We start from the raw sequence: 59,021 nt of genomic DNA, 5'->3' as shown, positions 1-59,021 counted from the left end.
TAATCATAACGGGCGAGGTGCTATATGTATTTAAAGTCCCCATGAAATAAATGTTTTAGTTTTTTGGCTTTTAGTGTGAATATGTTAGCATTACTGTTATCTATAAACTACTGTGTTCTAAAACAATGACAAAATTCGCATTTAGAAGATATGCATTCAAAATTTACAGTCTCTCACTTCTACCAATATGGATCAACGATTTTGATGACATCACTCTGCACTTCAGCTTCTCATCAGATTTTCTGTCCAATCAAATGCTCTCTAGAATTTGAAGCTCCGCCCCCTACATTATAAAATAAGATCGCAGCAGATCAGAAAACATATCGGATTTGAATTCTGCACAGGATGCTATATTTTTTAAGTAATATGGCGGAGATTAGGAAGAGAAACGGTTAGAGATTAGGAGGAAACTGTGGCTTTATTGAGCTCAATGGCTCTGGCAGTGGCAGAGGACATAAACCAAACACTATTGACTATTTAAAAAAAAAGGGGAGGAGCTGTTCGATATGTCCCGCCCTGTCTTCTTGTTTCAGTGGAAATTACGTAACGTCACCAAATTGAATAATGCTGCAAGTTTCAAGGCACTTCAGTGGGCCTTTAATAAGTCTGTACTGAAGAGGTGCTATACGCTTGTTTTTAATAATAGAATAAAAAAAAACACAATAAAATAAAAAAAATATATAAGAATGATTATGTTTTAGAAAAGTTTTTGAGAAGTTTAAAACCTTATAAACACGAGCACTTATATTTTTACATAAATTATTTTTGCTATTGAGATGACTTGGAATAAAGTGCCCCAATCAACCTAAATTCACCTAAATTAAGTTTTGATATAATCAATAAAGAAAGGCAGGGTACTATATTATATATATTAGATATACTATATTAAATAAGTCAGTACTGAAGAGGTACTATAAACTCTTCAGTTTCAATGATAGCCTAATAAAAACATAATAAAAGAAAAAATAATGGTAGTCTAAAATATATATATATATATATATATATATATATATATATATATATATATATATATATATATATATTTTTTAGACTACCATTATTTTTTCTTTTATAGAAATAAATATATATTTCTTTATATAATAAAATATATATAAAATAATAAAATATATATATTTCTTTTATATATATATATAGCAAGAAAGAATTAAAGCAATTGAAAGATTTCCTTTTAAAAAAACATACTAATTATCTAGTTGACGTAATAGTCATGTGACTTCTGTGGAAGGTATGCCCCGTAAGCCCCGCCCACAGCGCCTACGCAAGAGAGGGGACTCCCTTGCCAACTCGCTAGTCCGTCTAACAAGCCATGGATGCATAATCATAAATCACTTGAGTGCCTCCATTAAAATATGTGTCACAAGTGCAAGACTGGTTATATACTGCTAAGTCTTTTACATGTCGAACTGTCCTATCACAAATAACAATACAAGGCTGCAAGGTGAATTGTCCAATGAAATGCAAGGATACATGTCTAATGGGCCAATCAGAATTCGTTTTACTCTTGTGTGCCTCCGCCTCTAGATCTTACTTAATCGACTAGTATCATCTGCTGCAACATATTTACCGCAAAACACCAATCTTTCCTTTAAAGATGTTTCTCTGGATCTGTCGCATAGGGAAAAACACTAACATGGCCTTTTCTTTCATCTAGCGTCAGGTGAGTGAGAGATATCAGCGCGTTGTCTTTTAATCTGGCAGTCTTTCAGTATAGTTCAGCCCAATATGGTTCATAAAAATTATGATGATGTGTCAGTGACTCAAAACAGAGACTTCGTCACACATCTCATATGTCCTGTTATTGATATTCACGAACTGTCCCGTGCTGTAACGAGTTCATTTTCACCACATATTAAAGCTTGATGAGTGTGTAGCTTGACTGTCCCTGACTGACATTACATGAGAGGTTTGCAGTCTGCAAATGTTAACAAACGCTTTCAACAGACTTATTTGTTCAAATATGTGATTCTAATAGGTTAAAGTATTGGATTTTGGATTTAGGGTCACAGAGTTATTAAATATCCAGAAACTGATGCAAGACTGAAGCCATATTTAACTGGTGGAGGGATTGGGAAGGTGTCAAACTACTGCTCTGCCAAGTGTGGCACTTGATAATGCTGGGCTGTTTCTTCAACTATGTGCAATTTTTATTAATTGCATTAATTAGTTCACAGATTTAAATTTCTCTTTTCTTTTTTTGTAATGGTCACATGGTCATATAGAAACTTTGCATTATTTTGTCATTTATTTTACTACTTTTCTAATGCCTATTTTGTATAGATTTTATCTTTTTTTATATAAGACCAGACCTAAAAAATTGGACCTATAAAATGTATAATAATTAGTACATTTTATTACTATTATTAACGCAACAGGGTCCACTGTTGAATATTGTTTGTGGACAAACTAATGAGGTAAAAAAAAAAAAATTCTACATGGCCAAAAGTGTTCATAATCGAAGAAACACGCACTTATGTTATGTACAATTTTACATTATTAAATCAGATAAATCAATATTTTTAAAATACATTTTCAAAGGGTGTTGTCTAGTCACAAATAAAGGCACAACAGAAGTGCTTTAGTATGATGTAGGGGTTGCACAGACTTGTCGACTTTAAAGGTGCAGTAAGTGATTTCTGAGAAACTCTGTTGATATTTGAAATCACCAAAACAAACACGCCCCTACCCAACAGGATCACACCCCGTTCTTGATAGCTCCGCCCCCAAATTCACACGGGCTGCATCCGAACTCGCATACTCTCTTGACTAGGTACTTATTTTGAATAAATTACTTCACGACCATTAAAACAGTATGTTCTATTTAGAATGAGTGTGTGTGTGTAGTATGAATGTAATCTGGACGTACTACATTCGCCATGTTGTCATTATCATGTGACCTACCAGCACCAGTTACTTCGCTTCACTGCCATTCACAAATCCTCTCCCGTGGCCTCATAAGATAGTAAAGTCCATCGTATGCACACTTCAGAATCTCCCTGGAAGATTCTTTTTTCATACCCTACTCTTTTATGAGTACTGTGAATTCAGACATGCTACTTTTGTCACATACTGTCTTTTGCCTACTATATAGTAGGGAAGTATGTGATTTCGGATGCATCTCAACACATGCACCTCCCCCCTCATGAGTGAACACGCCCCTTACTGCTGTTTGACTAGAAGTGTGTTTTCGTACTCGGTCCGATCCACTTTCAGCAGCGTTTCTCAGAATACTCTTGCTGCACCTTTAATGCTCTGCCATGATGCTTTAAGCTTGACATTGATTAGTCGCTGATCATGTGATTTTTGACACTAACAACATGGCCGCCTTGCAGAAGACTACTGGCAAAAGACCTTCAGACTGTTCTGACTTAGTGTGCCATATCTTTTCCAACTGATCGGACTTAAGGTTTTCATATAAATTACAATCTAAATGCCAAAAAATCCCATAGATTTGCATTGGCTGTAATACTAATACTGTCCAATAGAGGGGGCCACAGGAGAAGAAATCGTTTAAGTCCATTTTTCCACTCCATTTCCATCAGTTAAAATACAAAAAAAGAATAGAAAGGAAAACACTATAATAATCTCTCATTTACCGTCATCATTCAGCAAATGCGGATTTATATCATTCAAACAAATCTTTAAATATATCTAATAAAAATGTAATCTTAGAAACCTTGCAGTCACGCACGATCAACAAACTTTAAAACCTTGATTTCAAACTATGGTGCACTACATCCAGTCACCCTCAATGTCATATTCATTTATTTTTCACCATGTGCTATATGTTAAATTAGTGTCACTTTGTCTTAGTTATTTGAAAAAATATGATTCCCACTGTGCTCAAACTTACCGGATTACTGAGAGCCCTTTTGGTTAGTGTTCACTTCACTTTTTATTCATATCTTTTTTTAAACAATTTCTTTATTTGTGAAAAATAGTGAAATAGGATTACAGAATCAAGAAGTTGCCATCTAAAGTATAAGTCTGTTTATTTTACAGAATTATTTTTTAAATCTTAAAATTTCTAATTATTTATTTCTAATTGATTAAATGATAAATATATATATATAACCATATTTACCAGCCATCTGGCACCCTGTTCTTTAAGATATCCACGTTGGCCATAAAAAAAAACAAAAAACAATATTAGTCCAACACTAGTTAAAATGACAAATAGATGCATACTCCACTCCACAAGTTATGTGTGTTTATACCATCTCAATATCGGGTGAATGCATGTTTTAAACAGTTTATTGTTCAGGTAAGTTCTAAACTAATGTGCATTGTAACACACACACATAGACAGTAGCTTGCACATCATGTATAGATCGTGCGAAACAGAAACATACAGTAGCGCAGAAACTTACTATCAATGTTGTCCTGTTATTTATCAAAAAAATAGCTTAAAAATCGAAAAGTTCTGTCATTAAATTTCTTTCTGTTTTTAAAGTACCTAAAACCCACAGCTTTACTATTAGTAGAGAGACTAATATATTATTAAACGTACAGTATGGAATTTTTCGCCACTAGGGGTCGCTAACCTCTTTACAATAACAAAGGCGTAGTTTGATGACGCAACATTTGCTAAGAATTATGGATCTTGTCTGCAACACATCGATGCTTTTATCATGACTGTGATATGAAGCAGTTCGGGATTGCTAAGAGACAGCTATCAGCTCCACACGCGACGCGAGTCCCGCGGATATAAAAGGAATATGGACATTTCATTCTACCGAACTACACGCAGAATTACAACTTGCAGGTCAGTTTATTAGACAAATTAAACTTGTGAGGTAACGTAGCGCTGTTTCACTTGGTCTAACATTACACTAGCACACTAAACTGCATTTGAATGTGTTGAAATGTATGTGTTAGTTTGTCTGTATGAGACTAGCAGTAAGCTAGATCAACATTAGAATAACATACAGATCATATTCTGACATTTTATCATTGTTGAACTATATAACATTGATTAGTTTGATGTAAATGTGCTCACCTGTTTAATAAAGTACATGTAGGAGCGGTCGAAGTCTCGGACGTGGAGCTCTCGTTTGTATACTGTCTATGGGAGCTCTCGGCATCTCGAAAACACCGCGCTGATATTGATTCTCGGTTTAGTTCTCCTTTTTTATCCAAAGTCTGCTTGCCATGGTCCATAATGTTTGAACGAAACAACAACAGCGTGCAAATAGACATTGCGAACTACACAGTTGTCCGCGTCAGTCGCTTTGGTTACTATCAGACGGCTCTGGTTCATAGCTCTGGTTGCCATGGCAGCACGAGCGGAAACCAGGGACAACGCGGATATGATGGCATTGACGGCGACAAAACGGAAATTTAGAAACGGTCCGTGTCTTCAAATTAAATTACAAATTTCTCCTGGTTTGAAAGTTGTTGGAAACAGTCGGGATAATGTAAGTACACAACTAAAAAAAAAATATAACATAGATATAGTGATTTTTGCTATTTTTAAAGCAAAAAAGTTACATATTGTGCCTTTAACATACGCACACAATTGTTCTCTCACTAATGCATTCAAAGAAATGTAATCTTCCTAGGTGCTACTTTATATGTATGTCATTTAGGACGAGCAGAAATCTGTAAGAAATATAACGACCCATATACAAAGTAACTGATAAAAATAAGCTGTTATGTCAGCGCAATGGCACTGTGGGCATCGTTCTGTCATATGCCCAGCTCGAGGTTCATGCTTCTCAAGCCAACATCAAACTTTAGCCTCTAGTTGCAAATTGTGGCATGTTGCAAAGCATTCGCATCTCTTGTGTTTTTATTAAAAACGTCATCAGCGATTAGTCAACGTCAACTTGACTTTAATCACATGCCTATCGACTTCAAAGATTCTGAGGTCGTTCAGCCCCTAGGGTGATGTGCAGCTTAATTTGAATTTTGGTGGGATTGTTGTTGTGGATATTAATCTGAAAGACATTCTCTCTTTTCAGGCACCTTTTGCAATTATGGAGGCTTAAATGGTGGAGAGTTTTGGGGGGAAGGAGTCTTTCCCCTCAAAGTGGATGGACTTTTTGGCTGGACAGTACAAAGAACTGAAGGATTTGCCTTTTGTAAAATACGATACACACATTACAGGTTAACTTATTTTTGAGTCAACTGGAATATATTTGTATGATTTTGTACAGAATTTTATTATTATTTTTCTTTGATGCAAATGATTGTTGCAAAGGTTTTGTCGAGTGTGTTGCTGAGATGGTGGACTGAGATGAGGTAGATCTTCTCTCTGGGGCCGCTAGGGTGCTGTGGAACCTCAACACACGCACAATTCTAGCGCCCTGAAATTCACAGCAAGGCTAAACGTATTCCCTGTTTTTTCATTCAGTTTTCCTTAATTTATTGCTAGAAAGTGTGAGAAATCTAAGCTCAAGCTTGTGGGTGTTTTGGATAACTCTGGTGTTGTAACTCAGCTAAAATGAGTCTGGGAAGCCCAGACTGCACACCGAAGTGCCGCTCCGAAAGGCACGCTGATGAAGTGATCGCCGCTTTGACCAGCGGTTCGGAGGGGCGTCTGCGGGGCTTTCTCTCTGTCCACTGTCACAACGCAGCCACCCTGCGCGATGAGTTTGGGCGCACGGCTCTGCACCTCGCTGCCTCTCTGGGGAAACGGGACCTGCTTCAGTGGCTCCTGGACCGTAAACATGCCGACCTGCTGGCGAAGGACAAGGAGTCTGGGTGGACCGCACTGCACCGCAGCGCCTTCTATGGGCAAATTCACTGCCTCATGACGCTCATCAAGGTGAGAACTGGTTCATTAACCTATGCCAATATTAGAGAGATGGGTGACCAATGGCCAACATAATGTCAATATACATTTTAAAGGAATTTAATTCTGTTCAACACAAAAGAAGATATTTTAAAGAATGTTGGCGTTACCCATTGACTTCCATTGTATTTTTTTTTCCCTACTATGGAAGTCAATGGGTGACGCCAACTGTTGATTACCAACATTCGTTAAAATATCTAATTTTGTGTTGAACAGAAGAAAGAAACTCGTACAGGTTTGGAACAATATGAGGGTGTTAATGATGACCTGGTGAACTATACCTTTAAATTATTCAGAAAATTGCTAAATTAAATTGCAGTTGGACACTTCAACTGTTAAAATATGAAAACCAAAAATGTGCATTTTCATCCAAAGCCGGTCAATAATTCTGGAGCTGTCACACAAGTAATGTAACACTTCTGTTAATTTAGCCAAGTGTGTATTATCGTTTTATGCCAATAATTTCAAAATGAGCAAATGATGCCTGATTAATTGGCCTGGATGATATATTAGTCAATCACAGTTGAAAACTCCTGCAGATTTTGAAACCCAGTGGACTGAGAGTCACCAGAACTGCTTTATCTTTTCCTCCCAATTCTATTGGTTTATTGGTTTGCATTGTTGTCTTTCATTGGTCTATGTTATCTTTGTGTTCCAGCATGGTGGAGGACTGTCCATCCAGGACAAGGAGGGTCTCTCTGTCCTAGACCTCACCATGAAGGACCGCCCCGCTCATGTTGTGTTCCGAAACACTGGTAATTAAAATGGGCTAATGACCTTCTTAATATTTATGATTGCACCAGTGTTAATGTAGTACTTCTAACAATAAAACCTCGAAATTAAAATTCTGTCCTCATTTAGTGATCCTCATATTGTTCCAAACTTGCATGATTCTTAGTTAAAATCAAAGTTAGAACTTTTGAGAAATATGATGCATTTAAATATTATTATTCAGTAAAAGCATACAGTGACCAGTGGTTGTCATGCTCCAAAAATGATGACAAAACACCACAACAGTAGCTGAAGCATGGCATCCTGTTATGAGACCTGTCAGAACCAATGTTGTTTGGTTTCATTGATGTCAAAACTGGTGTTTTGCGTCATTCAAAAGTGTGAATGATATTTGGCAATCTCGTAGAACTCTTTTGGGACGCTTCACGGTCCCTGGTCACTGACTTCTTTCATTCAGTGGGAAAAAAAAATACAGCAAGAATATTATTCAAAATGAAATATAGGGAACATGCTGGTTTGGAATGACATGAGGAGAAAGATTTAAAATGAGAGGCTTAAACCTTAAATCAATAAACCAAAACTTGTCACACATCACATTTCCGGGTCCAACACTCTATCAGATCCCAAAAGCAAACAACAAATGGTGCTAATATACACTGTAATATTACAGAAATAGCATGATCCTAATCTTTATCTCTATACCGAAAACTCAGTTGGCCTGGCAGTGATTTATCTCTTTATGAATCGTTAAAATATTGGTGTCTGGGATGCCGTGAGCATAAGATTGTAGTGTACACCATGAGTTTTAAAAGCTTAGCTTAATGTGTGATATGAAGTGGATTGGAGGCTTGGACCTAGAAACAGTATTCAATGCATTAAAACAAGTGGATAACTTGTGTCCTTGTTCTGATCTCATTTCAGACCCTACTGAAGTGTACACTTGGGGAAACAACACAAATTTTAGTCTCGGACATGGAAACCAGGAGAGCAGACACCATCCTGAGATCGTGGACCTGTTTTCAAGGTCTGGGATCTATGTGAAGCAGGTAAATGTCTTTTAGGTTTTTTTTTTTTTTAGGTTACACTTTATTGTGATGGTCCACTAGAGTCCGTAAACATAACGATAAATAAAATCATAGATTAAACAGTTTTGTTCATAGTGTGTAGACCAAGATTCCATTCACAAACAGCCGACTGTGAACACGGGAAATCTCTCAAAATCTCTCACGATCAAAGTGATGGACGACGGGAAAGAAGAAATGCCGATAATAGTGTTTGCACTGGGTTTTACAGAAAAATCAAGAAAAAGTTTTGGATTAAGTCGTGTTATGCTTCTGTCTCCCATCATCTTGCTTTCTGATTGGGTATCGTTTCATTCCACATGACAATCTATAGAGTTTGTGCGGGTTTGTCCTCTGGGTTTCTTCCACACAACAGGATTTCTGATCATCGAAAATCAACATGTTGGATTACAATTTGATATCGATGAGGCCCCGGCGCTCTTCCGAGCAGATTCAATCACTCTTAACACGCCTCACACCACAGGAGAATCTGTTAAGATAATATGTAGAACCATCAAGATAATCGGGACTTTAGAGAGTTAGTTGACATGTAGTTGCAAAGTTTCTTATAGTTAGTAGAATGTCTAAAGAGAACCATCTAAATAAAGTGTTACCTTTTTTTTTTTTTTTTTCATTTACTATTTTACATTTTTTTTTGCTGGTTTTCATCTTCAAAAGTTTTCATTAAAGTCGTCATGAAACGGAAGTTGCGATAGACTTTTTCTTCCCTACTGCGACATATATACGAGTGAACCACTTCTGCAACAAGACAAAATGTAGGCTTGAAACTTCTTTTTGTCCATCGGGAATTGATTGAATGGTTGTGGTTTGCTATTGGTGGATCTCATGTGAGTGACAGGTTGCCCCGCCCTCACGCCAGTCAACACATCATCAGAGAAGAGGAGAGATTTCGCTGCAAGAGGAAGAAGTTATTTTGATCAAAGATTTGAATTAAAAAAAAAAAATTATAATGTGCACTGATATAATAATTAATTATAAATACTGCAATAAAAAAAAAATATTTTGATCTCTTGGTGACTTTAGTGATAATATTTACGATGTGGTCACTCTCAAACTTCTCTTCATCTTATTACTTCTATTTAGATGCATTTTTGCTGATGCGGCACATAATGCAGTGAAATCCTCATCTGCAATGCTATTCCTCAGGGTTTATTTATGCAAACTGGGTCTAAAACTCCCCAGGGTTATGTGTGACAACAGAGGACGGTGAAAAACAGAGGACCTGCTAGTGTTGCCTTGATAACGGACTTCTCAACGGGGAACTCCTTCAAAACAAAGTTCTCCAAGAGTCCTTGCAAACCATCTGAGGAGACTTGAGCCCTATTCGCACGGGTTTAGTATTATCTGGGGACCACGTGTGATTTAGAAATTACCCCCCACATCTGAATTTTGTGTGGTGCATTCGCACGGGATAAGCAAAGCCTGTGATTTTGCTCAAATTTACTGACTTATCTCCCGGATATGATGTCAGTAGGCTATTGCTTGGACATGTCTTGTTGTTATAGGTCTAGCTGTATGATTTATCATAAACAGAAGAATGTTCCTTACCACATGCTGCTATACATGTCATCCATCTCCAGCTAATCATTTTTTTTGTTTTTGCTCTTCTGATGGTTTTCAGCTTCCTCTTTCTGCAAATTCTATAGTCGAATGGTGTAGCCTATAGCGATATGACCCAGCACCCAAAATACTATCAAAACACTCCAACGGAGTGGAGTGTTTTTATCCATCTCACTCCAGAAAGATGGATAAAAAGGCCACAGGAAACAAAAACCTTGAAAAAATTATATTTGACCCTGCCAAATCACAGTGATGCCGATTCGCACGGGACTAATATTATCACGGGACCTCGGTGTTCGGCGAAATATGTTTGGGCATTTGCGGGGGAATTTTTACTTTACAAATTACAGACATGGTCGATTCACACAGGATTAAGATCACAGACAACCTCCGCAATTATTACAAATGACTAGAGGTCACCAGGTAATACTAATCCAGTGTGAATAGGGCTTTAGACCCTAAAGAGAGCTTTAGACCCTCTTTGCTTCTCTGTAAATTGTTCTTGAAAATGCCCTCGAGGATGAAAACTGTGTTCAAGCTGATGGAGAGAAGCTCTTTGTGTTGAACTCGGGCATTTAGCAGATGTGCATGAGCACTTAGGTGATTGTCACCGCTTTGACATACTTGACCCTGACAGCTCAACTCATGCCAACATCATGCTTTGAACGGTGTATAAGCTTCCCTTTTTTCCGTGGTCATAGCGGGGACTCATTTGCATTTTGGATGGATAACCAACATGTGCTCATATGTGGATGGGAAATGTGATCCAGTAGTGTTGCATGATCCCATTGTCAGCCTTTCATTTGGTATTTTGGCATTTTTGAAAGGAGAAGAACAAGAAGGTTAAGGGTGCGATCAAAACGAATTTAGTAAGCCAAATCTGTCAACCATTTAGGATGATGGGAAACCTCCAGAGATGCTTCTGACCTATGTAAAGACACTTCAGCAACTCCTATCATTTGTCATTGTTTAGTCGGTTGTGTGTGATTAATTTCTGAAGTGCAGGGCAGGCCTTTAATTTTACAGTGCCCATTGTAATGGCGGATCTTGTTTCCCGACCCTTTCGTCAGCTCTCCAATGCCCCCCTAAGCTCATTGTGTCCTGCCACGCTGTTCTGCAAATGCTTTCAGTTAAATATTAAAATATTCATTCAGGGATAACAGCAGCAGATTAAATAAGCGCTGTGAATGCGTGCGTATGGCAGCGAGGGAGAGCGGGTGCCAGTCAATTCTTCAGGCGCAGAGTTTGGACACTTTACAGAACATCTCTTGCTTCTGTTTTGGCCTTGAGGAGTGTGTTAAATTAATGATGATGTTGACCCTCGAAACCCCTGCCCCGCTGTAGTCGACTCCAAGCCAATCCAGAGCTGGCACGCTCTGTAGAGAAAGGGCAAAGCTGTCATGGCTAAAAGTCAAGCCCTTATGATGAGCAGAACGCAGCAGGTTCATTCATTCTGTAGTTTTCCTATCTCCGTTCTTAATCGACCAATAATCTCACCACTATGAATTTGTATTTCGTATTTACAGTGGCATCAAAAGTGTCTAAAAAGATGTCTAATTGTCATTGCATACATGGTTCAGAAATGGTTCTGAGAGAAAAAAGGCCTTTTTTTGCAGTTGCACTTGCTTTGATATTTTTGCAGTGACATTTAACCAGCTTGTCTCTAATGTTGTGTCTAAAACTGAAGCTACCAAATTAGTCAGTGACTTTTCAGAAAGTGTGTTTGTGTGAATGAATTTACCTCCCAAGTAAAATTATTTCATATCAATGATAGCATCTTGTCTAAGGATCTTGAGCAAATGTTTAATGACAACAATACTTATTTCTTGTTAAAACAGAATTATGAGATGAAAGATAAAATCATTAAAAAGGACATTTTATGGGTTAATTTCTTTCAGTCATTGCACATATACGTAACATTCAGAAGTTTGGGGTCAGTACTTTTTTCCCTCTAGAAATTAATACTTTTTATTAAGAAGTGATGCATTAAATTGATCTAAAGGGACTGTAAAAAATATTTATAATATTACAAAAGATTTCTTTTTCAAACAATGGTCTTTTGAACTTTCTATTCATCGAAGAATCCTGAAATAAGTATATCACGGTGAAAATATGAAGCAGTACAACTGTTTTCAACACTGACAATAATCAGAAATGTTTCTTGAGCATCAAATCATCATATTAGAATGATCTCTGAAGGATCATGTGACACTGAAGACTCGAGTAACGATGCTGAAAATTCAGATTTGATCACAGGAATAAATTATATATTTTTAAATATATTACAATAGAAAGTAGTTATTTTAAACTAATAATTTCACTATGTTACTGTTTTTACTGTATTTTTAATTTTAAAAATGCAGCCCCCGTAGCATATGAGATGTCTTTCAAAAACATAACTTCCAACCCCAAACTTTTGAACTGTAGTATATTCTGGTTTCAAATTGATCAGATGAAGGCATATTAGTGTACAGGATGTTACATACATGTTACTCATTCCTTGATGCCTTCTACATTCTTCTACATTATGCTTGAAGTGAAAGTTATTGGCCAAAACCCAAATTTCTGGACTTACTGGGCCAAAAAACAAAAAAATGCTAATTGTCAGGTTGTTTTTCAATTCAATTCAATTCAATTCAATTCTCATTTATTTGTATAGCGCTTTTCACAATACATATTGTTTCAAAGCAGCTTTACAGAAAATGCGTGTCTGTTACAATTTAGAGTGATCTGTTATCATAGGTGACTGTGTCCAAAGTTATGTATTTCAGAAATGTACATATACAAATCACAAAGTTAGCTAATAATGTATTAATTTAAGGCAGAAACAATGAACTCATTGAAGTAATGATTACATGTTTGTTACCAAATTAAATATATTTTTTTAATTTTTTAAAGCTTCTACATTAACTTATTTTACTAAGTTCTATTTTTTCTCTTTTGCTGAAAATAATGTGCTTGTGCTACATAAGTGTGGCTTATGAGTTATATCAGATAGAGGATCATGCCTGCCTGTGCAAACATGATCTTGAATGATGTTGATGGCATCATTGTTGTGTTTCTGTGTCTTTTGAGGTGGTGTTGTGCAAGTTCCACTCGGTCTTCCTGTCCCAGAAGGGTCAGGTGTACACATGTGGACACGGACAGGGCGGACGACTTGGACATGGTGATGAACAGACATATCTGGTAAGATGTTTTGGTGTGGGGTAACGCATATATTCTGCACATCTGCTTTCTAAGACTTGGTGTCCATGTTCATGTCAAAGGTTCCCCGAATGGTGGAGGGTCTTTTGTCCCATCACTGCTCACAGATTGCAGCGGCCCGAGATCACACTGTCGTTCTGACAGAGGAGGGGTACGTCTACACTTTTGGGCTCAACACCCACCATCAGCTGGGTCTGGCACCTCCTCCTGCATCCAGCCAAGTTCCCAAACAGGTCGGTCAGCCTGGGGTCACATTTGCGAAACATTCTTAAGAATAAAATTCTTCTTAACTGATATTTTCTTATTTAAGAGAAAAACACAAGAATATTTTTTACTCCCAAAAAACTTAAGATTGTTCTGATCGTTTATTCCTAACACTGTTCTTAAGACAAAACTTAAGAAGAATTAACTTTCTTGAAAATTATTTGTATTATTATTCATGGTGTACTCACTCATTATATAAATTGTACACTTTAAACAAAAAAAGTTACATAGTGTACCTTTAAGAAGATTTTTGTGAATCCGAACCCTTGTTTGTTTTATGTATGACGCACTGTTTCACAAAATTAATAAACTGTAGGTAATTCCATAAATTAATTTTTTTATGTTATTTTCTATTGACCACAGGTCACATCTAAGTCCCTGAAAGGGAGGTCTGTGATTGGTGTTGCAGCCGGCCGGTTCCACACTGTTCTTTGGACCCGAGATGCGGTTTATACCGTAGGATTAAATGGTGGCCAACTTGGTAAGAGGCTCAAGTACCCAGATCTGTTTATTACAGAACACAATCAGGGCTGCGTTTCTCAAAAGCATTGTGAGCCAAGTTGATCGTAGAGGCCATCGGTGGCAATCTGCTTACGATGCTTTTGGGAAAGGCATCCCAGATTGTTTAACTGATCTAAAATCTCTCAGGTGTATTTGCAAATCCTCTGCGTGCAATTTCACCAGAGCATCTGCTTCATTTGCCTCTTCCCATATGAAAAGTTGTGGTCCTACCATTGTGATACATTCAGGTTACCTGCTGGAGCCCAACGGAGAGAAGTGCGTGACTGTTCCTCGACAGGTGTCCGCTCTGCACCACAAGGATTTGACCATCACTATGGCGGCTGCGAGCAATGGGGCCACTGTGTGTGTGACCGAAAAGGGGGATGTGTACCTGCTGGCAGATTATCAGTGCAAGAAACTGGCCTCCAAGTGAGTGGAGTTCAGAGACTAGAGTTTGACAATTATGTTGCCTTAACGATACAGATTTTGTACAGTTTTTAGATCTTGAAATGTAATTTGCAACAGGCACTTAACACAAGCTAGGTTTCCATCTACATTATTTTATGCAAATTTTGAGGTACTACATAAAAATGATGCAGATGGAAATGGTGCTTTGTTTGGAAATGTTTTATGCAGTATTCCAATTCAAAGTTCAGTTGGATGGAAGTTCAACACTGTATTTGTGGTGTTCTCCAGACAGATGAACCTGAAAAAAGTGCTAGTGAGCGGTGGTAGTTTGGACCATCGTATTGATTCTCAGCTTCTGCATGATGGTGGAGGAGAGAAGCTGGTGATTCTGGCTCTAGATGAAACTGGAAGGGTGAGTGATATACGACACTGAACTGAACTTCAATATGCACATCAGACACTCTAACAGGATAAAAATATTACTCAATAATTACTTGTATAACTAAGTTTAAGATGCGATTGGGTTAAAACTTCGGGTATTGGGTTAAAGCCTAAAAAAAATATGTTCTGGTGTGTTGAACATATTGATAATATGATCAAAATCAACTGATGTGTTATTATCATACAAAAATTCCTGCCTAAAAATGTTCATGAGGGAGTTGTCACAGTGCCTGTTGTGATATTTGTTATTTTACTGAAGGAGATAATCTATCATTCAAGAGTCTGATGAAGATGCTGTTTCTGTTCTCGGGGGGAACAACAACAATGCTGATGTAAACACACCGTCAGTCTCAAAAAGTCTCACTCTCAATACAGCTACTAAAAGCAACATTTCTAGATTTCTTCTGTAGCTTTAAAAGATTGTTTCTAGATTTTTTTTCTTTTGTATAAAGTACTTCTTTTAATCAGGATTTGGCAAATGGAAATTTCTTGACATACAATCTTTGGAAAAAAATTATCTGATCTGGAAGAAGAATAGAGATGTTTGTGGTCAACATAACAGTGACAGCTAATGCTCAGTTTCCTTAAATTAGCACCTAAAGTGCAAGAACAACAAAGGTCCTAAGACCAAGCCTTGTGGCACACCATATTTTGCAATTGGTCTGGCAGATTTTCATTTACACAAATCGGTGGCAACAGTCGGACAGGTAAGACTTAAACCAAGCTACTGACTTTCCATATTTGCCAACACGATTCCCTAGCCCGTGTAAAATAATTTTTCTATAGTATCAAAATCAGCACTTTGTTCCAAGGTACTAGCATCAGATGACATAAGTTAGTAGTTTGTCTCTGTTAAGTTCTTTGTAAAATGCTGTGAGCAATACTTGGCTACTAGAATGGTTGTTGAACCACTTAACCACTCCAACTACTTATTAAGTGTCCAAATGTGTGTGTCCCCCACCTATAATGTCTGCTTAACCAAGATGTTCAGTCTTGTGGGCCAATACGTGCCTGATAAAAGGCTATCAGCTGCACCAGGCCAGTTAGTGGAATGGGATCCAAGTTTTTAGTAATGTTTAATTCATTTTGCACAAGTTTTCTTATCTATATATTTTTATTTAAAAAAAAAATCTATAATAAAAGCTTAATCTTATGCCGCCAGTTAGCATGTATGCGTAATTGTCTGGTTATATGCCAGAGTTTTATGCTTTTATATCTTTACAGCTTGTCACTCCATGAGTTTATTTAATGGTGTATCCCTCTAAAGATGTGGCTTGTTTCTTTGAGGAGAGATGCATTGCTGCTTTTCTGAGTAGTCTGATTTAAGATTATGTAGGGCCCTTTGATTTCCGTGATGCTGAAAACATGGACTGAATCGCATACTCCAGTCATTAAAAAAAATGACTAGAATGTCATGGAATTTGGTCAATTTTGGATGAATAAATAAAAAGTAGGACTGTACACTTAATCAAATTGCGATATGGAATGGTGCAGGGGTTCCCAATTCCAGTCCTTGTGCCTCCTCGTTCTGCACAGTTTGTAAGCAGAGATTGACTTATTATTAGGAGATGAGAGGGTCTGTGTCTTCTTACCATTGGAAAAAGCCTCAGCCTATCATATAACGGCAGTGATGTCAGTGGCATTCAGAGTTTTATGACAGTCAGTCACAGTTTTTACGTTACACACAGTTTCCTGTGGATTAGCGCATTCATCTTCTGAATAAATGTCCCGGAAAACCTTTTTGATTATTACAATTTTATTAAACCATTAAAACTGAGAAAAAAATGTAAATGGAAAATGTAATGGTTGAACTTTTATGAAATTGTTGTTAAAACTGTATGTTTTATGATTTAAGATGGGGGGGGGAAGAGGGAGAATCCAGAAAAATGAGAAATTTTGAGAAAAAGTAAAACCGATTTCATAAAGCCCTAGATATTTTCTTGGACTCATTTGACTTGAGCCAGTAAGGTGCCTTTCAACCACTTTATCAATGTCTTTAACAACCATTTAGCTGGTATTGTATTCATTCAGTTTATTCTCTGATGTTCTTGCAGGTGTTTTGCTGGCGCTCCACGGGCACGTCAGTGAGGCAGTGTCGCTGGGCTTATGGACGACAGGTCTTCATGTCAGACATCGCCCTGAGTAAGAACAGCATGATGTTTGTTACTCAGGATGGAGAGGGCTTCAGTGGACAGTGGCTGGGACAGTACAAGAAAGCTGTAGACAAAAAAGGTACTGGGACCATCAGTTTAACTAAATGTGTTATAAATAAAATAGAATTTTTAAACTAGATCTGCTCTGTTGTGTCAGATAACATGGAGGTGTCCGGCCACTCAGACGGAGGGGTTGTTTATGAACGAATCCGTCTGGAGAAGCTTCATTACGTCCACAGAGCCGTCAGCATCACCATGGATTCTAACGGACGAAACTTCGGAGTATTGCAAGCCGATCCCAAAACCAGGTGCGTTTAATTATGACTAAGGCCACAGATGTGTATGACTAAAGACATGTTTGGAATTTTTGAGTTTTTTGATGTCAGTAAATGGTTCCAGATCCTTCTGATCATCAAAGCTGTTTATCGTACAAAGGTAAACAAAATGTCCTTAAAACCAAATTTACAGTTTTTCAAGACAAACAACACCAGAAGTATAAAACATTACACCAGTATCAGCCATGTTACCAATAGACCGATAAATCTTTGCCTAAACACTGTATGGTTTTATTGGACACAAACTTTTACTGCCTTATATCAGCAACAAAAGATATGAGAGGCATTCTCTCCTCCCTTTTAAAAGTTGATAAACCTGTTTATTATGTTATCTTAACTTTGTGGTAATTCTATGGTTAGTTAAAGGTAGGGTAGGGAATTTTTTTTTGTTATTCTGGTTGAAACTGATTGAAACGCATCCTGATAGCAATCAAATAATACAAGTGTTCTACATATTTAAAAAAAATGCCAGAGGTGGAAAGTAACTAATTACAAATACTTTCATTACCGTACTTGAGTACATTTTTATTTTTTTAATTTTATTTCTTGAGTATAATTAAATTGTGGTACTTTTACTTGAGTTGAATAAAAATATTTAAGTATTTAACTTTGCTACATTTATTTTTCACCAAAAGTACAAAGTACTTTGACAAAGATGCCTAAGGAGCAACTGGACTATTTTATTATTTGACGGGCACTTTTCAAACTACAGCGGTGGAGCCCTGAGCTTCAGCCAATAACAGACGGGTCTGATGCGCTTCAGCCAATAACAAACAGGTCTGATGAGCTTCAGCCAATAACAGACAGGTCTGACTTGGGTGCAAAAACAATCAAAACTTCCAGACATTTAATCACTGGTGCTCGTGTTTTGAATCTGTATCGCTAACATTTCAATATTTTAGTTAATGTAAGTGAGCTATGCTCATTATTGATATTATCAGAGCTCTGAGCAGCTGAAGTAAATAGAAACCTGGACACATTCAGGGATGCAGTTATTGCATGGACGAAGCAAGAACAATGTAAGTGTCTAAAATGCATGCACACAGTTCAGTTTAATGTAAAGCTTGACCTCTTTAACAATGCATTTACACTAAATGTGCAAAGCAAACTTTGTATGGAGCTGAAATAACCTCAACATTAGCAACAGCAGTGAAATTAGATCGCATGATTTATCTGTCAATTAGACGCATGTGAAAGTGTAGTTAGTTACTATAGCAACAGTGGGCTCCCGGCACATTTTCAGTAGCAAGAAAAAATGAGCAGTTTTTTTTTTTGTCAGTGATGTTTGAAATAACTTCTGTGGTCCCATGTTGCTGCTTAACACAGAGCGAGACAGAAAATATATTATTTTATAAAATTCTATACTGTGATACAGGCAATTAATGTTGTATTATAGATATACATCATTCTTATGAATATACCCGAGATGGCTTGAAGAACACAGACTAACACAGATATAACATGGAAATCAGATATTGCTATGTACCATGAATAACATGCAGATAGAGACATTTTGACTGTTGAAACATGGAAGACAATAAACGCATGATTGCTGTCTAAGGGATTTCCTGGAATGTCATAAGTTAAATACTTCTATGAATCTCACTTGTGGATGTTCTGCACGAGGGCACCCTCCGGCTTCCAGTATGAATGAAACAGAAATTACATGAGAATGTTTAGCTCTCCATATTGCTAACATCGCCTCATTTTGGTTAAAATAGAAAAATAATACCAAAGTACTTTGTAACGTAATAAGTTGAGTAGTTTTTCAGTGACAATGACTCAAATAAGAGTAAATAATTAAGTAGAGTTGCTTGTAAAGAGGTACAGTAAACGCTGCACAAAAAAAAAAAAGAAAAACAGTATTTATGTCTACACCACTGTAAGAATGCAAACTGGATGGAACCAAATTTGTTCTGAACCGATCCCAATCTTAATCATGTCTTGTTATACATTCACCTAGGGCTGCACGAATAGGGGAAATTCTACATTAGAATTCAATCAAGCCATGTAATAAATAAAAATAATATAATCATTTATTTTACATTACAAATGTAAATTTGCAATACTAATATTTATCTTAATATCTCCACTTTTAAACATTAAACCATCATTTTGATGGAAACCGCAGAGAGCCCTGCAGATGGAGATGGCGTCGGATCATGATCTGCTCACGTGTAAATGAACACTTCACTCTTAAACATGCAGTGCTTATATTTATTTAATTAAATCACACCCTTTGTGATTTAATAACCGCACTAAGCCATATTGTGATATTGCTTTTGTTTAGTTTAATCATGCAGCCCTACATTCACTTTTCTTCTCCCTTCTTCAGCTTGTATGAAGTTCCCACCACTTCTGGGTCCACATTCTCCCAGCACTTCCAGCGCCTCCTGTCCGAAGCCGATGAGACCGACAGCATCCATGACGTGACCCTGCAGGCTGGCGATCGCACCTTTGCAGCGCACAAATACATTTTGTCCATGCGCTCGGACTTCTTCCGGAAAATTCTCCTCCCCGAGGGCTGTAAAGAGGGAGAGGGAGATGGAGAGGTGAAGAAAGGGGAAGATGCAGTGGGCTGTGATCTGCTGGTTCTGGAGAAGGTTCCTCCTGAGATGCTGGAGCAAGCGCTTCACTTCATCTACACAGACTCCTGTGAGATGCTGGTGCATGGGACCCGGCCCATCATGCCCCGCTCCAGCCCGAGCTCTGATCCCGAACCACAGCAGCAGCTCATCCACAGTCTCCAGGCTTTGGGTCTGGAGAACCGTTCTGCTCTGGAGGTGTACCGCTCTCTGCCTGCGAAGACTTGTGAGGAAGCTGACAAGCCCAAGGGTAAAAGCACTAAGTCTGGGAAAAAAGCCAAGAACGGAAATATTGGTCAACCAGGACAAAACCCTGTGAAGATGCTGCAGGGAGTCGCCAAAAAACTGGGCTTGGGGAGTCTCTCCGCACGGTGAGACACTTTTTGTTGCGTATTTTTAGCGTAAAGGTCACCTACAATGTCAATCAAGGTGTCTTGCTCCAAAAATAGTCTTTTTTTTACTTTAACAGGGCAGATAGTCAGCCTATATGCAATCTATATGAAGGATTCATGCCATGCTGCCTTTTAAATTGGTCAAAACAAGGTATCTTAAGTGGAAGCAAGGTATCTTAGTGCTTTTACATCAAATTATTTTAATGCGTTAAGAATTTTGAATTAATCGCATGCGTTAACGTTAACGGATGCGATTAATTCAAATTCTTAACGCATTAAAATAATTTGATGCAAAAACATTAATGAAGCATGTGAAATTGAAACAGCCTTCATAAAACGGTGGGCAAAGTGTAGAGTATGATTAACTGTATGACAAATTACCTTTGTCTTTAAATTAAGTGTAATCAAATTGGCTGTGTAAGTCATTTTAACTTAAATTATATTAAAACTGACAGTAAAATCAAGTTGAGTTCCATATAACTTAAAAAAGAAAGTTGAAATTACTTAAATAAATAATTTTTGAGTTATAGATGTTGCCATGAATTACTGATCATACAATTTTTTACAGTGCATGAAACAATATAATTTCTCTTCCTTTTTATATCAAGTTTGTCAGTATACACATTTTATGAATTAATGTTTAGAATTTTAACTATACACATTGAGAAAATGTTTGTACTTACTCCTGCAATATGGTTAAAAACAGAGATAAACACACCATAATCAAGTTTAGGCTTTTAAAGTATCCACTAATTGATATTTGCTTCCATTTTCAAATTCAACTGCACAAATCACTATTACAAATATTACAACCTTGTGTCGTAAAGATAACATTGTGGATAGGACCATTAGAAACTGACAAATCATAATTAACGTTTCATTTTGACAAGCGTATAATATGCACCTCTAAAGGGGGAGGGTACGTCATTACACACACACACACACACACACGTTTTCACGCACATTCAGGATAATGTTTTGTTGATTCGTCATGTGTATGTTTGTTATATATATATATATAAATGAGGGGTTATTATTGGCTGTTGCTGTAATCAATAAGTAATTTTATGTCTGACTAGGCTTGACGGAGTGAAGTTTGAAAATGGGAAGATCAGTGTGGCGCAGAAGAAGACGGGCAACAAGCTACGACTCAACCAGAAAAAATGGTGTGTGTTGTTCCTTTGAGAAACATCAGTTGATGTCATACACTCTCTGACTGGCTGTGAATACAGATCTTCTCATTGTGTGTCCTCAGCTTGTATCTCTGTGATGTCACACTGCGCTCTGAAGATGGGAAAGAGTTTCCCTGTCACAAATGTGTTTTGTGCGCTCGGCTGGGTGAGATCAAATGTTTTATTTCACACTTGTGTCCACTGCCGTAGACTTAATTTTCATTTGAGTCAGATTTAATATGGTATGTGAATCATTTTGAATAAAGCTGTGAGTGTTGGAAGGTGAAGAAGTCTATTACATTGTGTACCTGATTACTAACTATTTTGCTGATGAAGCATTGAAAATATGTCTTTAAATATTTTTTTTCATTGGACAGGAAAATCATAAACTTAGCTCAGTATATGTCTGACCTACACAGCCTCATTTTCATTTTTGTCAAATAAATACGCTACCGTTTAAAAGTTTGGAAATTAATACTTCAGCAAGGATGCATTAAATTGATCATTTATAACATTTATAATGTTACAAAATAATTCTATTTCAAATAATCATTGCTATTCATCAAAGAATCTTGAGAAGAAATCACGGTTTCCACAAAAATATGAAGCAGCACAACTGTTTTCAACACTGACAATAATAATCAGAAATGTTTCTTAAGCAGCAAATCATCATATTAGAATGATTTCTGAAGGATCATGTGACACTGAAGACTGGAGTAATGGAAAAAAATACATTTTACAATATTCACATAAAAAAAACAGCTATTTTAAGTTATAATAGTTTACAATTTTGCTGTATTTTTTATTAAATAAATGCAGCCTTGGTGAGCAGAAGAGACTTCTTTTAAAAACATTTAAAAAACTTACCAATCCCAAGCTTTTGAATGGTAGTGTATATCTGTTTACTCTGACTCTGACAGTGATTTTAGTCTTTCATAGACACTTCACCCCAAGCTTCTGTCATCATTAACACAGGTTTAATGATTCATGTGGAAGCAAAGAGATTTTAAGCTGATAGTGGAGAGGAACTGGAACAGTTAGACTAGAAAACAGAAAACTCACCATTTTTTTGTGAGAAATAGACTGGAATTTAAGTTCCTTGCTGAAGATCCTTAATTTTATGGTTGAAAGTCCTCATTCGCTTTCATTCAGCAGCTTAGACAAAGTTATACAAATGATACAAGTTTATACACATTTTAAATGACACAAGCCTAACTAAATGCTTAATTTTCAGGTGAACTATTCCTGTTCTGTGGTTATCATATTTTAATAAAGATGCACTATTTAATTTTCAGAGTACTTCAACAGTATGTTGGGCAGCCCCTGGATAGAGGTACGATTGAACAACATGAAGCATCTTAGTCTCTCTGAACTGGAGCTGTTTTTTTAACGTAATCTCTTCTGCCCTCTTCAGGCCACCAGCTGCACTGCGCTCGAAATGCCCACCACCTCTGATGTCCTGCAGGTTATCCTGGAGTACATCTACACAGACGAGTCTCCCACTGTCAGAGGTTTCAGCCCAGATGTTGTGCTTTTCTGTCATATCCTGCTGTTTCTTCCTCTCTCCTGTGTAACCCATGTCTCGTCTCTCTGTGTATCTCAGAGTCTGTGAATGTGGAGTTCGTGTGTAACGTGCTTGTGGTGGCCGATCAGCTGTTGGTCACTCGGCTGAAGGAGATCTGCGAGGTCGCCATCACTGAGAACTGTAAGTCTCTCTTTCAGTGTTGGGGAAAGTTGTTCATGTTCAGATATTTTGTTCTAAATTTAAAAGTAATGCATTACTGTTGTAGCCATTTAAGTACATTTATTTGGTTTCATATTTTCCTTACAATTTTATGATATTTGTTTGTTTTGTTTTAATTTAATCTGTTAATTAAGAAAGAAAATATCGAAAATGGGATGCGTCATAAAGGGCGTGGAAATGGATTGAATACAATATGTCGGGAGATATGGAGTGGCTCGGAGACGAATTTTAACCACTTCATAATTTAGTTTGAAGTTTTTTCGTTTTGTATAATTTGTACCTTAAAGGGGTGGTTGATTATGATTTCACTTTTCTAACTTTAGTTAGTGTAATATTGCTGTTTGAGCATAAACAACATCTTCAAAGTTACAACGTTCAACGTTCAAAGCAAAGGGAGAAATTTTATTTTAAAGAAATTCCTTTTTAAGGACTACAACAAACGGCTGGTTGGGATTACACGACATTCCTCCTGGGTTAGTGACATCACCAACCCTAAAATTTACATAAACCCCACCCCCTGAACACGATTTATAGATTATCAAGACAGAATATGCTAATCAGTGACTAGAAGATAACTACACATCAGCAACATAAATTCACCAACTAACCGTACAGAAATGTCCTGATGCTTCTACATGTTGTCACTTTTTCTTGAGTCTCTCCATCATTGTCTGAATCCGGTTTGAACATAAAAGTTGTTGAAATTTTCAGTGCATGTCTGTGTGAATGCAAGCTGTTGAAGCTCCGCCCCCTGTGCCGGGAGCAGCAGCTCATTTGCATTTAAAGGAACCGACACAAAACGGTGCGTTTTTGCTCACCCTCAAAAAGTGACCATTTTAACATGCTATATAAAAATATCTGTGGGGTATTTTGAGCTAAAACTTCACATACACACTCTGGGCACATCAGAGACTTATTTTACATCTTGTGAAAAGGGCATTATACCATCCCTTTAATTTCAATAGATGTTTTGTTAATCAATTATCTGGATTTAAATATATAAGAAGAAAACAAACAACGCTTGGTGGAATGAAGTGCGTAGCAAAACACAAGCCCACTAACATGCTTTACTAGTTACTTGAAAAAAGTAATCAATTACTTTTTTCAAGTAACTAGTAGAGCATGAGAGTGGGCTTGTGTTATGTAAATAAAAATTTCCATGACTAAAATACAAGACCGTAGATGGAGAGAAAACAAAGTTCTGGGAAAGTTAGAGATGAAACTTCCAAGAACGACTGCCCCTTTAATTTTGAATTGCATGGAAATTAACTATAACTATTAAGCTTTTATCTTTCACTTGACTTGATTTTTGTTATTATTAAATCGCATATAATATGGTCTAAAATTCTTGCAGTGCAAATAGACACTGAAATGAGATTCTTTCGTCCGGTAAGCTTCTTCATTCCTGGACACGTCCTGTAAATATCGAGTGTAATCTCTGAGTGTTGTATTGTGTGCAGTGACGCTGAAGAACGCAGCAGAGTTGCTGGAGTTCGCCACCGTGTTCAACGCTGATCAGCTCAAGCTCTCCTGCCTGCAGTTCATCGTCCTCAACATGGCGGCAATGCTGGAGTCCAAGTAAGAACGAGAATCTTAAACCCCCAGAGATCCTTTACTACGGTGACTGGCAGGGTTTAGATTTATCGTTGTCATGACATAACTTGTGGGAGTGTGAGAATATTTTTCATGGCCACAAGATTACATTTTGTCGAGGTAATGACATCCTTATCGTAAGTGAACTGAACTTCGAGCGATATGGAGACGAGTTTGTTGTGGATCAGTGGTGATGGCTGTCGTGTCGATGAGGCCTTCACAGGGCTGATGAGGCTGGCACTTCAGGAATGTGTCATGGATGGGTCCAGGTGCAGGTCCTTCATCTGATCTGGATACGGCCCGGATCCGGCTGACTTCAGTAAACCTCGGAATAAACAGAAAGACTAACATTAGCGTAGATGCTATTCTTCTTATGATGTAACGAGTACATCGGGTGTTATAGGAAGTGTTCCCGGTTCTGGCTGACCTAATCTATGCACCATAATAATCATTTAATTGATTTGAATAATAGAAATGTATAATGTTCTATATGAATGCCAGGCAAAAGAGATGTGTTTTTAGTCTAGATTTAAACTGACGGAGTGTTTCTGATTCCCGGACAATGTTAGGAAGACTGTTCCAAAGTTTAGGTGCTAAATAGGAGAAGGATCTCCCGCCTGCAGTTGATTTTGATATTCTAGGTATTATCAACTGGCCAGAATTTTGAGATCGCAATAGACGTGAAGGACTATAATGCGTTAAGAGCTCGCTCAAGTACTGCGGAGCTAAACCATTTAGTGCTTTTTAAGTAATTAGCAAGATTTTTAAATGTATACAATGTTTAAAAGGGAGCCAATGCAGTGTTGACAGAACCGGGCTAATATGGTCATACTTCCTGGTTCTGGTAAGAACTCGAGCTGCTGCATTTTGGACCAGCTGTAGTTTGTTAATTAAGCGTGCAGGGCAACCACCCATAATAGCATTACAATAATCTAGCCTTGAGGTCATGAACGCATGAAGTAACTGTTCCGCATTTTTTTGCAAGAATGCGGTTTTACAGATGCTAGAGACATGGCTTTCTAATGACAGATTGGTATCAAAGATGTTGTTCATGTGTCTGTCTCTCCTTCTGTCAGATCGCTGGATATCCTGAGCGATGACGTCCTCCGGGATCTAACATCTGCGTACAGGAGGATGGTAAGTTTTAAATCATCGTTCTTATCAGGTTCATTAAAGTTTTGCTCAGAGATCCTGACAGCGAACTCCTCCATCAGATCCCCGCCATGCAGAGACGCCTCATTACACCATACGCCGACGCTCCTGATCTCAGCGCCTATGAGGACGGAGACTGGGACTCTGCTGTGGACTGTAAGAGCGGCTCTGAAGCGGATCACTCCAGGTGTGAAATCTGCCCTGCTGAAACACTGTAATCTGGATATGAAGGACTGTCCGTCTGTAAGAGTTCTCACTGTGTTTAACTTAGTGATATCCTGCTGAAGAAGGCCAAAATGAGGGCTAAGAGGAAACCTCGGCGCCGCTCTGACAGCTTTGGCGGATACAACCTGTCTGATGTCATCCAGAGCTCTCCTACTGAAGTCACACACAGCCCGCACACTACAGGTCAGTCAAGTCAGCTTCATTTATACAGCGCTTTTAACAATATAGATTGTTTCAAAGCAGCTTTACAGTGATAATAGTAAATTAAAGTAACAGAGCTTATTTTGGCTTTACAGCAGCTCTAGAATAAAGTTGTTGTCCAGCTAAAGTTAGTTTTGATTGATTGATTCACTTCCGTTGCAAAGATCATTAGTTATTAACTTAGGGGCCGCTAACACGACACCATTCTAACAGAAAACCCTTAATTTGCTCCGACCTGCTCGTAGGGCTGTAACAATATATCGTGTCACAATATTTCGCAATACAAATATGCAACAATGCGTATCGTGGATAGTGACAATATGTGTATTGTGTGTAGTTCACCCATAATGAAAATTACTGTGTGAGAAAAAAAATAAATTTACAGAGTTTTAGTGTCAGTACTACATTAAACTATCATGTGCAATGTTGAATATACACTGTAATGTATAATAATGCCATGGGAGAATATCTGTGGGTCCTGATAATGCCAAATCTCTTATGTTACCAGTAAAAAGTGGCCTACATTATTGTAAATATACATTTTTAGCATTTTAAAGGGTTAGTTCACCCAAAAATTCAAATTCTGTCAGTAATTACTCACCCTCATTTTGTTCCAACCCCGTAAGACTTTCGTTCATCTTCGAAACACAATCTCCATAGGCTTCTGTGTTATTGAAACTTGCCGGCCCAGAAAGTTAGTAAAGACAATGTTTAAAATAGTCCAAGTAACTACAGTGGCTCAACCATAAGTTTATCAAACGACAAGAATACTTTTTGTGCACAAAAACAAACAAAAATAACGACTTTATTCCACTATTCTCGTTGCTTAATCAAAAATATCTTAATTTGTGTTCCGAAGATGAACGAAAGTCTACAGGGGTTGGAACAACATGAGGGAGAGTAATTACTGACAGAATTTACATTTTGTGAACTAACCCTTTAATCAACAGTGCATTTTTTTGTTAACCTTTTACCATATGTCTTGAGGTATCGCAATAATATCATATCGTGAGTTCAGTATCTCAATATGTATCAAATCGTGACATGAGGGTATTGTTACACCCCGACTAATTAGTTGTGTTTGCTAAGGCAAGCATCATTTTTACTATTGCTTATACTTAGGAATAGGGAGTTATTCAGATCCCTCTGTGGGCTCTTTTGAGGTCAGTGTGCAACCACCCCAAAATACCCTCGCAACAGATAAATACCACTCACACTTTCTTCCGAAAACGAATATTGATCATCTAAATGAGTGGTTCTCAACCAGGAGCCTCAGCAAACGTCTATATGAGTTGCAGGATTAATTACAATTATTTAAATTAAAGGAATAGTTCACTAAAAATTGAAATACTGTCATCATTTACTCGCCCTCAAGTTGTTTCAAACCTGTACGAGTTTCTTTCTTCTGCTGATCACAAAAAAATGATATTTTGAAGAATGTCGGTAGCCAGACAGTTGATGGACCCCATTGACTTCCATAGTAGGAAATCAATGGGGTCCATCAGCTGTTTGTTGATTCTTCAAAATGTCTTTTGTGTACAGCAGAAGATATTCAGTATACAATATTCAGTTGTTGACTTCTTTAGAGTCACAAAAATAATTGTGAATTTAGTATTTTGACACGTTTCTGTTGATAAAAATGTTTGAAAACAAGCAGCTTTATCATAATTACAGCAGAACATACAGAGGAAATGTTATAGTTTACATCAGGGGCCTCTGAATATAATGTTGAACAATCGAGGCCTTTAAGACAAAAAGGTTGAGAACCACTGATCTAAATGGCGCCCTGCACACTGAAGATCATGTGACCACAAAGCAAATGTAAATGATTCAGTAATTTCTATCACTTCAGTAGTTTTCCTGAATACAGATGCTCTTAGTTTGGACTGGATCTGGTTGACTGTTGTGTTTCCCCAGGTTTGTGTCGTTCGGTGAAGGCCAGTTCAGTGGAGTCTCTGCAAGAGCTCATCACGTCTGACTCGGAGGGCAGTTATATGGAGGTCGGCAGCCCTCGAGACCTGCCGTCCCCCATCTTCCAGGACAGGCCTGATACACAGGTAATAGCACAACACTTTACCATCAACTCACAATGCTCCATAGTATAGACACGTTTCATTCTTTAATATAAAAAAAACTAAATGTTGTTTTCAGTTTCACTAATATCAATAATATTATTTATAGGGTAATATTTAACCCAAGATGATTTCCAAAGTGTATAATTATTTTTGGTGTAATATAATGTTTATAAATTAAGATATTATTTTTAGTGTAATATATACTGTACTCTATACACTTATATACAGTTTAACAATACCATTAGTCAAATTTAAAGATGTACTACTACATTCTGATTCTGATCATGTCCTTTTAAAGCTTTTTTTGTTTTGTTATTTATATTCACTATAGTTCAACATTTTGTGGTTGGAAGTCATTTATACTGCATTTTTTTGATCAAAAATACAGTAGAATTGTGAGTAATATTGTGAAATATTATTACAGTTTAAAAGAACTGTTTTCTTTGTGAATATATTGTAAAATTTAATTTATTCCTTTGAATCAAAGTTGAATTTTTAGCATCATTACTCCAGTCTTCAGTGTCACATGAGCCTTCAGAAATCATTCTAATATGATGATTTGATGATCAATTATTATCAATGTTGAAAACAGTTTTTTTCAGGATTCTTTGATACACAGAAACATTCTAACATTGCTGTCGGACATCTTTTGTAATAAAATAGCTGTGAAAGTACCAAAATTTAAGTCATTTTTCTCTGAACATTTTCCCTCCCGCGAGAGCTCTCATATATCATTAGGCTGAGTAAATGATGGCAGAACTTTCATCGTTGTGTGAACTCTCCATTTAAGAAAAATTGTCTTTTGTAGGAGGAGAGACGTGGACCAGTGGGAGTAAAGACACCTCCTGGCAACCCTGTTTTAAAAAATGGCCCCATTCCCACTAAGTCTTCCACCCCTGAACCCATCCCGACAGTCAAAGCAAGGTGATTTAAATCTCTGTCACCGCAAGCAGTTGATCTTCTTCATTGGTGTCGCTGTAATTCTGAATGTATGTTCAGTCTCTCCAGACCAGCTCCTGTCCTGGACCTCAGGGCCATCATGGAGATGGAGGCCAACTCACTGACCCTGGGTGCCACAGCCAAAGGTCCCAGCTCGTAAGTCATGGTAGTTCACAGAACACAGTTAACCCTCTGAGGTCTGAGCTGTTTTCTGGGCCCTGGAGGTGTTCTGACATGCTCTGACATTTCTGGTTATTTCTGTTACTTGTGACATTTTCATGGCTAAAGTCTAATTACACTGTATTCAGCACAAACTCTGCTACAATAATATATCAGCAGCATGTATGTAAAAGTTTGTAGTTTTGAGATAATGACATTTATGCGTGGTTTTTGAAAATACAAAAAAAAATTCTCACTGAAATAAGGCCATGAAACCCATACTGATTATTTCTTCACAAGACTTTTGAAAATTGTATGACGTAGCCTAGAATATTTGCTGCAAAACTATGTGAAAATCACCCTGACTGCTCATTCAGATAAGACAATATATTGATTTAAAAATTTTACGACGTGTTTTGTGTGAAAAAGCCTTATGCGAGAGCTCATTAATATGTAAGCTTTTCTCACCTGAGAAAGACAAAGAACCTCCCCTAACGGCCCTATTAGGAGCTATCAGGCCCCTATCATTCTGAGCAACCTTGCACAATACTGTAAATGAGGAGATTTAAAAAATAATGGCTTTTAAATTGTTTGGATTTATTTACAACACAACATAATCCAAAGATACACAACAAATGCCAAAAAAGCACTTCAAAGACAGAGACCTTTGTGCCATTCCTAAAAACATTGTACATACCTTTCATTTCCAAGATTTTCACTTTACCATGTTCACGTACTGAGACTCATGTGAATGTTGAAGTCCTCAGTGGCATCTGGGACCTGAAAAAAAAAAAAGTGAACATACTGATATCAAGAGAAAGGCCTGCACGATTTTGGAAATAAATATTAGATTTTTCTGGTTAAAATTGCTTTTTAAAATTCCTTTTTAAAATTCACAGAATACACACACACACACACGTTTCCAACGATATATAATATAATGAACACCAGGTTTGTTGTGCCTTGTAGGCATAAGGTATATGCGCAGTGCGGATAAAATAATAATAACAATAAATAACCTATAGCAGCCTATAAATCTTCCAAAAGAAGCTAGAGAAAAATATATTGATTATCATGTTACTTCAAATGTTTCCATCCGTTATGATGATATGAAATGAGATAATAATAAAAACATGAAGCCGTTTGGTGCGTTTTGCTTTCATCCAAAATATGATACATTCAAACGCGATCGCTTGCAAAATATGATACATTCAAACGCGATCGCTTGCAAAATATGATACATTCAAACGCGATCACTCTCAAATATAAAACATTATGGTTACCATAAACATATCTATGTTTGAGCAGATATCCACAAACACAGTAAACACGGGTCTAAATATTATAATATTCCCCATATATCTAGCAACAGTTCAGCTGCAACGTGACATTTATGCAACAATAACAAACTAGGCTATGTAAGAATTTCTTACCTTATCTTTCTTGTCTTCAAATCGCGTTCTTCTTCTTCTGAGGTAGCCTAAATCCAATGTAAGCTCAGGCACGTCTTTCAAACTCGACGAAAAGTGAAGTGAAGTGTTTTGTTGTTGAGGTAACGAGCGCGTTCGCGTTCCATGTGGAGATTTGCATGTGAATATCTTTTGCGCGAGTAGGCGTGGCCAAATTAACTGTAATGAGCAAGCGTTTGAGAAGCTGGACATCTTGTTGGTTTTATACAAATTACTTAAACAGAGAATATTTGTTTTCGTTTTGAATCCGATCATTTAAAAGTACACACTTAAATGTTTATAAAGGTATATGGCTCATAAATGTGTGACAAGTATTCGCTGAGTTTTGTTTCAGTTTATAGACGTGCTCAAGAAAAAAAAGTTCACCGCGACGGAGAGGCAGAAAGCACACCCTGTTTATTTTCTTTATTTTACAAAAGCACAATGTTTTGATTTGATTGTAAGTGGACACATACAAAAGGAGAAATATCACAGATTCTTTTTTTATATTTCTTTTTTCTGTATGACCATAAATGATGGAGTAATTTAAGTTTATAGTGCTACAATGTGGGGAAAATCCGGCAAAACGCGTCGGCGCGTTTGTCGACCTCAGAGGGTTAAAGGAATAATTCCCTTAAAATGAAATCTCTGTCATCATTTACACACCCTCAAGTTGTTTCAAACCTGTTTGAATTTCTTTCTTCTGCTGAACCCAAAAGAAGATAGTTGACTATTGACTTCCATAGTAGGAAAAAAAAATACCATGGAAGTCAATGGGGTCCATCAACTCTTTGGTTACCGACATAATTCAAAATGTATTCTTTTGTGTTCAGCAGAAGAAAGAAATTAATAAATGTTTGGAACAACTTGAGGGTGAGTAAATGATGACAGAATTTTCATTTTTAAGTGAACTATTCATTATAGTGTCTTTTTTTTTAAAATGCCAGATCGAGCAGCAGTAAAGCCACGGTCACTCCCAGTAAGATGTCTCAGAAGCAGAGGAAGATGATGGCTCTGGCCTCCAGAGAGGGAAGCACGGAGAGCATGTCTGCGAAATCACCACCATCTGTTCCTCCAGTGAAACCTGTGAAGACCTGGTGAGAGCCTGATCACTTTCTGCTTTCCTTATTCCATTATGCCTGAGAAATGGGTATACGGTAGGGTGACAGTACGGCCTCTTTGGGATTTCTAAATTTGGCTTGGCTTTCCTATTGACATGCTCTCTACAGTCCTCATACATAATATGCCAAGTGAAGATACCTTTATTTATACAGCACTTTATACAATACAGATTGTTTCATAGCAGCCTCACAATAATAAACAGGAAAATAACAGATTCAGTGATGCAAACTTCATCAAATATGAGACACATTCAAATTACAGTGAGGAAAATAAGTATTTGAACACCCTGCTATTTTGCAAGTTCTCCCACTTGGAAATCATGGAGGGGTCTGAAATTGTCATCGTAGGTGCATGTCCACTGTGAGAGACATAATCTAAAAAAAAAAATCCAGAAATCACAATATATGATTTTTTAACAATTTCTTTGTATGATACAGCTGCAAATAAGTATTTGAACACCTGTCTATCAGCTAGAATTCTGACCCTCAAAGACCTGTAAGTCTGCCTTTAAAATGTCCACCTCCACTCCATTTATTATCCTAAATTAGATGCACCTGTTTGAGGTCGTTAGCTGCATAAAGACACCTGTCCACCCCATACAATCAGTAAGAATCCAACTACTAACATGGCCAAGACCAAAGAGCTGTCCAAAGACACTAGAGACAAAATTGTACACCTCCACAAGGCTGGAAAGGGCTACGGGGAAATTGCCAAGCAGCTTGGTGAAAAAAGGTCCACTGTTGGAGCAATCATTAGAAAATGGAAAGGTTCCCCTGCTTAAACCAGCACATGTCAAGGCCCGTCTTAAGTTTGCCAATGACCATTTGGATGATCCAGAGGAGTCATGGGAGAAAGTCATGTGGTCAGATGAGACCAAAATAGAACTTTTTGGTCATAATTCCACTAAACGTGTTTGGAGGAAGAAGAATGATGAGTACCATCCCAAGAACACCATCCCTACTGTGAAGCATGGGGGTGGTAGCATCATGCTTTGGGGGTGTTTTTCTGCACATGGGACAGGGCGACTGCACTGTATTAAGGAGAGGAGGACCGGGGCCATGTATTGCGAGATTTTGGGGAACAACCTCCTTCCCTCAGTTAGAGCATTGAAGATGGGTCGAGGCTGGGTCTTCCAACATGACAATGACCCGAAGCACACAGCCAGGATGACCAAGGAGTGGCTCTGTAAGAAGCATATCAAGGTTCTGGCGTGGCCTAGCCAGTCTCCAGACCTAAACCCAATAGAGAATCTTTGGAGGGAGCTCAAACTCTGTGTTTCTCAGCGACAGCCCAGAAACCTGACTGATCTAGAGAAGATCTGTGTGGAGGAGTGGGCCAAAATCCCTCCTGCAGTGTGTGCAAACCTGGTGAAAAACTACAGGAAACATTTGACCTCTGTAATTGCAAACAAAGGCTACTGTACCAAATATTAACATTGATTTTCTCAGGTGTTCAAATACTTATTTGCAGCTGTATCATACAAATAAATAGTTAAAAAATCATACATTGTGATTTCTGGATATTTTTTTTTAGATTATGTCTCTCACAGTGGACATGCACCTACGATGACAATTTCAGACCCTTCCATGATTTCTAAGTGGGAGAACTTGCAAAATAGCAGGGTGTTCAAATACTTATTTTCCTCACTGTATGCTGTAAGTCAATGTTGCAAAATTCATCAATAATGAAACAAATTTGATTCCGCTATTAGCAGCTCTTCATAAGGCAATAGTGTCAGTCAATTGAAGTATTGGTGGAGTTGAATTAATAATATTAGTGAATAATTGAGTGTCTTCTAAACGCTGTACACGTGTTTGGATCTAAACCTTGGAGCCACCAAACAAGCGGACCGAGACGCTGAAAAGATGGGTCTCAGTCCTAACGAACTCTGGTGCGGTTCGACTGAAATATGAACGCAAAACGGACGGACATGATGTCATAAACATGTGACTCTATAAAGGACACAATGCTCAGCTGTTTTTTCTCGTCATAGTCTCGATGTTGCCCGTCAGAGTTCAGTACAGGCATCAGAACCGCGTCTCCTCACAGCAGATCTGGGTTTGTGTGACGGAGGGATTCCTGACGCTATTTTGACTCCTTTACACATTTTATAAGCTCTGCACGAGTTCTCAGCTGGTCAAAATAACATCATATGTAGCCATGCACACACAGTGAGCGCATTTATCCCAGAACACAGTATTGTCCTGTCACGAAATATATGTAATATAAGCCGACCAGGTTGTGAATGTATCCCTATGCCTTTAGGTTCGGTGATAAAGTACCAATGTGAACGCTAAGCGGACCAGGCCTAAATGTTTTAGTTTTGGTCTGGACCAAGCGAACCGAACTACAAGTTTGTGAACAACCTTAGTAAACTAATAAATCTGATACTAATACATTTTAACATTGTAACATGTTGTATAAAGAGCATATTTATACCTAGATCACTGATACCTAATGCATTATATAGTGTCTAAAACTATTGCTAACAATTTTATCTGTTTTTTTATCATTATCATTTAGCCATTAACTTTGTGTCATTTGTAAACAGTGATTGTCTAATGATGTTTGTCCTACCGTTGTTTGTCAGTTCCTCGCTCACCTTGCATCATTGTGTTGTCAGGTCGACAGCAGTTCAGTCCCCGCCCTCTTCCTGTTCCTTCCGGGATCTTTTAGTGGAGGAGGAACAGCGTGGAAAACCCTCTCCAGTTTCCCCAGTGAAGGCCAGCAGTCCAGTGGCCACTGCAGGACCGCCCATGTGTGCCAAAAGAGTGACCTTTAAATGTGCCGAGAGCAGCGACCCGGATAAACCCGCGGGGTGAGGAACATCTCATTCAGTGCACAATATCCATTCACTAAATGATGGATGCGTATGGCACACTAAACTGGAAACAGGTTCGCAAAGTCAGAAGTCCAATGATGCTTTCACACCCACAGTTTGGTTTGAAACATGGCATGTTTCGCATGAAAAATTGTTAAAGTGAAAGTTGAGTTCAGATGCACTGATGATGTGTTGGTGCACATGGTGTTATTGTAGTGGTATTTACCCACCCCTAAACGTCACCATAAACCGTTATTGATCGCTTGACATGCTTTACCTTCTGGCTAGGCACACAAGATTAGTCCACACCAGACTCCTTAAACCATTTCTTAATGGACATCGATTTTAGCACAAGGATATTGATCATCTGGAATAGAAACGCCACAATTCTCCAAGCACAAAAATAGTTCACAAAAGTGCTTTCTGGGATTGCTTTCTCTGTGAAGCTTGTGTGTGAGATTAGGTGTTATTCTGATTCTTGTTCAGTTGTATGTTCCGCTAGATGGCGCTGTAATGCTTCTTCATAACGAGGCCTGTGAGTGATCGGTCATGTGACTGAGATGCTGTAGTCAGTGAGGACTGAAGCCACATGTTACAGTACATCTATTGACATTTACTGGTGTGTTCTGTAGGTGTGATTCTAGGCTGATACTGTTTAATTTTCTTTGTGCTGTTTTCTCAAAGAAGTAATGGGATGTTCTTGTTCTTGGGTTAGTAAGATTTTTTTCCCCCACGATTTCAACCGATAGAGAATGTGTTGAAATATTCATCTGGAAATTATTTAAATGGAAACCAGAGTGACCATATCTTGGCACTAGTTGCTTTGTCGCGGTGGTGTCTGGTTAGTACACTGTGTTTATTATGCAAACCCAGTGTCGTCTGAAGTTCAGACTGTTATTTAACCCTCCTAATGCATTAAAAAAACAGTATATACCTTCAGCTTGGAGCCGGTGGACCGAAAGCTTATAAAAGTCATAACTTAATATTTTCAAAACCATGTTTAAAACCATCTAAATCAGTAACTTATCATTAATGAGTGAATGCATAATGTTTTAAATGCATAAAATGTTTTTTCCATGCTATTACTCAATTACCCCCTTTTATTAATAAAAGAAATTGAGAAATTCTTTTTAATTTCATATTTTTCAAGAATGACAGCAAAAACCAGTGTGATGCAAAACAAGTTATCAATATTTATGAGATATTGTATTTGAATATATCGTTAGATGACATTTATAAGAGCATGTGATTGACTCCATTGACTTCAATGAATTTAATTAAATTCATATGAAACTTATAATTCATGACCGCTAAAAACAGTCTAAATTTATGAAACCTACATATTCTTTTTCTAACAAAACAACATCAATACAACATCAATATTACTCTGAAATGTACTCTCAAACTGAATATTCATTTTATTATTTCAACATTAAGACATTATTTGATGTATTTATTTTTCAGAATTATTGTGTACGATGTGCGTGTCAGTGTAAAAACGCTAAATGTATTTTACAGAAGTAATTTGAGACAAATCTAATGTTAAAAAAACCCAGCATGATTTCATGTGTAAAGACACAGTTCACTTTCGAGTCAAAACGGACCTGAAAGCAAAAGGTGGAAAAGGTGGAAAAAAATAATAATAAAGAAAAGAAAAAAAGTGTATTTTGACAGTCTTAACACACTTAAAAAAATCTTTGTACCAAAAACAATGGATTTTTAAAAAGATTTGATGTACGGACCCGAATGCAACAGGACGATCGTCTATATGTGGTGCACGAGAGATGCTTATCTGTGGTGTTTTCTGGGACGCTCTGCTCTCCAGGACGTCCAGTGTGACGTGTCCTCCTTCATCATGTGTCAGCACTGATCTGACCTGAGCCTGGGTCCGGCGTCTCTCGGTCACATCAGCTGCCCGCTGGGTCTGTGTTTATGAGTCCAGCGCTCGAGCAGAGCTCTGAATATTTATCAGCAGCCCGTCTGTGATTGTAATCTGTATTGATAAGGGCACACTTTGTCACAAACACACTCATCCCTGGGGCTCGACGTCACCTGTGTTTACGAGCACGATGAGAAGGCAGGCTGAAATCAGTGTGTGTCGCTGCCCTCGGGTGGAAAGCGGTTCTTTTACCTTTGGTGTTTTTGTGTTGTGTACAGTGTTGGGTGAGTTACAGATGTAAATAATTACAAGTACATCTTCAACGGTGACATTACTGTACCAATTACTCTCTGAAAAGAAATGCATTACTTATTACTAGTGCTGTCAAATAAATTAATCGCATTTAACATAAAAGTCAGTCAAATCAAACATTGTTCTGTAGACATCGTGGAAGAATGTAAATGAGCAAAAATGTAAAAATAATGAGCATTAAATATTCTATAGTAAATTTAAAAATAATAAGTGTTGTGTGTAACTCATTACTAATTACTTTCCCCTTGAAAAAGTAATGTAAGGGATTACTCTTCATTTTTCTGTGATTTAATTAGTTACTTCTGATGTAATTGAATTTAATACTGGATAGACTAGAACATCTCTATATAAAACAGTAGTGGATTTAACATAAACATTTTACATCTAATCATCTAATATTAAAATGTATGTTCTTAATGTAACCATCTCCCGTTAAAAGCTAGGGAATAATATATGCAACTTTATTTATTTGAAAGAATTAAAAGAGCAGTTTCATGTCTATCCTTGTATTGTTCAACTGCTTGAGCTTGATGTGGGATTTAGGAAGTAAATGGGGCTTTCAAATCGATTAATCGGGATTAAACGCATGTATCATAAAAATGTTTATGTAATATGTGTGCGTACATATGTGTGTATATATATACAGTGTGTGTGCGCAATAAAACTGTCAGAGTCGTTGTTGTGATGATCCTGTTTTCTGTCGTTTGCTGGATCATTAAGAAACAGTGGAAATAGAAGCAGGTTAAATTCCTCACAATTCACACGCCTGAGTTAATTGAAGCATTCGAAGCAACTTCATTATTCCGCTTCGGAGGAAGTTACTCAGCATTGAACCTTGTTCTCTCTTGTGTTTTTTCTTCTTCCCATCAGCCCTTGGGTGCTGAGAGCAGCCGGAAGCCCTCCGTCCACCTCTACGTTTGCCTCCATTGTGGAGGAGGAGAGAAAACAGGAGGCGGCACTGATCCGCAGCCGCGAGAAGCCGCTAGCACTCATACAGGTCACGAGATTCGGCATTATGTGCATGTTTAAAAAAAAATGAGTGTACTCATGTACTGCGTGAGATTAAACTGGGAAGGGTCATAGCACTTGCATATTGTTGTCCTCCTGAATGAATAAATGTAAATGCATGTGACTTAAAAACAGGAACTTTAACCTGGCAATGACATTAGTTAGTTCAGGTTGTCAAATGGTATAACTGCAAGGAAACAGCGTGATATAAATGGTTAAAAAACCAAGCTACTTCAGACATTTTCTACTTTTGAATGATAATGATTAAGATATGTACACTCGTGTACTATAAAGGAAATATGTATGTTTAGCTTTACACCGCTTGGTGTTGTATTTAAATCTCAACTTTGGATAAAATTGTTATAAAATTGTAAAACTATGAAAAAGACACTGTTGAGTGACAGTAAAGACTACATTGTTGCAAAAATATATCTATTTCAAATAAATGCTGTTCTTTTGAACTTTCTGAAGAGTCCTGAGAAAAATGTATCTCGTTTTTCTACATAAATATGAAGCTGCACAACTGTTTTCAACATTGATAATAATAATAATAAATGTTTGTTGAGCAGCAAATCATCATATTAGAATGATTTCTGAAGGATCATGTGACACTGAAGACTGGAGTAATGATGCTGAAAATTCAGCTTCTAAGAACTTTGCAGATGTGTAATACACTAGATTTTTAATCTGAATAAAAAATATTTTTGTCATTTACCCTTCAATTCCGTTCTTCTCATTTTACTGTAGATTGAAGAACGAGCCATTCAGGACCTGTTACTCCATTACAAGGCCGTTAATAACCCAGAGGAGCTGATCTTGGTGGAAAGAGCTCCACAAGGTCCAATCGCCACCCCCACCTGGAACAAACGCTGATACTAGCACAGCGTTACCGTAACACCCATCACATCACATCACATCACATCACGCTTAAGTTTCAGGCAGTGTTAAGCTGCATCTCAAGCCGTGTCCTGCTTTCCAATGCACACTTGTTCTCTTAGACTGCTTGCTTTTTCTTTCTGTCCACTTTTTTCATTCATTTAGCTGTTTTCTCTTGAGAAAAGACTGGAACGTGAAGTGTAATCTATTGTTCTCAGCTCCGAAGAGTCGCCGCATGTGCCAAAGGATGTTTGTATCTCCTCTTCTTTCTTGATGATCCTGTGGTGCAGTGATCTACATCTCACAGGTGTGTGTGTGTGTGTCTTATGGAGGCTAGGCACACACACATAAAACTCACCCATTGTGACAAGATGAAGAAAATCCAATCAGCCGTGAAAAGCAATAAAGACTTTATTAGGCTGCTCACGAGGTCTGTTTGAAGCCGCTGGTTTAAAAGAAACTTGTGCACGACGAAAGGAGCTGAGATTTACAAATATGCATTTTATATTTTGCTTCCTCGTGCAATCCACATTAATAACATTCTCATTTGGGGCTGGGTGTAATTATACTTTATTATGTTTAAGTCATTATCACAATATGATTGGCACTATAGTTTAAAAAAAAAAAAAGATTATTGTTCTTTCTTTGAATACCTCTTAGTCATGTTTGCTTAATGTTAAGAGAAGATATTTGCAGTGGCATGCAATAAAGAGGTGAATGTGAGCATCAGCGATTGTTGTTTTGTCTTCATGCATCTCTAAAGGGAAAGTTCACCCACATGTTGTGGTCTGTGAAAGTCTCCAGATCTCCATTGGTACTGTAGGTCAAACAGATTGTTACATTTTGCAACAATTACATATTACATACAATGTTACATATCCTAACAATTGTTACATATTAATCTAGGATTGGAGCTTAACATGAAAATATTCACCGTCATTCTAGCATAACTTCTGCACTGTGGCTTGGTCAAGGCTAAGACCATATAATATTATTTAGTACCTCTGGGTTTTTTTATTATTTATTTTATGCTCTGGTTCAGACAATCAAGTTCGCCAAACCCTTAACCTAAAAATTGCTATGAGCAATTTTTGGCCTTGATGCATTGACTTCCTTTTCTTTTCTTTAGGGGTCCATGAAACCAAGATGCTGAACCCTATTGTATTTACTGTTTTGCCAATTATTCTTTTTCGGCTCTAAAAGTTCATATATATCCAATATTGTTTATCCCTGGGACATTTTTTCCAAAAACATACTTTTTCTAAATCTTCCAAGGCCATTGGTTCAATTTGCACCAAACTTGGTACGTATCATCCCAATATCCTCAAGACAAAAAGTTACAAGAATTCTGATCCAATAATGCGTTGTGAAGACATATTAAATGGTATATTATAATGGTCTGACATCTTTGATTTTGACTACTCGACCTGAATCTGCTCAATGCAATGTCCAAACTTGATGAAACTTGATACACATTGACAAGGTGTATCAGTATCTGCCAATAGGGGGCACTACAACTGAAAACCTGTCATAACTTAATTTAATGAAATAATAATAATTGTGAACAATAATGAAATTTGATGTGTATTTTAATTTATTGAAAGGATAGCCCCTTGAGATGTAACACCACATTTTCGAGGGGGTCGCAATAACACATACAAACTACAATACAAAATACAACACATTTAAAGCAAACAAACAAATAGCAAAAAAAATAATAATAAAAAATCACTTAAACAGACAAACTCCCCTATTCTCCCAGCTACAGTCTCCAACTGTATTAGACAAACAGGAGCATGTACACACAAGAGGACATACATTTTAGTGCAAACATGAAAATCTAAATGTACCTGCACCCTGAGAGAGGGCAGAAATAAAAATAAAGAAATAAATAAAATGAACAAGATGATAAGCGTTGGTATAAAAGCCTTGATTTAAAAACATGAGCAGGTTGTTTTCAGATGAGAAAATAGATTAGTCCTATTCGGACGGAAAGATGTAATTGATCTGAGACGAGGAGGGAGATTGTTCCAGTCTGATCGAGCTTTGTCCTGGAATGACCTGCTGTAAAAATTCTCGGGACACAGAGAAACGGATGCTGCGTATGTCAAAAGGGATAGGAGGATGTAAATGGAGCCAAAAGCTGTTTTAAATAAGAAGGGCCATTAAAATGAACCAGTGGGCCTTCGGGATTTTGGTTGGAGACAATTAAGAGTTTCATACAGTGCACAATGTGTTCTCAAAACAATACAGAAAGAATTGTGAATGACATTTAGAGGTTTTAAATTGGTATCTGAAGTGTTTTGGTAAATAATGTCCGCATGGTCAATAATAGGAAGAATTCATTGGGAGATTAATATTTTCAGCGATAAAGAGAACACAAGCAACCATACGATTTTTTGAAAATAAAATCAATGTGAGGCTAAAGGACAGTTCATGGTCAAGCCAAAGACCAAGACATTTAAATAGATCAACTTTAGTGAGGGGTGACCCGTCATCAAAACTAATATTTAAATCAAAGGAATGCGAACAAACGCATCTTTTAATAAACACCATACTGCAAGACAGAAGTTTGTTTTTGTAAAACCAATCCTGTAATGAGTAAAATTCTGACTGCAGAGAGGACTGCATGTATGAAATATCACAGTTGGGAAGAGTAAATAACAGTGTCATCTGCATAAAGATGAATGAAAGATTGTGAGCAAGTTTTGGGAAGGTCATTAATAAAGGCACAGAAGAGCAGAGGACCCAGTGTTGAGCCTTGAGGAACACCATTATCAACAACCAAATAAACAGAATTAGAGCCTTAAAAGAAACATATTGGCGTCTGTAATGGAGATAGGAATTAAACCAGAGGAGAGAGTTTATATCAAAGCCTATAGAGTGCAATTTATCAAGTAGAAGGTAATGGTCCACCATGATGAATGCTTTAGAGAGATCAATGAAGATTGCACTGGTAAAGTTGGCCTTTATCAAAGGAAGTAAACAAATCATTGGTGGATTTCATTAAGGCCTTAGTAGTGGGAAAGTTGGGTCTAGTTTCTCGGAAACCTTCGCAACAGTGCAAATAATAGAGATTGGATGGTAGTTGTTCAGATCAGATGGGTAACCGCTTTTAAAAAGAGTGGTAGCACATTTAGCACATTTCCATATGGAAGGTATTGAGCAAGTGGACAGAGACAAATTAAATAGGCCGGTAAGAGGATACATTATCTTGTTTTGCATAACTTTCCTACATGAGGCTATGCACTATACTTGATGAGAATCGCCCACTAGGTGGCACTATAATAAGCTAATTTATATTTTTTGTTAATAACTGAAAATGTGATGGCTAGAATAAAAATTAATCTTTCCTCTAAATCTTTCAGTGACCCCTTTCAAATGTGTGTGTATATATATATGTATACACACACACACACTAAATGGCTATAATTTCAATAAAGGTGTAAAAGGTTTCTGATATATTACGATGTGGGATTTTGTCCGGACATTATAAATTAGGGGCCAGATTTACAGCTCCAACACAAATCATTTGCCGTTAAAATAGGTACTGTCAGGATTTACTAAAGACACGCAGTGAAAAATTAGCGCTGAAAAGGCGTGGACGGTTATTTTTGCGGCTGATATTATTACACATGCATTTGTAGGAGTTTCCCTTTCAGGTGCAACATTTATGGGAGGAGAGTATGAATCACGCCAGGTGATTTCTGGTATTTGCACCATTATTAACCGAACAAAAGATGCACCAGACGCTAATTTGCGCTGCTCTTGGTAGATTGTGTTGGTCATTATGGAAATGATCCTCTGTGTTCTTTAATATGCAAGTCGTAAGTAGATCATGTGCACAACTTTCCACTCCCATCGGCGCTTTTGTGGAATCGCGCTCTTATGCCGATTTGCCCTGTTTAGTAAATCTGGCCCAAAGTGTGTGCGCCGCTTCAAGCCGAACACACCCAATGATCGGTTCAGCTCATATGAAAATGAGTTATTAAAGGACCTCTTGTCCACCTCCGCCTGTTTTAGCAGACCGCTGTTGACTCTCTGTCTTTACAGTCATCGGGGTCAGAGAACAGCGTGTCTCCAGTGACGTTACTTCAGTGATGTCACCTCTCTTTCATTTGTCAAATTTGCACTCATGCAGTCATCTCAAGCCCGTCCTAATGAATTTGATGTTTGGTGTGATTTGATTTAGGAGACAGTCCTTTCCTTACGAGCAAACCTCTCTCTTTGCATATGTTACAATCATCAGAGAATTAAAAAGCAGCCGTTAACAGAGTGCATCAGATGACCCTCCATAAATAAGAGCATGATGGTTAAGGGTCCTAATGTGCAGTAATGACTGCGACGCTTCAGTTCAAGCATCTGCCAGACATGCAGTGAGAGGAATGATAATCACTTACTTGACTGAATTAGTCAGAGGAGATATGATGCCCAGGAGATTGGGAAGAAGTATGCAACGCTGTTTCAAAAGCTGCAACATGTCTAAATACAGTGTTTTAATATAATTAACAAAGTTTAAAACAGCTTTTGTGGTTTTTATGACAATATACATCAATGCACTATACAGTTCAGTATGCTTTTTTAAATATAGAAATCAATACTTTTACTCGGCATGGATGCATTAACCCTCTGGCTCAAAAAAAAAAATATGAAAAAAAAATAATAATAATTCAGTGATATAATTGTACTATATTTTAGTTTGATAATGTTTTTTATTTAATATTTTGTATTAATAATATAAATATAATAAAATAATATAAATATAATTGTATAAATAATCCATTTATTCACTTTTTGGGCATGGAGCTGAAACGGTCTTAAACGTTTATAAATCTTGAATGCTGTGGAGAAAAGACTTAAGTTTAGTCTATTTTTAAAGACAACACTTGGCAAATTATTGCTGAAGTGAAAAAAGTTTAAAAAAGTGAACATAAAAAGTTAAAAATAATTAGAATTAAAAGATTTCTTTTTCAAATAAATGATCTTTTGAAAAAAAAAAAAGTATTGTGGAAAAGAATGTATCATGTTTTCCTCAAAAAATATTAAGCAGCACAACTGTTTTCAACATTGATAATAATCAGAAATGTTTCTTGAGCATCAAATCATCATATTAGACTGATTTCTGAAGGATCATGTGACACTGAAGACTGGAGTAATGATGCTGAAAATTCTGCTTTAATCACAGGAATAAATTACACTTTAAAATATATTTAAATAGATAACAGCTGTTTTAAACTGTGCTAATATTTCACAATATTACTGTTTTACTGTATTTTGATCAAATAAATGCAGCCTTGGTGAGAAGAAGAGACTTCTTTTGAAGACATTTACAGACCCCAAACTTTTAAACAGTAATTTAAATAAATTTAAAAAACAATTACACTAGAATTGGTAAAGGATTTCTAATTTACTTTTGTATTACAGTGAATTAAATATGACTTCAATAGATTGTCAAAACCATGACCTGTGTGTGTTGGATACAGAACAAAATCAGCATTTTAAGAGTGATACAGGCATTTGACATGTTTAAGACAAGCTGCTTTTCATGCTGTTTCATTTTACGTGATTAATCCATCATATCTAATAGTTTATAGCTGTTTAATGTTTCTCGTTAGCCTGATGCCTGGCAATCACATCCACTCTGAACGTGGCTCATCCAATCACAGAACTGTGTTACAAACGAATTATGTCATGATTACAGTTTAATGGACAATTTGTTGAAAATACATGCTGTGCTGCATCAACAAACTCTGGTTATGGAAAATCCTGCAGGATGATTTAAATGATTTACTCTGGTAGTTGTTTTAAAGGAAGAAACATCTGATATGGAGCTCCACAAAGAGAAATACACCAGAAACCCATGCCATCATCAACAAAACCGCTATTTGCTCTGTGTAGCTACTTTATGAAAGCATTACAGTCTTGGACAAGCAAATGGAAACTAAATATTTAGATCTCCTAATCCTCTTAGTGTTGAATTGATTTTTCATATGTTCATATTTGTTTGCTCTGAGGTCTTATCATGGCAAGATGAATTCTTATATCCCTCCTATCATAGAAACTTGTAGTCAGTTCTGCTGAACACTGAAGAAGATATTTTGAAGAATGTCGGAAACCAAACAGTTGATGGACCCCATTTACTTCCATAGTATTTTTTTTTTTTTCTCCATACTATGGAAGTCAATGGGGTCCATCAACTGTTTGGTTTCCGACATTCTTCAAAATATCTAATTTTGTGTTCAGCAGAAGAAAGAAACTCATACAGGTTTGGAACAACTTGAGGGTGAGAAAATTATGACAGAATTTTAATTTTTAAAGGGATACTCCACTTTTTTTGGAAATAGGCTCATTTTACAACTCCCCCAGAGTTAAACAGTTGAGTTTTACCGTTTTCGAATCCATTCAGCCGAACTCCGGGTCTGGCGGTACCACTTTTAGCATAGCTTAGCATAGATCATTGAATCGGACAGGACCATTAGCATCTCTCTCAAAAAAATGACCAAAGAGTTTTGATATTTTTCCTATTTAAAACTTGACTCTTCTGTAGTTACATCGTGTACTAAGACCGACGGAAAATGTAAAGTTGTGTTTTTCTAGGCTGATATGGCTAGGAACTATACTCTCATTACTGCGTAATAATCAAGAAACTTTGCTGAACGTACCATGAGTGCAGCAGGCGTAATGATATGACGCAGCGCCTGAAAATAGTCCCCAGCTCAGTAACTTCCAACGTGACCGGGACTAAGTTTGTCATTACGCCTGCTGCACCCATGGTACGGCAGCAAAGTTTCTTGATTATTACGCAGGAATGAGAGTATAGTTCCTAGCCATATCAGCCTAGAAAATCGCAACTTTTCATTTTCCGTCTCCTTCCGTACACGATGTAACAACAGAAGAGTCAAGTTTTAAATAGGAAAAATATCGAAACTCTTTGGTCATTTTTTTGAGAGAGATGCTAATGGTCCTGTCCGATTCAATGATCTATGCTAAGCTATGCTAAAAGTGGTACCGCCAGACCCGGAGTTCGGCTGAATGGATTCGAAAACGGTATTTTCGTTACGGTATCTCCCGTCTGGGGGAGTTGTAAAATGAGCCTATTTCCAAAAAAAGTGGAGTATCCCTTTAAGTGAACTATTCCTCTACATGACCGCATTTATTTGACTCATGTCAGCAATCGCACATCACTTTTCCCCTCTGACAGACTGACACTAGTTAGGCTACTGTTTATTTTCGAAGAGAAGCCGTTATGAAGAGTGACTCTTAAAGTCCGTTTCTGTCAGTGTGACTTGTTTCTGACTCTTGTTTCTGATCTCATTGAGCTCATGGAGCATCAGTGTGGATTAGCAGATTCTTGTTAGTGAACTGCTCTGAATAATTACGGCTACGAGTAGACAGGGTATTCTGAGCGTGCCCAGAACGTGCTTACGTGACATCACTGATCTCCCACGCCGTTGAGCTCATGGGGGTTTCGCCACGTGCCTCTCGGGATCTCAGATCGGATTCATTACACGTAACGTTAGGCAGGTTAGTGTGTAGAAAGAGACTTCTGAGAAAATGAGCATGTGTTGCTGGGCCAGGATTGGCCTTTTCCCCTGCAGGCCCTGAGAATATTACTGACAGCCTTGCCTGGTTTTAAAATACTGGATAAAATATGACACGTTATCCCCCTGTTGGTTTCACAGACAAGGCTTAAGCTATAGTCCCAGACTAAAATTTAGCTGTTTTAACTGAAAGCAACTTGCATGGATATATCTTAAAATATATCTTAATGCTGCCATTGTTTTGTCTCAAGATGCACATCAGTAATGTATTTTTCTAGGGCATGTTTATAAAAGCTACTTAAATGCTTTAATTGAACTAAGGCCTAATCTTGGCTTAATCTGAGGCTTGTCTGTGAAACCGGACCTGTATTTTAAAGATGAAAATCATCAGTTATTATAATTATGTAAAGTATAAAGGGGTTATTTCTAAATGATTTAATTACAATCCATTTTAAATGCATGTTAAACCTGATAATTACAGTAATTTGTTCACTTTGGCTTTATCTAATCAAACTAAAACTTGCTTTCTTGAGAATATTGTTTTAATCGGTCGTCAGTTTAGAGGTTTTTCGTGTCCTTAGTATCATGTTTCATTCTGTTTAGTTTAGTGTCCTAATTAGTTCAATTCCTTTAACTAATAGAAACTCAAAAATGAAAATTTCCTGATTATTCACTCACCTCAAGGCCTTCCAAGATGTTTATGACTTTCTTCAGCCGAAGTGTTTCCCAACTTTTGAGAGTTTTGTAGGAAAACACTCCAGGATTTGTCTCTAATGCAAGTGAACGATGCTCAACGTAAACCATATTTTATGATCCAAAATCAGTATTTTGTGAGCTTTAAAGTGCTGATGAAAAAGGGTAATCTCAAGTGAAATGATCTGTCATTTTCTAATTTAAAAATGTATATACTTTTTAATTACAAATGCTCGCCTTGGTCCAGCTCTGCGATAGAGTTCACAACCTCTCGTCGGGAAGTTGGGAAGGTCCTTTAATTCCATCATTCTGCAGGAAGTGACATTTTGGAGGGAAAATACCAGCACAATCATCTGAGAATATTAGCAATGTATCTGATGAGTTATGTATGAGATGTTTTGTGGAATTAGTTGGTTTGTCTTACTATAAAACATTCATTATTAAATATGTATGATGATGTCAAAAAAATAAATAAATTGAAGTTGACACCTGGCTAAGGCTAGCTTTTTTTAAATTATTTCCTTACTGTTATTTTTGGCACACAGTGAACGTCTCACGTATAGTTGACTCTGTATGTTAAGTATGAACAAGAGAAATGATTTTACACCACTTTAAGGACCTGACATGACTAGAATAAATGAACCCAGCAGGGAATGGGGATTATGACTTTCACTCTGGTATTCTCCCAAAACTGACTAAGAAGAAGTTACTATAGTTACCGAGACCACCGGTCCAACAGAAAACCAGAGGACAAATTACACATTCTAACTCTAATGTTTATAACTCTATTTCCCTGCTGTCTCCATGTACTGCAGTGAGGCAATCGTATTTAGTAAATATGCATTCAGTCGAAACATTCTGGCAAATATTTGGGCACATATTTTATATGAAGGCTACACATACAGACGGAAAAAAAGAATGAAGCAGATCAAAAACCTCGAGAAAACCTAGTTTGATTTGTGAAGTTGTCAGCTGCAATCTCTTTTTGTTTATTAGGATAATAAGTATGATCATACTGTTTGTCAGCGGAGTGACTCAGAGATGTGGCTTGTCCCAGTAAATGAAGTGTTTACAGCTGCAGAGACACAGTTCTTGTCTGGACAGATCAGACTTCTGGCCCGGTCAGGACTGAGTCACGTATTGAAAACTGCAGCACTTGTGGGCAAGCGGTTGGGACCATGTGAGGGATTTTTGGACATGTACCATTTCAATTCCGTGACATAGCCTACTTTTAAGTTCTTGGAATACCACGAAAATATATTGAGACATTTAGTTGAATCCAAGAGAGAGATGCAGGACACAGAATGAACGGGTAACTTTAAAGATAAATCAGGCAATAATGAATAATATTAACACGAGACCATGAACTGAAAAAAATGAGGGCTCGTATACAAGGAGGATGATACTCAAAGAAACAGAGAACAGGTGTGTGACTACATCTAAAGATGAACTCGAACACGGGTAAAACAGTAACAAGGAAACCTATGACTAGGAACTAATCAAGATAAAGAAACAGAACATGACCGTGACATATACTCACTCAGTACAATGGTATTTCCATCTAGGACTATGACTGGGAGATACTCATTGACAAAAATAGATAGATAGATAGATAGATAGATAGATAGATAGATAGATAGATAGATTGATTGATTGATTTTGACATTATTTATTGGTGTCTTTCTTGCGAGAGGACGAGTACAGATATGAATATGGGTTAGTGGTCAGTAATAGGTTCTGTATGATTGTACTGTAGGTGTACTGGTCTTGCTCGCAGGGTTTAGCCTGTGTTAACCTAAATGGGATCAGAGCGATTTAAAGGGCTGGGTGAGTGCAGTGACGCAGGGCTTTGTGTCCGCGGATGAATCCTGACTGACAGCTGGCCCACTCTGACATGAGCTGGAGACTCAGTCCCACATACGGGACAGCCAGACCTCAGGCTTCAGGTTATGAATCCTGGACATGTTTGCTGGTGTTTCTAGAACTGAATGCAGGATGAATGCTGAATGTTTTCTACAGCTGAAAAGAGTCATTTATTTTTCAAGACGCTTTTCTATCACGTCCCTAGAGGGCAATAAAAGACACCAAATGTCCTGACACTGACCCTCAATTTACTTTGCAATTTGTTGGGACTTTCTTCCAAAACGTTTTAATCTTCTCAGGCGCAGATGTGCTATTGATGAATGGCTTTATTGAATTTTCAGCTACATTACTGGTTTTATTGCACTTTCAAACAAGCTGTCTGTCTGTCTGTCTTGTGAAAAATAAGTGCCCTTAATTGTGTGCACTTTTTTTCCCCATACTATGGAAGTCAATGGGGCTCATCAACTGTTTGGTTTAACATTCTTAAAAATATCTTCTTTTGTGTTCAGCAGAACAAAGACATTTATATAGGTTTGGAACAACTTGAGGGTGAGTAAATGATAACAGAATTAAACATTTTGGGTGAACAAGTTTTAAATAGTACAATTTGTAATAATGTCAAATAAAAAGTTTAAATCATTATTTTAATGATCTATTGTCATCCTTTAGCGGAGTACACTTTTTTGTGTTGCCTGCTAAAGCACTGAAATTTCTTGCTTATAATTGTAACTGTAATTATTCACTATTGCATTTAAATTTAATAATAAGATTAAAAAAATATTAAAAAATATTATTTATATTAAGATTAAGATTATATTTATATATAAATATTACTAAATTGCAACCTTTAATCCTTTCTAAGACAATGGAAGTAATTGTGAAATTATGAGTTTTATTTATTTATTTATTAGTGTGTGTCTGTATGCTAAATCAGGGGCTTTCCGTCTTTAAGATGAACCCCAAATAAATATGATCATCCTCATGCAAGGGATCCCATCCTAAAATTTAAAAGGCATCTATATCCAAAGACCCAGTTTATATTGAGGAAAAAATATTATAAATATGCCTGAAACTATTTCGTTTCTATTAAGTCAATATTTTATTGTAAGATTCATTATTTACTCATTAATTACTTTAATGTTATCGATTTTATTTATCGATTTTCTCTAAACTTAGTCCCTAGCAGTCCCACGCGATCCCCCGGGGGTCCCCGGACCTCAGTTTCGAAAACCCTTGTGCTAAATGTCTAAATGTGCATTTGAGCGCACAGTTGTGGAGAGACGCGTCTCATTGGGTTGCTGTTGTGACAGTGGGGTGTGTATGTGTGTGTGTGATAGGCGTGACCTGAGGCGCACAGAAAGCCTCAGCACTGCTGTCATACTACACACACACCACACACTCTCAAACGCTTTGTGGACGCATGACGCTCTTCACATCACATTCACAAGGACAGACCTCAGTAGAGTCTCGAGCGCATTATGCGTCTCCTCTGTGATGCACCTCAACTCTCCTCATAACATCTCCAGATCGCTCGAACACACTCCGACGAGTCCTCACACAGACCCGACGATGGCTGAAGAGGACAGGGTTTCAGACGCAAACACGGACAGCACGAACTTCAGCGTGTTAAGCTGGGAGCAGGTCCAGCGCCTGGACCTCATCCTGACGGAGAGCATCCCGATCCACGGCCGAGGAAACTTCCCCACGCTGCAGATGAAGCCTCGGGAGATCGTGACTGCGGTGCGGGGCCGCATGCGGGAGCAGGGCATCCATGTGCGGGACACGCGGCTCAACGGGTCCGCCGCCAGCCACGTCCTGCTCGGGGACAGCGGGCTCGGCTACAAGGACCTGGACCTCATATTCTGCGTGGACCTGAAGGGAGAGACGGAGTTTCAGATCGTCAAGAACATAGTGCTGGACTGTCTGTTGGACTTTTTACCTGATGGGGTCAACAAAGAGAAAATCACACCGTTGACCCTGAAGGTGAGTGTTCAGATTCATGAGAGTAGTTGATTAATTGAAATTTTCAGCTTCAAATGTAGCTACATATTTGTAAAAGGAAACGTTTATGTTTTAGGTGCTCACCATTTCTGTGAAGCTTTAATCTAATTGTCAGTTAAGCTTTTTTTTTTTTTTTAAGTAGCCTACAAATTTAAAATATCCAATCAGTCTCCTAAATCATTGAGTTTATAATCCCATGCATAATGTTTTGAGTGTGTGTGTCTGGAAAAATAAAATAAAGAATCAAGTTCTTTTTGTAGTATAACAAATAAATAATCATTAAAACACTAAAAGTATAACATGCATTATAAAGAAACACTAGTCATATTCATTCCATTATATTTACACTCTTAAAAATAAAGGTTTCAAAAGGGAGTTTTTCGCAGTGATGTCATAGATAGAAGAACCTTTCAGTGATCATTTAGTTTGGCAGGAGAACCATGTTTTATTTTAGTGTGAAGAACTTTTTAATAATCTAAAGAACAATGAAAGATTCCATGGATTTTAAAGGTTTTTGGTGCAACCATCAATGCCAATAAAGAACCTTTTTTTGCGTTCTTAAACGTTTAAATTATTTTCATCTTTCTTTTGGACTACGGGTGTAAAAAGGTGAGTAATTTAGGCAAACAGTACAGTAAACAGTAAGTTACTTTAGCTTTGATGGGACAATATTTGTTGTTTATCAGTAGACGACCCTTGAATAACCAGTTCATACCAAATCTTTAATAATCATTTTTATAAGAAAATGGTGTTTAAAGTACAGCATGTCACACTGTAGTACATGGCTTTAACTTTGCTTCATGTGTTTTGTTTGTGATTTTGTTTATTCAGTGTGTGTTATTTAAGATCATCTGCATGGATAGTCTCCAGTGACATTTAGTAGAAATGCAATTAGAGTAGTTTACTGATCGGCTGGTGAAATGTTGGTTTTCTGTCGGTAAGAGGATTGCGCTAAAGCAGGTTAAAGCCAATCGAGCATTCTCAGCCTCTTAGGTCTCCTGCGAAAGGAAATTATGGAGAACTGATATGGCAAACGGATGTGCATTCAAATGTATTTGATGCAATTCTATTTGAATAATAATAATAAAACAATGATCTAACTGATCTCACAACAATTCCTCGTCTTTTTGTGCAGGAAGCATACGTGCAGAAGATGGTGAAAGTGTGCAATGATTCGGACCGCTGGAGTCTCATCTCTCTCTCCAACAACCGGGGCAAAAATGTAGAGCTCAAGTTCGTGGACTCTTTGCGCCGGCAGTTCGAGTTCAGTGTCGATTCTTTCCAGATTAAGCTAGACTCTCTGCTTCTTTTCTACGAGTGCTCCGAGAACCCCATGGCCAAAACGTTTCACCCCACCATCATCGGCGAGAGCGTGTACGGAGACTTCGGCGCCGCATTGGACCACTTGCGCAACAAGGTGATCTGCACGAGGAACCCCGAGGAGATCCGAGGAGGAGGCCTGCTGAAGTACTGCCATCTTCTGGTGAGGGGTTTCCGCGCCGCCTCCGAGTCGGAGATGAAGTCTCTCCAGCGCTACATGTGCTCCCGCTTCTTCATCGACTTCTCGGACATCAGCGAACAGCAGCGCAAGCTGGAGTCTTACCTCCAGAACCACTTTGTGGGCTTGGAGGACCGCAAGTACGATTATCTGACGACTCTGCATGGGGTGGTGAACGAGAGCACGGTGTGTCTGATGGGACACGAGCGGCGGCAGGCCTTAGGGTTGATCGCCATGCTGGCGGTGCGTGTGCTGGCCGAGCAGAACGTCATACCCAATGTGGCCAATGTCACTTGCTATTACCAACCTGCCCCTTATGTAGCAGACGGTAACTTTAGCAATTATTACATTGCCCAAGTGCAGCCGGTCTTTACCTGCCATCAGCAAACCTACTCCACGTGGCTACCGTGCAACTGAGACATGGTGAAAAAGATGAGCTGAATCATTGCATTGTCGTAAGGGAGATGAAGTTGTTTCGCAATTGTCTCACTTCCCCAATGTGCACCGATGCTTGAGTGACATGAACCGGGCTCAGTGTAAAACAGCTCCAGTGGGTTTTTTGTTCATGCAGACTGGCGCTGTTTTCTGAAATAAGATGGCCATTGCTAACACCAGTTTGGAGGGCAACTTCTGCTTAATTTGTGAGGCTTTAAACGTACTAACATGCGTTTCTGACCGGTTGACACTTATCAAAAACATTTAATCTCAGTCATTAGATGCATCAAAAGGGAAGCAAGAGGTGTCGTCGCACCCTTCAGTCCAAACAGAAACCGATGTATCGCAAAGAAGCTTTCTCAGAGACTCTCTGAATGAGGGGGTAAAGTCAAAAAGAACGATTCCAGTTTGTACAAACCAAAGATTTTAAGATTGTATTTTTATACCCAGACTATCAAATGATGTGATAGTGCTGTCTATATTTGTACATGTGAATGCATTCAAAGTGCCTAATGTCAATGCAGTATGCTGAGGTGAGCAAAGCAACCTCATAATCTCAAAATACACGACAAAGGGACTAAAAGCTTGTGAATGTACATGATGTGTCCTGATTTACAACCAATGCAAGTGTCGTTTTTCCTTGCGGTCCTCTGCGTTATTTCTGAAGCAGTACGTCTTGTGAGTGAACTCTTAATTTATTGTTTCTGAGCAGCATCCAGATGAGAAACGTGATGCTCTAGGTAGATGCAAAAAGTTGAGCGTTGAGGGCACATGCATGCATGGCTGAAAACAAAGAAAAGACTTGTTTCGCACCAAGAGCGAAGTTCGTTTCCTAACTTTCTAGAAGAAAGGTATTTGCAGAAGCAGCTTTGATGGTGGGACAGTATTTGCTGTAACATCCAAGCAGGGAATTCGACAGCTCTTGCTGAAGCGGTGGAACTAAAACAGGCTGTGTTCATGCGCTCCCTTCACAGCTGCTCTGAACGTGACCCCTCATTCACCCCCTGGTAACTGAGTGTTAACCTGTGCTTGATTAATAGCGTGCGGAAGGAAGTAGGCGGAGCGGAGGCATATATGTTTAGACTTGACAAAGAGACTTGAGAGGAGAAGGAAGAGGAAAGCGAGAGTGCGAGAGAGAAGCGAGGACTCAGACGAGAGGGAGTGAGAGAGGGAGGGCTGGAGAGATGGGTGCAGCTGGTGAAGGGGTTTATCTCCCTCGACAAATGTATTTTAATCAATAGAGCTTATTTCATTACTGTGAGCAATTTGGCTGAACAGACAAGTATTTAGCACAGATCATTGAATCCATCTTCAATGGAATGCAAACTTTGCAGTCGAGTTTCCATCATATAACGCTTAAGTGCTTGCATCAATCAAATGATACATTATTTGGCATTATCAAGATTAAATGAGGAGAAATAACTTGCGTTTGTGATGCATAACATTTCTGAAAGAGATTTTAAAGGGGTCATATCATATTTTTTCACTGCCATTTCACTTTTTTCCTTTCTAAAATAGTCCCGGTTTTATTTTTCATCTCCGTTTTCCAACCTTTTCCTGATCTTTACCTGATCTTCCTGATAGGACCTCATAGAAACCCCTGTCAAACCTTGTGCTTTGCTCGGCTCATACACACAAGCTTTTGGGTATTTTTGGCTTTTTCTTAATGGCACATTCTTTGCAAGTTTTGGCTCACACAGTAGACATCATTGATGTGTAAATAATGTATTCATCTGTCTGTTGTCAGAAAGTTGTGGATGTTTAGTTTCAATAAATGTTGTTTTTGGACTGGGGAGCAAGTTTTGATTCCTAAAAGTTAAAGTATGGTTGTATAGTAGGCTATTCCCAGCTGAATCCCTTTGAGCTAAAATATTTATTTGAAGTATCCTCTAAGATTTTAAGATAATATTTCAGTAATATTAACAACAAAAATAACAACACATTTGCATATTCATGGTCCTCTGATGTTGGTTTATTGTCAATGACGTGTTGGTAAACAAATCTCTTTAAAGTTCTTTATTTTAATTATTTTAATTTTAAAATTATTTATTTTGATTTTATATTTTTATGATTAAAATGTTCATGAACTTGAGAACCTCATGCAGTTCCCACTTTATATAGTACATCAAAATATTTTACCTCAAAAGATGAAGCAAAATATAAGACATGATATGACCCCTTTAAAAACATCAGTGGATGCATTTGTAAAGATTTTAAGATATGGCCGTTAAAGTGATTGATATCAGTCAGTAGAACTTGCGTTAACATTTGTTTTTAACCAATGGGGTCTGTGCTGATCAGGAGGGCCGTATGGTGCACCTCTGCATGTTCACATATCTCACATTTTTTAGTTTTTTACACATTTGCATCTCCAGTTTGTGGTTCTCACTCGCCCTCCAGTTTGTTGTTATGTTTGTCTTAACATTTTTGACAGTATCCTGTGGATTTTGCTGGCAGCGGGATGTTTGACTCGCTCTGTGAAGTTTGGAGTTCCTTTCTTGCCATTCTTCGGATGATGCCAAACGCTTAGTGGTCAAATGTCTTATAAAAAATAAAAATAAACATTTATTTTTAGGACAAACAAACATTATGCTTGTTTTTCTATTTGTATCAGTGAATTTAATTGTCATTCTGCTTTGATTTCTTTGTTCAAGCTGCTAAATGTCATTTTTTTAACTGCTTATTTTGTGTAAAAGTTTTGTGTTCAATTGTTTGAAGATTTGAAAAGTTTTCTTCAATAAAAAAAAAAAGAACTGCACCAATTGCAGAATGTCATTTTGTCGCATTTAACTGTATATTGTACATTTTCTCAAGCAACACAGTCATTTCATTGTGCTCATGTCTTTAAGTTGTCAGTTTACCCACCTTTGTTTAATATGTAAATCTGATCATTTCATGGACAATAATGTCAGAAAATCTGAACACCTCTCTGCTTTTGGACCAAGTTTCCATCATATAAAATATAAGGGTCTATCATCAAACCACACCAAGAAAGCTTAATCTGCTAGATAAATGTACTTTATAATGGATTTGCATGCACCAAAACCTTTTGTCCCATAGATTGTGCCAAATCAACCAAAAACTGCCAAGAAACTAGATACTATATTCTGTCATTCATTTTTTTTTCATGTGATTCCTGCGGCACATGTAGTATCTAATGAAACTGCAAAACAAAATAGTTATGAGATATGAGAAAGCAATTTAACATAAAAAACACATGTATATATACACTATATTGCCAAAAGTATTGGGACACAAATCCAAATAATTGAATTCATGTGTTCCAATCACTCCCATGGCCACAGTTGTATAAAACCAAGCACATAGGCATGCAGACGCTTCTACAAACATCTGTGAAAGAAGGGGCCGCTCCCAGGAGCTCAGTGAATTCAAGCGTGGTACTGTGATAGGTTGCCACCTGTGCAATAAGTCGTAAAAAATTTCCTCACTACTAAATATTCCACGGTCAACTGTTAGTGGTATTATAACAAAGTGGAAGCAATTTGGAACAACAGCAACTCAGCCATGAAGTGCTAGGCCACGTAAAATCACAGAGCGGGATCAGCGCATGCTGAGGCTCACAGTGCACAGAAGTTGCCAACTTTCTGCAGAGTCAACAGCTACAGACCTCCAAACTTCGTGTGGCGCTAGATTAGCTGAAGAACAGTGCGTAGAGCTTCATGGAATGGGTTTCATGGCCGAGCAGCTTCATCCAAGCCTTACATCGGCAAGTGCAATGCAAAGGGTCGGATGCAGCGGCGTAAAGCCACTGCCACTGGACTCTGGAGCAGTGGAGACGTGTTCTCTGGAGTGACCAATCACGCTTCTCTGTCTGGCAATCCGATGGACGAGTCTGGGTTTGGCAGGAGAACGGTACTTTCCTGACTGCATCGTGCCAAGTGTAAAGTTTGGTGGAGGGGGGATTATGGTGTGGGGTTGTTTTTCAGGGATTTGGTTGGCCCCTTAGTTCCAGTAAAAGGAACTCTTAATGCTTCAGCTACCAACACATTTTGGACAATTTCATGCTCTTAACTTTGTGGGACCAGTTTGGGGATGTTCCTGTTCCAAAATGACTGCGCACCAGTGCACAAAGCAAGATCCATAAAGACATGGATGAGCGAGTTTGGCGTGGAGGAACTTGACTGGCCTGCACAGAGTCCTGACCTCAACCCGATAGAACAGCTTTGGGATGAATTAGAGCGGAGACTGCGAGCCTCCTCATCCAACATCAGTGCCTGACCTCACAAATGCGCTTCTAGAAGAATGGTCAAAAATTCCCTTGATTCCCTAAACCTTGTGGAAAGCCTTCCCAGAAGAGTTGAAGCTGTTATAGGTGCAAAGGATGGGCCAACTCCATGTTAAACCCTACGGATTAAGAATGGGATGTCATTAAAGCCATGTAAAGGCAGACATCCCAAAACTTTTGGCAATATAGTGTATATTAGGGGCGGAGTTGATTATTGCATGCACCAATAGGGTCAATTTGGATTTCATATTGACACCAGACTCTTGATAAGGTGATGGCCAATGTATCACCACTATGTCAAACTATACGTTTCCAATAACTGTGGTATATATTGGGGGTGTTGTACTGTGCAAACTACGCCTCTGTTGCCACAGGGAAAAACTGACTATAGGGGCTCACGACGACCCTCATGAAAAAATGCCAGCTAGAAAAACAGTAGTTCTCAGAACAGAGTTTTTTACCTCTGAATTATAAGTTTTGAGCACAAACCGCAAACAGGTCAATCAAAAGGTTGTTTAGGGTGAACTGCGTCAGAACGACCACAATAACTTTGTGACTTCCATTGCTTTTACAGCAGGTCAGGCATTCGACAGCAGCCACACTCAGTGAGCAATAAACATATATCTTAGCGAGATGACATTTGTGTAAAGCCACAGTCTGCTGGACATAGATATGACATCAGCAGTCACCCGGGGCAACCAGACCTTTAGACGGGTCAACCTTTAGTGCATGCTAAGAATAGAGCAGCTATCACTGAGTATTTCTACTTGATGTTCGATGAACAATTATTTAGTCAAATATGACGTCATAGCTTTTGTGTTATGTACAAGCCACTAAAAACACAAGCTCTGTTCCATGCCTACAAATTCAGATGGTCACTTTATATAGGCAGAAACCCTCTTAATGGTCACTCGTTTTGGTGCAATAGTATTTGGTGGAATAGACCAGCTTAATTTGAGTTTTTTTATTTGCTATTTATACTAATTTAATTGGCTATCTTAATGAAAACATTCTAACTGGGAAAAAATTATTTAGGCTCAGATTTAGGATATAAGTATTTGAATTGCGTATAAAATTTCCATCCATTTGGATTACACAGTTTTAACATAAATAAACTATAGTTTAGTTTATTATTAACTATTAAATTTTTATTTATACAAATAATCATATTTTCAAAATGCATTTTTTTTAAATAGCTAAGAATCAGCACAAATCTGTTAATATTGTGGAAACAATCACATTTATTCAGCTAACTGCGGAATAAGCAATATTCAGTTGGTTGAAATGTATGATACAGATACTGTGATACAGATACTGTTTTGTGATGCAAAATGTATGATGCTGATACTTCTGGCAGACCCAAAAAACGTTGCTGCCTTAATTATTTTTTTAAGTACAATAAACTATAATAAAATATTTAAGTCATTGCAACTTAAATTACATTAAACTGACTTAAAAAAAAAAAATTCTTGAATGAATGAAAAATGAATTAAATGAATATTGTATAACATAAAAAAAACAGATGAAAATTCCTTGACTTATTTTGA

The 59,021-nt window shown here is 37.7% G+C and overlaps 2 protein-coding genes across 2 annotated transcripts; both read left to right on the top strand.

The window, feature by feature from the left end:
- Nucleotides 1-1,520: 1,520 nt before the first annotated feature.
- Nucleotides 1,521-39,926, top strand: ibtk (inhibitor of Bruton agammaglobulinemia tyrosine kinase). The gene is made up of 28 exons (XM_084090108.1): nt 1,521-1,678; nt 5,982-6,787; nt 7,473-7,569; nt 8,468-8,592; nt 13,264-13,374; nt 13,455-13,625; nt 14,020-14,137; nt 14,406-14,586; nt 14,854-14,977; nt 17,061-17,238; nt 17,317-17,467; nt 19,830-20,450; nt 21,551-21,637; nt 21,727-21,809; nt 22,939-22,976; nt 23,058-23,154; nt 23,247-23,348; nt 24,848-24,965; nt 26,057-26,117; nt 26,195-26,319; nt 26,404-26,540; nt 28,476-28,615; nt 29,442-29,557; nt 29,633-29,728; nt 32,127-32,276; nt 34,925-35,119; nt 38,184-38,310; nt 39,069-39,926. The coding sequence occupies exons 2-28, from the start codon at nt 6,464-6,466 to the stop codon at nt 39,192-39,194; spliced, it is 3,999 nt and encodes a 1,332-aa protein (XP_083946234.1). The 5' UTR covers nt 1,521-1,678; nt 5,982-6,463; the 3' UTR covers nt 39,195-39,926.
- Nucleotides 39,927-50,654: 10,728 nt separating this feature from the next.
- On the top strand, nt 50,655-55,149 carry tent5aa (terminal nucleotidyltransferase 5Aa). The gene is made up of 2 exons (XM_084088191.1): nt 50,655-51,277; nt 52,431-55,149. The coding sequence occupies exons 1-2, from the start codon at nt 50,789-50,791 to the stop codon at nt 53,208-53,210; spliced, it is 1,269 nt and encodes a 422-aa protein (XP_083944317.1). The 5' UTR covers nt 50,655-50,788; the 3' UTR covers nt 53,211-55,149.
- Nucleotides 55,150-59,021: the final 3,872 nt, after the last annotated feature.

This window comes from Abramis brama (assembly GCF_963993115.1).
Source record: "Abramis brama genome assembly, chromosome: 17".
NCBI classification, from domain to species: Eukaryota; Metazoa; Chordata; class Actinopteri; order Cypriniformes; family Leuciscidae; genus Abramis; species Abramis brama.
The sequence above is the reverse complement of the archived record's forward strand: the minus strand, read 5'-3'. Positions and strand labels throughout refer to the sequence as shown.

Bases quoted from the DNA above. Each gene is read 5' to 3' on its own strand.
- ibtk (XM_084090108.1), top strand. From the start codon at position 6,464: ATGAGTCTGGGAAGCCCAGACTGCACACCGAAGTGCCGCTCCGAAAGG. The intron at 23,155-23,246 runs GTTTCAGCCCAG...TGTGTATCTCAG, and splicing joins CGAGTCTCCCACTGTCAGAG to AGTCTGTGAATGTGGAGTTC. The intron at 26,541-28,475 runs GTCAGTCAAGTC...GTGTTTCCCCAG, and splicing joins ACACAGCCCGCACACTACAG to GTTTGTGTCGTTCGGTGAAG.
- tent5aa (XM_084088191.1), top strand. From the start codon at position 50,789: ATGCACCTCAACTCTCCTCATAACATCTCCAGATCGCTCGAACACACT. The intron at 51,278-52,430 runs GTGAGTGTTCAG...CTTTTTGTGCAG, and splicing joins TCACACCGTTGACCCTGAAG to GAAGCATACGTGCAGAAGAT.